Here is a 72,089-nt window from a genome sequence, read left to right on the forward strand (position 1 = left end):
AGGATCACCCTGCAGTAGAAAGATCACAATACCAACCCGTTGCTCTTCAATACCAGAGGAGTAGGGACGAAGTTTGAAGTACAATTTGCATGCCTCCTTAAACACAAAAAACTTGTCCCTACCTCCTGAAAACCTGTCCGGGAGGGCAACTTGGGTTCAGGTTGGACAGGCCTACCTGCACAGACCCCCACATTGGCGGCCTGTAACCGCTGCTGAACCTTACAGCGGAGGTCATTCACCTCCAGACACAGACAGCGGAACTGCTCTGCTAGCTCTTCAACTGATCCCATACTAAAGGGAGTAAGGAAAAAAAGGTGCACGCCGAAAAACACACAAAGAAAAAGAAAAAAAAAGTCAATTTTGTTTCGTAGCTTTTTTTCTTCCCCAAAACGTGCTCGGCCGGTTATAATGTCATGCCAGATGTGAATGCAATACAGGGGGGAAGGTAAAGGAAGTCCAGACACTAGGTAAAGGGGAAGCTGTCTGCAATGCCAAACGTGGAGATCTCCTACAGGCCACTGCAGGACGACTGTCTGTCACCTCCGACACACCCGTGACACACACACGACGTACTTTCACAAGCCGCTCTGGCAGATCCGTGTAGATTTTGAGAAACTGCAGAACCACTAAGCTGAGCAGATGGGCCAGGCATGGTACATGTGCGAGCTTGCCTAGCTTCAGAGCCACCACCAGGTTCTCTGATACAGCTTTCAACAACTCTGCAACGGTGTGCGGTTTGTCGCCTAATCATACAGTTCTGCTTATTGTTATTGGCACACTCAAAATGTAATTAAATAATCTGGAATATGTCCTAAAAAATGAATCAAGTGATGGAGGCTGAAGAGGAGGAGGTGGTGGTGCAAGAGCTGTAGAATGTAGGGGAAACCCTGATTGACCCAGGGCCCGCAATCCTCTGCGTCAGGAGGACGTATTCCATCCCAGGGTCCCACTGGGTCCCGGTATCCACAATATTAACCCAGTGGAAGGTGTCATTGGGTTGAACCGTCCCTGGCCACATTCACTTGTCCATGTGTTTCTGGTTAGGCGGTCCTTCCCACTTAAGTGCACTGGGGAGAGCACGGGTAATGTTCAGAGACCCACGCTTGTGGAAGGCGGAGACAATACCGGGAAAAATAGTGGCGGCGGGGGACCGATCATGGACACCCGGCCACCGCCGTCATGAGGTTGTGGAAAGCTTCCACCACTACGAGCCTAAAAGGCAACATTTCAAGTGCAAGCAGTCCAGAAATGTGGCAGTTTAGTATTGCAGCCTGTGGGTGGGTGGCTGGATGCTTACTTGCGCTTGCTTTCCAAGTAACAGAAAACGAAGGAGATGGTGGTCTCTATCATCATCACGACCTCACCTCGGTACTATGAACTCTCCTGAAGGAAAAGCCAGGGCCCACCGGATGAGTCTCCGGTTCTCCGGTGGGCCCGTCCAACCCTGCCGAGAAGCAGCCCTGGATAAGAAAAGTGTGTGGGAAGGTTCCCAGACGCTCTATGTCTGTTTTTTTTACTGTGGACTTTGTCTGTACCATCCCTGGGCACTTTCACTCGTCCACGTGTTTGTGGGTAGGCGGTGATTCCCAGTAAGTGCACTGGGGAGAGCAAGAGTAATGTTCTGGGACCCGCGCTTGTGGAAGGCAGATACGATACTGGGAGAAATAATGGCTGCTGGGGAACGAGTATGAACACCCGGACCCCCCGCCATAAGGTTGTGGAAAGCTTCCGCCTCCACAAGCCTAAAAGGCAACATTTCAAGTGCAAGCAGTCCAGAAATGTGGCAGTTTAGTATTGCGGCCTGTGTGTGCGTGGGTGGTTGGCTGCATACTTGTGCTTGCATTCCAAGGACTGTGGTAGGGACAACTGAACACTGCAAAGGGACAAGGACGTGGACGGCGATGGTTGCAAGTCTGCAACGACAGGTGCAGGCATGGAAGGCAACTTCGCATGTGCCATGGACAGGGGATTTGCGTGCACGCACAACAGCGGAAGAGGCAGTGTTGTCACTGTTTCTGGACCTTGGCGTTCGGCCCAGCTAGTCAGGTGCTTTGCTGCCATGTGCCTTTAGTGAAATGCTGGCTCCCTCTGGTGGAGTACTGACTTGTTTAATTTTCTATCTGTGGATGAAAAAAAGATAAAAAAAAGTTTGGTCTGAGATGTTGTTTTAAAGTGCTACCTATGTCTGTCAATCAGAGCATCCTATTGGTTTTCACCCAGGCAGATAGATTGCTTGCAATAGATGTAATAAGTGAATGGAACAATGGAATAATGCAAGAGAATGGGACAATGGAACAATGGAATAATGCAAGAATGGAAGAATGGAACATCATTGCATGTGTCATAATGGGCTCCTGGCCATTATCTGGCTGTGCTGCTGCAGTCAGCTACACTCTGCAGGGAGCCTGCAGACTAGGAAGAAGGTGCAGACACTGTTTCTGGACCTTGGCGTTCGGTCCAGCTAGTCAGGTGCTTTGCTTTGCTGCCATGTGCCTGAGCATGCTGGTGGTGGTCAGGCTGGTAGTTTTGGTGCCCCTGCTGATGCTGGCCTGGCAGATGTTGCAAATGGCCTTTTTGGGGTTATCTGAACAGTCTTTAAAAAAGAATCAGACTCGGGAAGACCTAACAGTTGTACTGGCAACTTCCGTCTTGTTGGTGTTCCGGGGGGCAGTTGCCCGCCTTGTGTCTGTGGCAACCACACTGCTTGTTCCTGCCTAATGTGGTGCTACTCCTCCCTCCCCCTGTGTGCTGCTGTCCTTGCTCTACATGTCCCCTTGCCAGGTTGGGTCAGTGACTTCATCGTCCACCGCTTCGTCTTCCACTTATGCAACCTGGACATCCTCCTAACTTTCTGGCAATTATGTCTCATCATTATCCCCCTCTTGTGACTGGCTTCAATAGTGGTGTTCCGCGGCCCCCTAGAAATTGGGACAGAAAGGTAGTTTGACATGACGTGGGTGTTTGTTGTGCTCCCTCAGCAGGCACAGTTTCATCTTGCCCACGGCCTCTGTGTGCACTATCACCATGTAGCGCCGGCGTCCCTGCCCTCTGCTAGGCAGGGACGCTGTTCCCCTCACCCCTCTGCTCCGAGCCCGGCGTCCTCCTCCCGCTCTGCTGGCAGCGCGCGCTCCTTCCCGGCCACTGTGCTTAGGGCGCGCGCGCGCTCCCTCCCTCTTAAAGGGGCCGCGCGCGCCGTCCTAAGGAGTCCCCGGCCAATGGCCGGAGGACTTCACCATATATAAGGCACCTCCTCCAAAATGGAGGTGCCCGAGCAATGTTGTTGCACTGTTCACTACTCTGCTTCAGCCCTCAGGTCCCGTTGCCAGTTACCTGCCAGATTCCTGCCAGTTTGCTATCTGATTCCTGCCTGATATTCTGCTTACCTGCCTGCTAGCCTGAGGTCCGACGGTCTGCCTACCGACTCCTGTCAGTCTGTCTAAGGACCAGCTTGCCCGCTCACCTGGGAGCGCTCCTCTGCTACCTGCCTGCTAGCCTGAGGTCCGACGGTCTGCCCTCCAACTCCTGTCAGTCTGTCTATGGACCAGCTTGCCCGCTCACCTGGGAGCGCACATCTGCTACCTGCCTGCTAGCCTACATGGAGGCTCCGCCGTCACGTGCTGTGACCACCTGCCATTCCAGAGACTCCTGCCCGCTCACCTGGGAGCGCACACCTGCTACCTGCCTGCTAGCCTACCTGGAGGCTCCGCCGTCACGTGCTGTGACCACCTGCCATTCCAGAGACTCCTGCCCGCTCACCTGGGAGTGCACACCTGTTACCTGCCTGCTAGCCTACCTGGAGGCTCCGCCGTCACGTGCTGTGACCACCTGCCATTCCAGAGACTCTCGCTTGCTCACCTGGGAGCACACATCTACCATCTGCCTGCTAGCCTACCTGGAGGCTCTGCCATCACAGGTCGTACCTACCCTTTACCCAGAGACTGCCCCGGTCACTTGCCGTGACCTCCTGCCCGTTCATCCAGAGACTGCCCCGGTCACTTGCCGTGACCTCCTGCCCGTTCATCCAGAGACTGCCCCGGTCACTTGCCGTGACCTCCTGCCCGTTCATCCAGAGACTGCCCCGGTCACTTGCCGTGACCTCCAGCCCGTTCACTCAGAGACTGTCCCGGTCACCTGCTGTGACTGCCTGCCCGTCTTCCCTGGTCGCCACCCGCTCCCTTACAAGGACCGCCCCCTTGTATAGTAGCTCAGAGGTTCCGCCTCCCAGACCCGTTACAGTTTGCTCGGGCCATGGAACCCGGTGGCACCCAAGCTCCCTCACTCTCGGACCTGTGTCATGAACTGTCCCGTCAGAGGTCCCAACAGGGGTCCATCCTGGGTCACCTGCGGAATGTCAATACTCGCCTGGACACTCTGACTGCTCCACCAGCAACCACCGCCAGAGCCATGACTCGCAATCCGGCAGCTCCGCTGCCCACCAATACTATGGTATCCTACCCCGGACCCCGGCTTTCTGCACCTCCTCGCTTCGGAGGCGACTCCGCTCAGGCTCGGGGCTTTATAAATCAGTGCATCCTGCACTTTGAACTCCTGTCCCACCAGTTTAACTCCGACCGGGCCAAAATTGCCTTAATCATCTCCCATCTCACCGGGGAGGCCCTGGCCTGGCTAAATCCTCTATGGGAGAGAGGAGACCCCCTGGTGTCCGACTTGCCTGCCTTTCTCACGGCTTTCCGGAAAGTCTTCGACGAACCTGGACGGAAGACCTCATCCGCATCATCTCTGCTACGCCTCCGTCAGGGAAGTCTCACCGTGGGCCAATATGCCATACGGTTCCGTACCCTTGCCTCGGAGCTGGCCTGGGATAACGACGCTCTGGTATCTGTCTTCTGGGAGGGTCTGTCCGGCCGTATTAAAGATGAACTTGCCGGTCGAGACATTCCTACCACTCTCGATGACCTAATAACTCTTGCCACCCGGATTGACCTACGGTTCCAGGAGCGTGCCAAAGAAGTCACCCGTGAGAGGAGGTTTCCACGTCTAGCTCCTACTTTTCAGAAATCCGTCACTCCCTCCGTTTCTCCCCAGGTACACTCTCCTGAGCCTATGCAGGTCGACCAGACCAAGATGGTCAAAACCCGTCAGGACTTACGCCGTGCCGAGGGGAGCTGCTTCTACTGTGGCAGTAAGGAGCAGCGGATCCGTACCTGCCCGGAGAGGTCGGGAAACGCCTGTGTCTAGGTTCGCTCAGAGAGGTCGACCTAGACAAGAATAAATCCTCTCCATCTCTGCTGCTGTCAGTCTCAATTATCTGCGGGGAGAATCGTTATTTCGAACTAGCCCAACTTGACTCTGGAGCGGCCGGGAATCTTATTTCACAGGTCCTGGTAGAAAAATACCGCATTCCCACCAAACCTCTGGCTATACCATTATCTGTCGCTGCTGTGGATGGGGGCCTCTTACCACGTCCCAACCAACTCATCACCGAATCCGTAACTCTGCAGGTGGGAATGCTGCATTCTGAGAGCATCTCTTTTCATGTTCTGCCTGGACTCTCTCACGCCCTCTTACTAGGTCTACCTTGGCTCCAGAGACATGCACCCGTGCTTGACTGGCAGACCGGAGAAGTCCTTCGCTGGGGACAGGACTGTCATAAGACTTGTTTGGTTCCTGTTCATCCCGCCCGTCCTTCTCCTACCCCAACTAATCTACCTGGACTTCCGATTCCCTATTGGTCATTTGCTGATGTCTTTAATAAAAAGGAGGCAGAGACATTACCCCCTCAAAGACCATACGACTGTCCTATCGACCTGTTACCCGGTACTACGCCTACCCGTGGGCGTATTTACCCATTGTCCGCTGCTGAGACCCGGTCGATGTCCGAATATATTGAGGAGAATTTGGCCAGGGGATTCATCCGGAAATCTACCTCCCCGGCGGGAGCAGGCTTCTTTTTCGTAAAAAAGAAGGACGGCTCTCTCCGTTCCTGTATAGACTATAGAGGCCTTAACCAGATCACGGTGAAGAATAAGTACCCCCTTCCGCTCATTCCAGAATTATTTGATCGTCTGAGGGGGGCTAGAATCTTCACCAAACTGGACCTCCGTGGGGCGTACAACCTGGTCCGTATCCGTCAAGGGGATGAATGGAAGACTGCATTCAACACCCGGGACGGCCACTATGAATATCTGGTAATGCCCTTTGGTCTCTGTAACGCTCCTGCCGTCTTTCAAGAGTTGGTCAATGACATCTTCCGGGACCTTCTCTACTCGTGCGTAGTGGTGTACCTGGACGACATCTTGGTCATCTCTCCGGATCTCCAGACTCACCGGAGAGACGTTCGTCAGGTCCTGCTCAGGCTCAGGCAGAATCACCTCTTCGCTAAATATGAGAAGTGCCTCTTTGAGCAGACCTCGCTTCCGTTTTTGGGCTACATTATTTCTCAGACCGGCCTTCGAATGGATCCAGAGAAACTGTCTGCCATCGAGAAATGGCCCCGACCGGAGGGGTTGAAGGCCATTCAGCGGTTCCTGGGCTTCGCCAACTACTACCGCCTCTTCATACCGCACTTCTCTTCCCGGACTGCCCCAATTTCTGCGCTCACCCGTAAGGGCACTAATCCCAGAGAGTGGCCGCCCGAAGCAGAGGAGGCCTTTCTTTCCTTAAAACAGGTCTTCTCTTCCGCCCCGGTGCTGCATCGCCCAGATGGCAACAAGCAGTTCTTCCTGGAGGTTGACGCCTCCTCCTCTGGAGCCGGAGCGGTACTTACCCAAAAATCATCTTCCGGGAGAATGGTAACTTGTGGCTTCTTCTCCAAACTCTTCTCCTCTTCTGAGCGCAACTATTCCATAGGAGATCGAGAGTTATTGGCCATCAAGCTGGCATTGGAGGAGTGGCGTTACTTGCTCGAAGGGGCTCTTCACCCGGTAATAATTTACACTGACCACAAGAACTTGGCTTACCTCCAGCATGCCCAGAGACTTAACCCGCGCCAAGCTCGGTGGTCCTTGTTTTTTGCTCGTTTTGATTTTATTCTTCATTTTCGCCCGGCTGACAAAAACATCAAGGCGGACGCCTTGTCCCGATCCTTTCTGGTGTCTGATCTCGAGGAGGAACCGAAACACATCATCGATCCCGCCAGAGTAATGCAGGTGGCTCCCGTGAGTCTAAATCGTCTCCCTCCCGGTAAGACGTTCGCATCAGTACCTGATCGGGAGAAGATCCTACACTGGGGTCACTCGTCTAAACTAGCTGGCCACGCCGGTCAGAAAAAGACCCTCCAGCTTATTACCCGGCACTACTGGTGGCCTACCCTGCACAAGGACGTAATAGACTTTGTTTCTGCCTGTGTGTCCTGCGCCCGCAACAAGGTACCGAGACATCTGCCAGCCGGTCGCCTCCTTCCGCTCCCAGTACCTGCTGCCCCCTGGCAGCATATAGCAATGGACTTTATAACTGATCTCCCCGTCTCTGCCGGTTGTACGGTCATTTGGGTGGTCGCTGACTGCTTTTCCAAGATGGCTCATTTCGTTCCCCTGCCAGGCCTCCCGTCTGCACCCGAGCTGGCTAAAGACTTTATCCGCCACATCTTCCGTCTTCATGGCCTGGCCCTCCACATCGTGTCGGATCGTGGGGTACAGTTCACCTCACGCTTCTGGAGAGCCACTTGTAAACTGCTAGACGTCACCCTGGACTTCTCCTCCGCTTACCACCCACAGTCTAATGGTCAAGTGGAGCGGATCAATCAGAACCTGACCAGTTACCTCCGGCACTTCGTTAATGCCCACCATTCAGACTGGGTGGATCTCATGCCATTGGCCGAATTTTCTTACACCAATCACGAGAGCGAATCTTCCTCCAAATCCCCGTTTTTTCTTGTCTTCGGTCAGCATCCTCGGATCCCGTTTCCCGTCTCCACCTCGGTGGACAATCCGGCTGCGGAATCTCTTGTTAACAAATTTTCCTCCATATGGGAGAGTACCTGATCCGCACTCCTTCTGTCATCCGAGCGTATGAAAAGACATGCTGACAAAAAACGTCTGGATCCTCCTCAATTCCGTCCAGGGGATAAGGTATGGCTCTCGTCCAAGTATGTCCGGCTCAAGATTCCTTCCTATAAGTTAGGGCCTCGGTTCATCGGTCCTCTGGAGGTCATCAGTCAGATCAACCCGGTGGCCTATAAATTGAAACTCCTGGCCAACTTGCGGATCCCTAACTCCTTCCATGTATCTCTCCTCAAACCTGTGGTACTTAACTCTTTTTCCAAGTCTACAGGTACGCCTCCTGCTCCGGTTTCCGCTGAAAACGAATTTGAGGTAGACAACATTCTGGCCACCAAAAGGGTAAGAGGGAAGACCTTTTTTCTAGTAGATTGGAAGGGGTTTGGTCCTGAAGAGAGAACGTGGGAGCCCCGGGAGAACATCCATGCCCCTCTCATTCTAGCTAAATTTCTCTCTGGCCTAAAAAAGGGGGGGCCTAAAGGGGGGGGTACTGTAGCGCCGGTGTCCCTGCCCTCTGCTAGGCAGGGACGCTGTTCCCCTCACCCCTCTGCTCCGAGCCCGGCGTCCTCCTCCCGCTCTGCTGGCAGCGCGCGCTCCTTCCTGGCCACTGTGCTTAGGGCGCGCGCTCCCTCCCTCTTAAAGGTGCTGCGCGCACCGTCCTAAGGAGTCCCCGGCCAATGGCCGGAGGACTTCACCGTATATAAGGCACCTCCTCCAAAATGGAGGTGCCCGAGCAATGTTGTTGCACTGTTCACTACTCTGCTTCAGCCCTCAGGTCCCGTTGCCAGTTACCTGCCAGATTCCTGCCAGTTTGCTGTCTGATTCCTGCCTGATATTCTGCTTACCTGCCTGCTAGCCTGAGGTCCGACGGTCTGCCTACCGACTCCTGTCAGTCTGTCTAAGGACCAGCTTGCCCGCTCACCTGGGAGCGCTCCTCTGCTACCTGCCTGCTAGCCTGAGGTCCGACGGTCTGCCCTCCAACTCCTGTCAGTCTGTCTATGGACCAGCTTGCCCGCTCACCTGGGAGCGCACATCTGCTACCTGCCTGCTAGCCTACCTGGAGGCTCCGCCGTCACGTGCTGTGACCACCTGCCATTCCAGAGACTCCTGCCCGCTCACCTGGGAGCGCACACCTGCTACCTGCCTGCTAGCCTACCTGGAGGCTCCGCCGTCACGTGCTGTGACCACCTGCCATTCCAGAGACTCCTGCCCGCTCACCTGGGAGCGCACACCTGTTACCTGCCTGCTAGCCTACCTGGAGGCTCCGCCGTCACGTGCTGTGACCACCTGCCATTCCAGAGACTCTCGCTTGCTCACCTGGGAGCACACATCTACCATCTGCCTGCTAGCCTACCTGGAGGCTCTGCCATCACTGGTCGTACCTACCCTTTACCCAGAGACTGCCCCGGTCACTTGCCGTGACCTCTTGCCCGTTCATCCAGAGACTGCCCCGGTCACTTGCCGTGACCTCCTGCCCGTTCATCCAGAGACTGCCCCGGTCACTTGCCGTGACCTCCTGCCCGTTCATCCAGAGACTGCCCCGGTCACTTGCCGTGACCTCCAGCCCGTTCACTCAGAGACTGTCCCGGTCACCTGCTGTGACTGCCTGCCCGTCTTCCCTGGTCGCCACCCGCTCCCTTACAAGGACCGCCCCCTTGTATAGTAGCTCAGAGGTTCCGCCTCCCAGATCCGTTACACACCATCACCATAACGTCCATTTCCCCGTCCCTTGACACACACCTTGCCCATTTTAAATGGAGTTTAAGATTTGTCACGTTTCCAAAAATATCTGTATTATTACTGCAGTAATATAGGATCACGTCTGCTGAGATGACCACAGTTTTAGGCAGTGCCCTGGGGGTCAGAGATGCTTCCAGGGGTCTTCCCCATGCTGTTCCCATGTCTTTTCAGCACTGTATAAATGTGTGAACATAGCCCAAGATGTAGAGGAGCATTTTTGTTTTTGTATATTTATTTTGCCTTATATACAAGTCATTATACTGGAAAGGATCTTCCTTAACATTTTTTCCCAGGAAAATCTATTTTGGTTTAGTTTTTGTATGTTTTATTGTGAGTCCGTAAAAGTGGCATAATCCTCTGACAACATTGTTGACAGCAGTGATCTGGGAGTCAGAGATGCTTCCAGGGGTCTTCCCCATGCTGTTCCCATGTCATATGAGCACTGTTCCAATCGATTTGGGCAATTTTTAGGCTCTCCGCAGACTGCTGGGGGAAGGGGGGAGGGGAGGGGTGCCAGAAAAATGCTCGAGTTTCCCATAGACTTAGATTGGTCTCATTACTTGGACCGAGCACTCGAGCATTCCAATTTGCTCGACCCGAGGGACGAGTACCTGAGCACCACTGTGCCATGTTTTTGCCGTTTGTGGATAATGGCTCAGTGTGATTCGCTGGAGTCCCAAAGCTTTAGAAATGGCTTTATAACCTTTCCAGACAGATAGAACTCAATTACTTTGTTTCTTATTTGTTACTGAATTTCTTTGGATTCCAGCATGATGTCCAGATCTTTTGGTCTACTTCACTTTATCAGGCAGGTCCTATTTAAGTGATTTCTTGATTGAGAACTGGTGTTGCCGTAATCAGGCCTGTGTGTGACTAGGGAAATTGAACTCAGCTTCCCAAAGATGTGATAAACCACAGTTAATTTATGTTTTAAGTGTGGGGGAGGGGGGTCACTTTCTCACACAGGGCCCTGTAGGTTTCGCTTTCTTTTTTTCCTTAATCACAGTGATATAAAAAAAAGAATGAAAGGGGAGACAAGGGGCGCAGAGTCTAAGTGTAGATGAATATGTGCATTTGCCACAACAATATTTGTTTTTGTGCACTCACCCTTTAGATGTTTTGTATTTTCACTCAAATGATCCGTATAGTGGATCAACTTTTTGCAATCCTCTGGTCTGCAGCACAAATGCGGGAACTATGTCAGCCCTGGTATAAGGCTTGCATGTTGGATATTGTAGTGGAGAGAAGATTTCCCTTTTTCGGCGCTTCCAGAGGATAAGGATCGTTACAGATGAATTCTTTTTCTCAAAATCAGATTTATTCGGACACTATATTAAGAACCAACAACACGTTTCTGCCAGCAACGGCCTTCATCAGGTATAATATGTACTTTTAAGGACTTTAAGGGAAGACAATCTTTATAGACTGGTTACTCTTAAGATGTCGTGTTTTTTTTTTGTTTTTTTTCTTTCCTTGACTTGGTTGAATTGATTAGGATTGACACCACACCCCAATTAAGTTAGGAGAGTGGGTAGTTGTTCAACATTACATTCTAACACCATTCTGTGTACTAGAATGATATATTTTTTGATATTAGAATGAACATATATATAATAAAAATTCCTTTCTCTTTTCATTTCCTTCCCTTTCCCTTCCTTACTTTCTCTTTCTATATATATAATATATAATAGTAATATTAGAATACATAGTTGTGATTAAAATATATCTGGTGGTGGTTATATATATAAAAAAAAAATTACATGGTACTGATCATAAAAATACATAATTGTTAGTCTAGTATATAAAATATTCATAAAATATAACAGTTATTTTTACAGAAATGAGCTTTTTTTCAGTATTGGTAAATAGGGCTGTGCATTAATAAATATAAACTTTTTTTTTCTTCTTCTTTCTCTTCTTTTTTCCTTTCTATCCCCCCCTCACACATTTTCCACTATATCATTAAGACCATCTGGATATAGGGTTTTCAATAGAAAGATCCAATAAGACTCTTTTCTGTTTAGTTTCTGGATCCTATGTATGTCATTCTGTGGTATTTGTTCAACAGGAGTTACCTTTATGTCAATTTGTTTGTGGTGTTTAACTAAAAGGTGTCTGGACAAACTGTGTTTTAAAAAACCTTTTTTAGTGTTGTGTCTGTGGCCATTCATACGCGACCGCAGTGTCTGTGTAGTGCGGCCCACGTACTGAAGACCACAGGCACAATTGATCACGCAGATAACGTGGTCACTCTCACAAGTAAGGTGCTGCTTTATATTTATTGTCTCTCCTGTGCTTCTTGATGTGATACATTTTTGTTTGTGACTAATGATATTGCAGCAATGACATTTTTTTGATCCACATCTAAAAACTCCAAGGGGATTTTGTATAGGAGTCTTTTTTGGTCTTGAAGGAGAGAGGGGTTTCCCTAAGACACTAGGCGCAATAATGTTCCCAATAGTAACCCCCCTCCGGAATGTGATACCAGGATTCTCCGGTAGCCACTTTTTGAGAAAGGAATCCCTTCTTAGAATGTACCAATACTTTTTTAAAATCTGTCTTACTTTCACACTTCCCTGATTAAAAGCAGAAATAAAATTATAATGCCATCTTGTGTTATTTTCTTCATCATTTTTATTTCTCTTTTTGTACGTATTTGTTTGTTCATTGTCTATAACAGAGCACTGTTTTCTTTCTGTGAGTTTTTCATACAGACATTCATTTTGATTTTTTTTCAGGTTGATTTCATAGGCTTCTGCTATCAATTTTTTGGGGTATTTTTTATCCAAGAATTTTTTAGTCAGAATTTTGGATTGTTCCACATAATCTTTGTCTTTCGTATTGTTCTTTCGGATGCGCAGGTATTGGCTGAACGGTATGTTCTGCTTCCATTTGGATAATGTGCGCTCCGAAAGTCCAAAAATCCATTAGAATCCGTTTTTTTAAAAAAGGTTTTAGTTATAATTTTATTATTAGAGTGACTGATTTCCAGGTCCAGATAATGGATTTTTTCTTTCTCCATATTATATGTAAATGAAATACCCCAACTATTTTCGTTAAGTTCCTCTATAAGAGAAGTTGCTTGTTTTTCTGTGTCCTTCCAGAAGATGATTAAATCATCTATATAGCGCCTATATAGCAATATGTGTTCCTTATATGGTGTTTGGCTGATGGGAGATGAGGACTCGAATTTTTTCCTTAATAATAAAGCTGCATTTTTGTTTGTTTGTGTTATCTTTGTCTAATATTTAATTTGTTTTGTGATCTGAAACATTTAAGTGTGACAAACATGCAAAAGAATAAGAAATCAGGAAGGGGCAAACACCTTTTCACACTGCTGTAGATATTAGATAGATAGATAGATAGATAGATAGATAGATAGATATTTATCTCTCCCATATCTATCTATCTATCTAGAAAGGTATATAAATATAAATCATCATATACATCACAATGGCTTAGAACCCTGAGTGACAGGTGATGATGTCACAATCAGCCTCCGCTTATGACAATGGGAGAAGCCTTGGTTCCAGTCACTTTCTCTTGTGTGTTGCACTCACAACTTGTGTTGCAAAACTTGCTATAGAGTTTTAAAGAGTGATAGGAATCATCAGCGCCCTCTGGTGGAGAGAACAAGGTAAGTCTAACTATGTGTACAGCGAGCATTTCCCTGCAAACTATACAGCCCAGCCATGCATCACTGTGATCACTACACAGTGAGGTTACTAGAGCTCCAATTGCTGGGAAACAATGCGTTTTAGTACAGTTATATGAAAAAGTTTGGGCACCCCTATTAATCTTAAGCTTAATGTTTTCTTAAAATTGGTGTTTTTGCAACAGCTATTTCAGTTTGATATATGTAATAACTGTTGGACACAGTAATGTTTCTGCCTTGAAATGAGGTTTATTGTACTAACAGAAAATGTGCAATCTGCATTCAAACAAAATTTGACAGGTGCATAAGTATGGGCACCTCACCAGAAAAGTGACATTAATATTTAACAATTCCTCCTTTTGCAAAAATAACAGCCTCTAGTCGCTTCCTGTAGCTTTTAATGAGTTCCTGGATCCTGGATGAAGGTATTTTTGAACATTCCTCTTTACAAAACAATTCCAGTTCAGTTAAGTTTGATGGTCGCCGAGCATGGACAGCCCTCTTCAAATGATCCCACAGATGTTCAATGATATTCAGGTCTGGGGACTGGGATGGCCATTCCAGAACATTGTAATTGTTCCTCTGCATGAATGCCTGAGTAGATTTGGAGCGGAGTTTTGGATCATTGTCTTGCTGAAAGATTCATCCCCTGCGTAACTTCAACTTTATCACTGATTCTTGAACATTATTGTCAAGAATCTGCTGATACTGAGTGGAATCCATGCGTCCCTCAACTTTAACAAGATTCCCGGTGCCGGCATTGGCCACACAGCCCCAAAGCATGATGGAACCTCCACCAAATTTTACTGTGGGTAGCAAGTGTTTTTCTTGGAATTTTGTGTTTTTTTGACGTCATGCATAACGCCTTTTTGTATGACCAAACAACTCAATCTTGGTTTCATCAGTCCACAGGACCTTCTTCCAAAAAGAAATTGGCTTCTCCAAATGTGCTTTGGCATACCTCAGCCGACTCTGTTTGTGGCGTGCTTGCAGAAACGGCTTCTTTCGCATCACTCTCCCATACAGCTTCTCCTTGTGCAAACTGCGTTGTATAGTTGACCGATGCACAGTGACACCATCTGCAGCAAGTTGATGCTGCAGCTCTCTGGAGGTGGTCTGAGGATTGTCCTTGACTGATCTCACCATTCTTCTTCTCTGCCTTTCTGATGTTTTTCTTGGCCTGCCTCTTCTGGCCTTAACAAGAACTGTCCCTGTGTTCTTCCATTTCCTTACTATGTTCCTCACAGTGGAAACTGACAGGTTAAATCTCTGAGACAGCATTTTGTATCCTTCCCCTGAACAACTATGTTGAATAATCTTTGTTTTCAGATCATTTGACAGTTGTTTTGAGGAGCCCATGATGCCACTCTTCAGAGGAGATTCAAACAGGAGAACAACTTGCAAGTGGCCACTTTAAGTAGCTTTTCTCATGATTGCATACACCTGGCTATGAAGTTCAAAGCTCAATGAGGTTACAAAGCCAAAAAAAGTGCTTTAGTAAGTCAGTATAAAGTAGGTAGGAGTATTTAAAACAAGAAAATGATAAGGGTGCCCATACTTATGCACCTGTCAAATTTTGTTTGAATGCAGATTGCACATTTTCTGTTAGTACAATAAACCTCATTTCAAGGCAGAAACATTACTGTGTCCAACAGTTATTACATATATCAAACTGAAAGAGATGCTGCAAAAACACCAATTTTAAGAAAACATTAAGCTTAAGATTAATAGGGGTGCCCAAACTTTTTCATATAACTGTATGTCTAGATGGTATAGGAATGCTGGAACCTTTAGTTCTACAGCATATATGACCATAGATTTTTGACCGCTAGCATAATCTACATTGTGGGCCATGACATGAATGCAAAAGTAAGCTAATGGTGCCAGATATATACAATAATAATTGCTATTACTTGTACCAACAAAGAACCTTAAACAATCTAAAAGAGTTGTATACTGTGTATGTATGTATGTGTATAACATATACATATATATATATACATATATATATTCCACTAGATGTTACGATTTCTCAGCACTGATGTAGACTAATGGCTAGTAAACTTGTGCAGGCAATGTGTAAGGTAGAGACAGGTAGGCAGGTAAGGCCGGGTTCACCCTAGAACTTATTAGTGATCTTTAGTCTTCTCATTCTGCTTCAGAAGCAGAAAACCACAATGTAACTGATCGGTTCAACAACTTATTGATTTCAATGGGTGATGTAATTGGTCAGTTTCTTTCTTCCCTGTTCATTTTTTAGTTATTTATTTTCAAATGAACAATAGCGCGACTTACTGCACTCTTTCCAAGAGAAAAAAATGGAAATAGAATAAGTGGATAAGCCAACGGCAAAGGGATTTACGCAGAAACCTTTACATATAAATACATTTGCATTTGTTTTTGCTTCTTTTAGTAAGCTGTCAGATAAATCTCAATTCAACCCAAATTTTTAGATTAATTAGAGTCACCATAAGGCACAAAAGCCAATATGTAACCAAAGAGAAAAAAGGGGGATGTGCCAGGAACAACGTACAACAATGTTTTTAATAAAAATATCAATTTTATTGAGTCAGTCAAAATATATATAAACAGCAATATAGTAAAAGCAAAAAACTGACACAACACAGGCGACAAAGAAAGTTGGTGAGTGAATAAATCACATAGAAGATTGAGAATGTGTTTGTCACTCACCAACTTTCTTTGTCGCCTGTGTCTGTGTTATGTCTGTTTTTTGCTTTTACTGTATTGCTGTTTATATATATTTTTTGACATATTTTTAAATCACAAACAAGCGCTAGTATGAACCAAGCCTATGGAGGTGGTCATCATTACCAATTAGTTTATATTAAATAGCAGCCCAATATTAATTATGAAATACATCACGATGGCTTAGAACCCTGAGTGACAGGTGATGATGTCACAATCAGCCCCCGCTTATAACAATGGGAGAAGCCTTGGTCCCAGTCACTTTCTCTTGTGTGTTGCACTCACAACTTGTGTTGCAAAACTTACTACAGTATAGAGAGTTTTAAAAAGTGATTGGAATTGTCAGCGCCCTCTGGTGGAGAGAACAAGGTAAGTCTAACCTTTTTCTAGTGACTAAATGGGTTGTCTATAACTGGACAACCCCTCTTAATAGCTTGAGTGCACAATATACAAGTAAAACACTCAACAGCTCTTGGACTGGTTCCGTTCCTATAATGTTGGCACTGTGTCTCCCAGTAGTCATGGGACAGTATTATGTCATGAAACTGCTGCAGCCAATCAGTGGCTGCTGATTGGGTGCACAGTTTCACTATTCTGTCAGAGTGGACTTCCGACATTGAGACACGACCTGCAGGTTATTATAGACAGATAACCCATTCTGGATTACCAGGCCTGGAATTATCCATACACAGTACAGTATAGTCACATTATAGTAATCTGGCATTAATGGAATTAATGGTCGGCTGGTCTTCGTCTCCCATTAGAATGAGTGGAGCTGCAAAGCACATAATCGACCACTGCTCCACTCACGGTCAAATTAAAGCCTTGATTTTCGGGAAGTCACCCCCTTTGCCTTGGTATTACCTCTTGGTAATAGAGGTAAGATTAACAATCGCTCAAAGTGTAGTTATCATTTTAATTTTTATCTCATAAATCAATAGTGCGCATGACATTAAGAAAATTTGTAATATATCTTATAAAAGATATTGGTCTCTTTCTCCTCTTGGGCTGATCTTTCATTTTCAAAATTCTCAATTCACTGGTAAAATCCGTATTCAGTGAAGACAGATTTTCCCATTACTGAGATAGGAGATGGCAGCTGCCAATGATAAGATTCTATGTAGAGAAGAAAGAGGAGAAGGAGGATATCTGTCTCCAGCTCTTCTGTTCTAATTCATCTCATTTACATAGTATCTTATCTGTAGTATCTGCCATTTCTTTTCTCAGTAATGGAAAAATCTGTCTTCACTGAATACAGATTTTACTGGTGAATTACATTTTTTTAAAATGAAAGACCAGTCCAGGAGGAGAAAGAGACTGGTTTCTGTGATAAGATATATTACAAATCATGTGCATTATTGATTTATGAGATAAATATTAAACAATTGTTACCCCAAGGTCTTTAGGAAAATAGCGCAGTATAACATTATTACATGGCACCTGCTTTTGTAGGCCAGTCCAGGTTATCTTCTATTACTGGACTATCAGACTTTCTGTACTTTATATAATTGATGATGATGAGAGTAATTAAATGTTTTTTCCGTTTTCTGTGTCTATCTCCAGTGTTTTCAGGGCTCTGTTAACATGGCATCTCTCCAGAAATGCGCTCATACTATCATACAGATGTTTGATGATGAGGATGAGGAAAAAGCTAGACTTGATAGGCAGGACACAAATGGCCGGAGTGTAATTTCTTATGTACGCTCCATCATTACTATATTGATTCTGTCCTACACAAATCTAGTAATCTACATGAATTCCTTTATTGACAAAGGTAGGTGAAGGAGGGGTAAAAGGTTTTACGTCTGGGGGGAAGATTTTTTAAGCCTGTAGCTGTGAAGGTGTCTATAATAGCACCACGACTGTCTGACTCTTCAGGGCATATGAGAAGCCTATTAAAAAAAGTACTACAGTTCTCTAATTACAAATGATCATTTGTGCTCTTCTCTTGTTCTTGTAGGGGTGAGGCCATATCTGCCAAGCGCCTTTATAATAGAGGACAGTGGACTTGGATGGCAGAACATAGGTAAATGTCAATATCAAATTATATTCTGTAAGTCACCATGAAAGATGCCATTAGAAGGAGGACTGATATCAAATCCCTGACTCAAATTTGATAACATCTCAGTGTCAAAATGATCCACTTTGGAAGATCTCATGACCCTTTAACCTATTACTGACATCCGCCGTACATGTATGGAGCAAGATGAAAGCGGGTGTATAGAGCAGGATATTCCCGGCAGATAATAGCTGTGACACACAGAGCGTGCCTCTAAAGGCTACGGTCACACTATCAGTATCTGGTCAGTATTTTACATCAGTATTTGTAAGCCAAAACCAGGAGGGAACAAATAGACAAAAAGTATAATAGGAACGCGTCACCACTTCTGCATTTTTGACCCAATCCAGGTTTTGGATTACAAATACTGATGTGAAATACTGACCAAATACTGATAGTGTGACCGTAGCCTAAGGGCTCGCACGCATCAGCGTAAATAAAATTGCTCCAAAGTTGTTCCAGGAAAGTAGGATGAGTGTCATGCGAGTACAATGAGATTTTTATCAAGTAGCCCCTTTATGACATCCGTATGCAATGCATTTTTAACATCAGCTTTTACATACAGTTACTGTCTGTCATTTAAAGCTAGTTTTCTAAGTAATAAAACAATCTTATATACAGATATATATAGGTAGAACAGATAGAATAAATAGGATAGATGTCCTGTAGATATTCAATGTCACAAGACCCCTATATATAATAAACTTCCACCCTTTAGTGCCTTTCATGTGGAACTAAAGGGTGTTTAGCCTTTTTAAACTTATTAAATGAATAATTATTTTTTTTTAAAAATGGCATAGGATCACTCTTATTTTTACTAACCAACTGTGGGAAAGCAGACAACTGCAGGCTAGTGTTATTATTGTGGGAAGGGGGCAATAAACATGGCTCTTCCCAGACTATTAATATCAACTGACAGCTGTCTACGTAGCCTTTACTGGTTATTAAAAAGGAAGATGCGAAAAAAAAATTACATTGGGTCCTCCTTATTTTTAATAACCAGCAAAGGCAAAGCAGACAGCTGTGGGATGATATTAGTAGCTGGTTATTAAAAATAGGGGGGGACCCCACATAATTTTTTATGTGGTCCCCCCTTTTTAATAACCAATATGGACTATGTAGGCAGCTGATATTAGTAGGCTGGGAAGCTTCATGGATATTGGCCTCTTCCCAGAATAATAACCCCAGCCCCCGACTGTCTGCTTTCTCTCAGCTGGGTATAAAAAATAAGGGGGACACCATGCCATTTTTTTCATTTAGTTTTATATTTATTAGCTAAATACATGGACAGTAATCTACAGACGCACTGCACTAATTATATAGCTCACTGACATCTTTGTATCTATCTATTCTGATGGTTCACGCTGTGAATTTACTGTACTCGGTTGATAAAAAGCCAGGTTGCCTATGAGTTGGGTGCGTAGAAATCAGAAAGCACGCGCCTGGTTCGTTTGCTGTGTGATTTTTTCTTTTCCGCACTCGCAGCATGCTGCAATTTTTTTCTCGGTCTGATTTGAGCTGAGAAAAAAAAATCACAGATGAGCACAGAATCAGTGAATGACATTAGTCAGAGTGCGATTTTCCATCAGATTGCACTAGTTCAATTTATACACAGATGTGTATGAGCCCTAACAGCTGTGATTGGAGACGAGTCCGCCCTCAGCTGTTAACCTGTTAAATACCTGTGTCATTTTCTGACAGCGGCATTAACAACGGAATGGCATGGTGATGCATCATTCTATACGCCCATACGCTGTCCTGTGAACAAGCCTATGGGTTGGTAAGACAGTCAGGGGGTGGGGATCTGTTGAAGACTTTAATGTCAGCAGGGAGCTGGACTTCAAAGGAGACCTTTTATTTTCCTGTATACAGCAAAAAAGGTCAGCTTTTTATACTGTAGTATAGTACAAGTGATCTGATGATTGCAGGTTCTAGTTATCTAAGGGGACTAACAAATACAGTAAAAATAAAAAGTTTTAAACTATATGAAAAAAGAAACAAAAGTTCGAATTACTCCCTCTTTCCCCCCATTAAAAATATATTTTTGTTAAATAAAAATGCACATATGTGATATCACACATCCATAATGGTTTGATCTATCAAAATATAAAATAAATAATCCGATCAGTAAACACTATATACAGAAAAAAAAATCCAAAAATGCTGTAAGAAGCGATCAAAATGTCATATCTATCCCAATATGATATCAATAAAAATGTTGTTTCCCCCCACAAAATATAAACACTGCACAGTTCCATCAACCGAAAAATGAAAATGTTACGGGTCTCGGAAAATGGCAAAACAATCAAAAAAGTTAAAACAAAAAATGTCCATATTTTTCACCACTTAAACTATTACAAAAACTGGACGTTGCCATAATCGTACTGACAAGAAGAATCATGATGCCAAATCATTGTAGCCGTAAAAACAATTCCCAAAAAACAATGTCAGAATTGCGTTTTTTACAATTTTGCCACAGTTGGATTTTTTTCCTTTTTTTAAGCACACTATGTGGTAAATTTAATGGTGTTATTCAAAAAGACAACTTGTCTTGAAAAAAAAAGTCCTGTTACGTCCATGTTAAGTGATAATGGGTTAAGTGATAATTTGTTACAAAGACATCTTTTTTCCCCTCGCCCCTTCAGTTTCCATCGTCAGCTATGTACTGGCTCATCAAGTCTTTGGATACCTGGGTGACCGCTGTAACAGGAAGAACATAATGTGTGCAGGGATGTCCTTCTGGACAGTCGTGAACCTCTGCATTTCCTTCATTCCCAACGAGGTAAGTAGAACATAAGCTGATTCGGTAGAAGCTTACAATCTTCGTAGATGTTTTTTCTCCAGATGCAACACTAACATAGTAAATCTATTATTTTAAAGCTGAGGTCACATCCTTTTAGAGCCGGTTTCAGGGTTTTTTGGAGGGAAAAATAGTATTTCTTACAGCCAAGTGAATATTGTATATCATAAGTAATGTGGTAGACCTCGCCTAGTCTATCATGAGACAGATTTCCGTTTACAATGAAAACTGTGACAGTGATGTGAACAAAGCCATATTGCTATTTCTCTGCCCTTTGTTGCTATTGTTTTTCTCAGAAAACTTAGTTCAACTAATATGGCCACTGTTATGGCTCTTGTAAGGGTGGACACATGGCGCCCTCACACTACTGAATGGGAAATCTTCTGTAGGCCTCTCACTTGTCAGTATTCAGATCAGTATTTTGTAACCTAAAACCAGGAGCGGGACAAACTGGGAAAAAGTTACAAATCTATCTGTTATACTTTTTCTGACTTTATGTTCTGTTCCTGATTTTTTTTTACAAGTACTGATGGAAAATACTGACCAAAATACTGATGCGTGAAAGTGGCCTTACAGGGGTTATCCCACCAAAAATCATTTATCTGCTATTCAATGCATAATTTTTGGGTCTTGCATCACAGTTACCCCTCAGCACCCAATCAATAAAAAAGATGTCCCAAGTTCTCATATCTCAAGAATTTGTCTATGCTTCCCATACACTTAAATGTAGTGGCAGTGCACTTGTTTGATCAATATTCGTGCGGAGATGGGTGAGACATTTCCGGCTTTTTAACATGCACTGTTGTCGCTGTGGGCCCTTATTGTTATTATCCTGTATGGTCCAGAATGTATGCTCATCAGCATTAATTCCTTTTAACACCTTTTTGTCTATATATACTTGTGTGTTCTTGAACACGACTCTTTATCATTTTGCATTAAAGGTTACGTTTTATTGGAACTCTCATTGCTTGTTATATACATTAATTCTACTAGAGAGAACTGTGACTGTCACCATTGGTGGCCACATTTAGCTGGTTTTATAATTTTAATCTATGAAACAAAAGTTAAAATGACCGTTACATTTTAAATGATGACTTGTGGATTTAATGTCTTTTTCAATACGTTCCTCAAACACCTACTCCCATACCTCTGCAGAACCAAGTAGGCAGTTGTTAAGAAAAGTTCCTGAAAGATTAACTGAATATTTTTTATGTTTTCACAGTATTTTCCACTTTTTCTGGGAATAAAAGAACTGATTGGAACCGTGGAGGCAAGCTTTTCCACAATTGCCCCTTCAATCATTGCTGACCTGTTTGTGGCAGAACAGCGCAGCCGCATGCTTTCCATCTATTACTTCACTGCACCTCTTGGCTGGTAAGTGTGTTACCTGAACATGTGCTAATGGCTTCTTCATCAGGCAGATTCCTCCTGAAATCCACATGAAAAAGATTCTCAAAACCGCTGCTAAAAATGAAGATAGTGCACAGCAATGTGAAAACAACATTGCTGTGCACATATTCAGTGTTTTGTAACTTCTTGTTTGGAAACTGTGAAGTAACATAGTCATTGTGTGATTTTGCCACTATAGTGTAAAATAAAAAGAAAAAACTCTGGTGGTAGAGCGACCACAAATAAAGAGGGCAAGAACCACTAATGAAGCCTCTTCAGGAAGTGGCCTCGCCTAGTAACTCTGCCAGTGGTACAAAGACGTTGTGGGAACATACCCTAACAGTAAGTGTAGACATGGTGGATTGATTTGCTGTGGATTTCCCATAAGGATTCAGCACCATCAATTAATTGCAAATGTACAATGGATATGGAAGGGATTTTACAAACAACCTACACATGCTGCAGAACGTTCACCTGAAATCTCCTAGATTGGAAGAGCGTGGGTTCTCACATCTATTTCTTATACAGCATTCTTATTTCGCAGCTGTTTTTCTACTACCCCACCTGACTTTTTCACAGTACTATATAGATATAATGTTCTGAAATGATGACCACTTTGTTTCTTGTTTATATAACAGTGGCCTTGGATACACTATTGGGTCTAAAGTGACAAGCGCAGCAGGTGGTGACTGGCACTGGGCCTTTCGGGTAAGTACTAAACCTGGGGGATTCTTGTGGATAATCTCTAAATTTTAATGATAATCCTTATACAGTCTTAATGGAACTACTTCCATATCCACAGTTTACTACAGGTAACCTTACATTGTACATGCAGTCCAATCTGAGGACAGCACAGTATAGCGGAGAAGCTGAGCAGAATGATATATAGCTATGTTGGGAAAGATTCAGTATAACTTGTATTTTATTCTTTGAAATTCGTGGGGTTTGTATGTAAGGAGTCAAGTGGCGGTCCTACTATGTGACTGACAGCTATCTGTGAATGCACAGTCATACAGGCAAGATTATCAATCACTGATTAGGACCGCCCACTGGACTTATATACATACTAACATGGATCTCAATAAATATAATGCGAGTTTTACTGAAACTTTTTTAACAAGAATGTATATCAATCTGCTCAGCTCCTCCTGCTCTATAACATCCTGCATGGAGATCAGATACCATTTTCAACACAAGTTCCCATTAAACTAGACTGTGGTCACTTTCTTTTTGTGGTGATACCACTGTATATAACATATAATGCCTCTTATGTCTCTCTTCTGTGACACAGGTTACCCCTGGTCTGGGCCTTATAGCAGTCCTGCTAACTATCAGCTTTGTCAAGGAACCTCCCAGAGAAGCTTTTGACTGGAACAATAGTGAATTACCAAACTGTAATAGTTGGATGATGGATTTGAAAGAACTGTTAAATAAGTGAGTGTTTTCTGTGTAGTGAGTGTTTTTGCTGATTTACCATCTGACTTCTATGTTATTGACATGTTTCTTCCTTTTTCATTCTCTGCAGCAAATGTTTTATACTTTCTACTCTTGGGACTATGAGTGTAAAATTTGTAGCTAGTGCCATTGAGTTCTGGGCTCCTTCTTTCCTGATACAAACACGGATTGTCATCCAACAAAAGGTGCCATGTCAGACTGAAGTGTGCAACTATCATGACAGGTACAAGTTTATCAAACCTTAATTTTACTTTCACTGGAGAGGGGTGTTGGTGATATAATATTTTCTCTATGCCAGACCAGTTTCCTGGTGTTAACAAAAAGTCACATATTATGGTGGATGTCATATTTGCTCAATAATTGTCAACTTTTTCTCTTTTTCTGCCATGAGCAGCTTCCAAAAATACACACAAAGCAAGGGGGCATGGACGCCCATGACGTAACAAATTTACTATAATTTACACCAGAACTTGGCTGGCGCATATTTGATTTTCTGGCACACTAACTGCCATAGATATGGAAAACTTTTAACAAGGAGTTTGCATCTTAATAAATTGGGCATAACTTATTTTAACAGATTTCTTATAAAGATAGGTGTAAAGAACTCCTGTCATAGTAAATTTTTCTCCAATTTCTTGCCATGTTATAACAAATTTCAATTCATACTTGCCATCTTTTCAGAATCGGCACTCCAGAGAGGCAATCACGGCTCAGAGTGTGCCACAGAAATTTTTCTCATATAGCCATGCCTCCATTTTAGACCACTTCCCTCCATCCATTGACACCTTCCTCACCCTCCTTTGGAATTGCATTTGGCTGCCTCTGAAGCCTCTGAAGCTTTAAGTCACATTAAAATCAACTTTCTCGGAGGTTTTGGAAGACTTATACTAAGCCCTGGAGATTTGTCAACTCATTCACGTGGACTTACCTTTTTCAAAAAGTCTCTGCTAGAGTTGGCAAATATATCTCAACTAAACATTCAACACATCTCATGCCATTAAAACGTTAAAAAGTTAGTTTCATGTATGCGCCGCAGATTATCACAATGACTTCTCTTAAAGTTGGGACCTTGAAGACTAATCTAGAGATAATTAGTACAAATATGGCATTGTACCAGTGGAGAACGTTCAAACACCAATTCTCTGAAGAAGATACATTAGTTGGAGCATTCCATCATTTATATTGCATTACTTGGAGTTCCTTTACTAATCTCTGTATCACATTTCCTTGCAGCCTGATTTCCGGCATACTTACAGTCTTCTCCAGCGCCTTTGGAATTGTAGCAGGAGTGGAGATAGCTAACAGATACAAGAAATATAACCCTTGTGCGGACCCAATCGTTTGTGGAGCTGGCTTGCTGATCTCCGCCATTTTCTTGTTTATGGCGCTGTTTATTGCAGATTTCAATCTTGTGGCCACTTATGTAAGTCCTGATTCACAGATTGCTGTAATCCATTTACTGGGTCTATATTAAATCTGATGTATTGAGCTCTAGATATCATGGTTACGGTATATGGTGGGGGCGGTCTTTAAATGTTTGGAAATTAGAGTGAATAAATAGATTAAAAAGCAAAATAATTAATGTTATTATAGTATTGTGCACATAGCGTATCTCATATCCCAGTATGGAGAAGCTTTCAATACACAAAGGTATATATAGATATGCATATATAGAGACAGACAGATATATAATGTTTTTATCTTTCTGCAGGTCTTTATAGTCCTCGTAGAGATATTACTTTCCATGAACTTCTCCATTGCGGCTGACATCCACCTGGTGAGTAAAGAAAAATGCTAGACTTATCATAGCTGAAATTATATTAGTAAAGGCCTATCCTTGCGGACTGAGCTGTTTACTTATGTCTCAAAAATTTTCATTTTTATATCTGGTCACTTTGTCCAAGTTCTCTTGTTTTGTTGGGTTTTGTGACTTTGCTCTACTTACTCAGAATATCCTGTTGTTTCAGTATGTGGTGTCTCCCACAAGACGTTCTACAGCACAGGCCATAGCGAATATGGTGCCTGTCCTGCTGGAAGAAGTTGAGAGCCCCTATCTCATCGGAGTGGTAAGTAGATGTTATTGCTTCCGGAATGGCTTATGAACATTTTAGCATGAGGTCTTATTGATACAGGACCTTGTGTAAAGCAGTATTATTTGTTGTGGCCTCCATGTCTGCATACAGCACCCAGAATATACAGATGTAGCAGGTGTAAAATTATCTTTCACAGGTGTGCATAGTGCTTCTGCAATTACTGTAAAACAGACACTGATTTTCTTTGTATTGGGGTGGCTGCATTAAGCAAAATGAACTAATGGAACTTTGTTTCCTGTACATCAATGTTCATTGGGTAATAAATGGTCGTTTGACTATTGCTACATCTGTAGGCTGCATACAATCAGTAGAAATATGCAGAATCAGTACAAATCCAGTACAAATCCAGTACCCCGACAGAAAACAAATAGAACCTACTGTATATACAAGCAAACTATTCTAATCTTGTGGTCATGACAAGAGACCTCCAAAGACAAGATGACCTGGCGCTATGTCAGATTATCTGCTGTAGGAGGAGGCCACATGAATCCTGTCTCCTGACAACTTGCAGCACTGAGGCTGAGTGAATTGGAGCCAGTGTTTGTGGTCTGGCGGATGGGAGCTCCTCCACTATCCATAGTGAGGCACCTTATCCTTCCATGACCTTTCTAGCCACCACATCTCCTAACAAGTATCCAGTGGCTGCTGTCCGGGTAAATGTGTGCATGTATTTATATGTATGAAAGTTATTATCCATCCCATGCATAACTATTAATCTCTTCATATCTACAGATATCTGACTTCATCAAAAAAGGAAAAGCAAAATCTGCTCTATGGCAGTTCCACAGTCTCCAGTACACCCTTATGGTGACTTGTCCATTTGTGGTGGTGATTGGAGGAGGTTTCTTTTTCGCAACTGCCCTCTTTTTTGAAAATGATCGTAAGCAAGCAGAGATGGAGTCTGAAGGTGCGTATAGAAATATGTTCATTATCCTCTCATGTATCTTGCAGAATTAAAAAAAATAATAGAGGAGATTGAAAGGTGCCACTAACCATCCCGTAAAAAAATGTTTTATTCAAACTAAATTCAACTGTACTAGGACCCGTTGAAGCGTAGTTTGATGTGAAACGGTAGTCATCCTCCATGTTTCTCAGATCCTCCTGCATCCATGTTACTAATTTAGTTTGAATAAAACTTTTTTTACGGGACGGTGAGTGCCACCTTTCAATCTTTGCTATTAATGGATTTTTTTTTATGGTTCCCGTGTGTCGGATGGTTACAGTGAGCGGTCCGAGAGTCAAGGACAGTAATAAATGGTGCCGGATTGCCTCTATTTTCTTTTTTTCCAGAATTAAAATAAAGCCCCACCTTGGATTAGCATTAGCTCTATTATCTGCAAATGTAAAACCCAGCATCATCACATCTACATAACCTGTTATTAGCTAGAAACTGATAACCACAATAGACGCTATTAGGACATCATTATGACAATACTATACCTACTTTTAGCCAAAAGTCACATACTTCCCTACTGGTTGTGAGGACGGTGTTCAGGAATGTATCAATTGTATTTAAAAAAAAACACTGAAACGAAAAAAAAGGTTCTGGATAATTTTTGGTGGAATCTTCTTGTAGCCATATGATTGAGTTCTGAAGATAAGTAAATATGTTGCATGCTTTGCACATCTCACTCCTGCTGTAAATAACACTCTACTTCTTTTTACTTTTCTTTCTCATTACCCCAGACTAGTTCCACCATTGCAACTGCTTCCCGCAGAGATTTGCATTTCAGACATGAAATGGCCTCCATGTTATGATCACATGACCTGCGCTTCAGGAAAAAAGGGACAGATTCCGGGCTCGGTTTCTGTTCTCACTACTGGATATGACATATACTGAACTTTCCGCAGTCAGATGTACCCACTCAAAGAGTGAGTTTCCTACTGCATCAAGAGACAGATTCCGGGCTCGGTTTCTGTTCTCGCTACTGGACATGACATTTAAATACTTTATGCAGTTAGACGTATTCAAGGATCAACCTATCTCTACGTCACATGGCCTATCATCATTGGGGCCACACTGAAGACTTTTGGGCATCACGGTAGCACAGTTGTTAGCACTGTTATGTTGCAGTGCTGAGGTTCAAATAACCAATAACAACATCTGCATGGAGTTTGTATGTTCTCCCCGTGTTTGCGTGGGTTTCCTCCGGGTACTCCGGTTTCCTCCCACACTCCAAAGACATACTGATAGGGAATGAATTAATAAAAATTGAATATTTGACACCTTGAATGAAGTTAATAGTCTATAATGAAATAGTAGTATACATGAGCTTCTGTACATATCTTCACAGGGCTTTATAGAGCAAATATGGTTCCCCCAACACATAGAAGCCTCAGATTGGGCCTTGATTCTAACAGATCCACACATTACATTCAATGTCCTGTGCCCTCATATATGGGCAGCCTCTATTATAGGAATTATAGAAGTAATCAATCATAAATCTGAGTGAGAATTCCCAGTTTTCCGACATACATTTTATTAATGGTACTTGACAGGATAAGTACATCCTGGCTTACAGATGGGAACAATAGTCTGCAATATGCTTTTTAGGATCATACAATCAAGAATACAACCATGCAAACTTTATCGATATACATTGGTAATAGTATGGCTCAAACTAAATAGCTCAGTGGGTCTCGATAAGCATACTGCATTTACATTGTGAAATGTATTATCTGCTGGATCTGCATTGGAGAAGTGTAAGTGCTGTCATTGTGAAGTGGAAGCATCTAAGAGTAACAACAGCACACGCACAAAGAGGTAGACCAGACAAACCCAAAGAGCGGAGTCTTTCGTGTTTATATTAGCTTGCAGGTGGGTTCGTACTCGCCTGCATCATATTTTCTTTTAGTGGCTGTTTAAAGATATTGCAAAGTTGTACCATTGAAGTGAACAATGCAGCAGTATAAATCTCCTCGAACAGGTGATTAGAAGGAGTGCCAATACACGGAGCATGAGCGATCTATTATTGATGACTTATCTGTGATTATACTTGTGCATCTACACAGTGAGTGTATGAATATCTGTGTGCGTATACATCTCTGGATCATGACAAAGTGGAGCCCAAACACAGGTCTAGAAAAGGATAGAGCACTGGCCTAAGACTGTGGGGCTGAAGCCGGCATGACGGTGGTGCGGCATAGGTGGGAACAGGTATAGGGAGGATGGGGACAGGTGGGGGCCGCTTATAAGGCCACGATGGGAGTGGTCTGGTCTCTTTCCCCACTTCCAGGGCACAATGCAAGTTCACTCACCTGGATCATGTCAGTGGAACAGCTGCTAGAGGCCCTAATGATGGCGGCCATGGAGCACCCCCCTGGCTGGCTGGAGGAACAAGTGGCCCGGATCACAGGTTGCGGACCAGGATCATCGTCCCTGCAAGTGCGGCGCCCTCGTCACACTAGGTCGCCGGTAAGGCTGTCCCCTGACTGAGCCCCAAGACCCAGGCGCCGGCAGAAGAGCCCCTCCATAGACCCTCCGGTGCCCTCCCCTCCTGCCAGACGGGAGGAATTTGCCGTCTCGGCCGGTGTCTGCAACGGTGAGCGGGCCTCTGCCCACGAGGTGGGCGGGGCCTGCGTGCGCTGATGGGGCAGGAAGTGCTCCGGCGGGCCATGGCGGTAAGGTGCTGGCCGGACAGCCTTGCACACCCGGCCACGATGAAAGGCGACACCCTGGATTGGCCTTGGAGGAGGCATTGCAGCCGCGGGTGGCATCAGTGCAGGAGAGGCAGCGGCGGCGCGAACTGCAGGACATGCAGTCATGTGACCAGAAGGACCTGCGGTCGTGTAGCAGGGAGGTTTTTGTAGTCCCATTTTCGTCCCCCCTGCCCGCTAGTCTCATGCAGCCCTACGTGCCTGCTACTCAAGGCCAGCCCAGCACCTTGGCCCCCGGGGAGATCCCTCCCTTCTTCCCCCCTTCAGTGGCAGCAGTTGATGCCTTCATCACAGCGGGAGCAGCAGCGCCAGGACGGGCAACAGCGGGTGACCAGGACGGTCGACTGGATGCTGGATTTCCGGTCGGTGTGGCGGCACCCACGCCCGGTGAGTATTACCATATGTCATGTCCATTTCCCCCCATATTAATGTCACAGAGTGTAGTGCAGTCAGATTGCGGGCGAGTTAGAGGGATGTGCAGGAGGACGGAATGCAGTGGGACCCACCTCAGAAGTTGTATCCTCGCAAGAAGGGCTGGGTATCCAGAATATGCTCACAGTTTTGAAAAATTGCACGGCCACACTGGAGGCTCACAGTCTAACACCGGCTCCAGTGTCAGCCTGGGTCCCATTGGGAGGTGGGGTCGGGAGGAGTGAGGTGGTAAGGCAGGGGGAAGGAGTTTCTCAGGCACCAGCAGCAGGTCCTGCGCCCATGTCAGATCAGACCATGAAAGAAAAAGAGGATAAGGGTCATCTGGACGATAGGGCACGGGGCGAGGTATACGTCTGCTATGAGGGCCTCCTGGGTGCCCACTTAAAGAACGAGGTGAAAGAGCAGATTTGGAGGGATGAGTACGTCAAAATATTTTCCCTCCTGCCGTTTAACTTAGACAAGAATAAGAGTGATGATAATAATGAGGACGAGAAAAAACGGAGTTGGCGGTTAATCCCACAAACTTTCTTCAATTGGTTGCAGGCTTTCAATATCCTAGCAAGTGTCATAGGGGTAGAGGCACCGGAGAACTGTTAGGCCATGTTTCGCTATCTAGATGCAATAGGGGAGGCATATAGAGTATACGGGGAGCAAACCTGGCTTAGGTACGACGAACAATTTTGGCAAAGAAAGGCAGTCAGACCATCGAACAGATGGGACCAGAAGGATATAGGGCTGTGGTTGAGGGTAATGGCCCTGGCTAGGTTCGGGCAGTGTTTACCAGGCGGGGCCGGGTTACCCGGCCACGGAAGTAGGGGAAAAGATAATGGACAGTCGGGACAAGCAGGTGGGCAGAGGTCAGGATTATGCTGGCAATTTAATGAGAGCCAGTGTAAGTTCGGTACTGGGTGTAGATACAAGCACGTCTGCTCATTCTGTAATGGTTCCTCACACGGAGCAGATAGATGTTTCAAGAAAGGAGGGGGGGCCACTCCCAGCAATTCCCAATGGACTGACGCCAGTGAAACTAGCAAAAATGCTTCCCTTTCTAAATAGATTCCCAGATAGGGCAACAGCGGAGCTGCTGGCGGCAGGCTTTGAGGTGGGTTTTAGGATCCCTTCCATCTCGGTTGAGGTTCCCTTTACCAATAGAAACTTGAAATCAGCCTACCAGTATCCATCAGTAGTCACAGATAAGTTAAAAAAGGAAGTGGCATTAGGCAGAATTCAAGGATTTACCGTTGGAAAATGGTAGTGGTTCCAAAAAGAAACCTAATAAATTTAGGTTAATCCACCATCTCTCGTATCCGAGGGGTAGTTCGGTGAACGACAGTATTGCGGCGGAATTAAGTTTCGTAGTTTATACCTCTTGATGAAGTGGTTGCGTGGGTAAGGAAATTAGGGAAATGTGATGGGAAACTTATGGCCAATGAGGGGGCGTTCAGGTTACTGCCAGTGCACCCTGATAGTGTCCGACTGCTGGGTTGTTTCTGGGACAGAGCATATTTCATAGATCGCTGCCTGCCTATGGGCTGTTCCATTCCTTGCTCTATGTTTGAGGTGTTCAGTTGCTTCCTTGAATGGGTCGTCCGGGACTTGTCTGGTTGGGTAACCGATCATTCATTATCCGGATGATTTTTTGTGCTTCGGCCCAAAAGAGTCAGCGCGGTGTGAATCCACATTGCACGCCATGGAATGGGTGGCAGAGCTATTTGGTGTCCCCCTGGCACCCGGGAAAGCAGAGGGCCCGTCCTCGCGTATTTGTTTTCTGGGGATCGTTATTGATTCAGAGAAGTGGGAACTCAGGTTACCAGAGGAGAAAGTGGTGGCATTAAGGGCCGAAGTTGCAAGGGCTAGGCGGCTAAAAAAGATGACGTTGAGGGAGACACAATCGCTGTTAGGCAAGTTGAATTTTGCATGTAAGGTAATGCCCATGGGGCGTGTCTTCTCCAGAAGGTTGGCGGGGGTGACGGTGGGCGTAAAGGCCCCTCACCATTACATTAGCTTGTCAAAAGAGCATAAGGAGGATTTGTCAGTGTGGGCCACCTTCCTCGAAGGGTATAACGGCATTCTTTGATAATGGAGGAGGTGATGGATAATGTTGACTTAGAGCTGTTCACGGATGCAGCAGGTAGCATAGGTTTTGGCGCTTATTTCAGGGGCCAGTGGTGTGAGGAGGAATGGCCCAAGTGTTGTAGGGGGGCAGAGCTCATAAAAAAACATAGCATTGCTGGAAATTTTTCCGATAATGGTGGCAGTGACACTGTAGGGTTAGCAATTTCGCAACAAACGGATTCATTTCCGCTGTTACATCATGGGGGTAGTGTTGGTGGTCAACAATATGATGGCATGTTCTCCACCAGTAATCAGGGTGTTAAGGCAACTCGTATTGGATTGTTTAGTAATAAATGCCTGCATAACAGCTTCACACATACCAGGTGAAAGGAATTCAATTGCTGACGCCCTTTCTCGTTTCCAGTGGGATCGCTTTCGGTCGCTGGCCCCAGAGGCAGAGGAGAGGGGGCTCGAGTGCCCGCAACACATATGGAAGTTGGTATTTGTTCAGCCCAACCATTAGTTAAATCATCCCTATCCCTTAGCACATAGAAGGCCTATCAAGCAGCTTGGGGGCTGTGGGAGGGTTGGCGGAGGGGTATAGGTAACGGCTTGTCCGAAGAAGACCAAGTAGGCTTGCTGCTCCTATGGTTAGGTGAAGGGGCTCGGGAGGATTGGTCAGTATCCAAGGTAAATCAGTTGATCGCTGGCCTAGGATTCAGCTTTAGGACCAGGGGTGTTAGGGATCGGATGAAGAATCCCCTAGTAAAGCTGGCAGTTAAGGATTTTCGTCAGGGGTGGGCACAGAGGGATGGTCAACGTCCGGTGTCGTTTAAGCTCCTGGAATGTTTCAGAAAAGAACTGCAAGGTGTCTGCAGCTCTGAGAATGAGATAAGGCTCTTCTGGTTAGCGAGCTGGTAGCTCCATATAAGAAAAAAGGTGGGGGGTTCTAACAGGGGATGTGTTTGCAACAAAAGAAGGGGTTGAATTTGGGTTGAGACATTCAAAAACAGACCAGCTGGGGAGAGGGAAGAAGGTATGGTTGGGAGCGGTGGGAGGGTGAGGGATGTGCCCTTAAAAAACCTTCCAGCATTCCAGGGGGCTGGGGCGGAATTCGTTCGGGCCACTGTTGTGTCACGAAGATGGAACATTTTTATCACAGTACCAATTCACCAGCATTTTTAGGAGGTGTCTGAGTAAGTTGGGATTGAATCCATGCAATTTTGCCTCTCACTCCTTTTGGATAGGGGCAGCTACAGAAGCTATGGCCTGCAGCCTGAACCCAGAAACCATAAAACGCATAGGGAGGTGGGAATCAAGACGGTTTTTATCGTAAGTGAGACCGGAGGCGATAGTTAACTGGTGATAAAGGTGTATTAGTGTTTTTAATTATATATTGTCTTCTGCTTAGGTCCCTCTCTACTGGTTTGGATAATGGGCTACTCCTATGTCCATTGAGGCGCCGTGCGGGCAGACGTGCGACGAGATGGAAGGCAACTCGGCGTCTCAAGGGACAAAGCCGTTATATGCTGGCTGGGGTTTAGGGGAATGGGTTGGATCAAGTATTGCAGGAGGTGACTAAGTTCGTTTGTATGAATCGCACCCCAGACATACTGCTATTACACGTTGGGGGTAATGACTTAGGGGTTTGGTCATGGAGGGAACTAATTAGAGACGTTAAACACAATTTTTCATGGCTTTGGGCATCTTTTCCGGGGATGATAACAGTCTGGTCAGAGATTGTTCCCCGCAAGAGTTGGCGAAACGCCACGTCTATAGAGAGTCTGAATAGGGCACAGAGGAAGGTGAACAGGGTGGTTTCAAGGTTGGTTCCGAAAACAAGGGGGTGTCAATTCGGCATTTTGACTTGGAGAATGGCTTGGAGGATTTTTGGTTGAGAGACAGAGTTAATTTGAACGATATCGGAATTGATATATGGTCATAAACCTTGCGGGAGGCATCAAGCAGGCGATGTTTATGAGAGTAAGGGGGGTCTCGAGTGCTTAAGGTTGTCAAGTACTCTCATGGTGGCGTGCTTAGGGTCCTTAAAGTTGGTTATAAATTGGTATGGGAGTGCCCACAGGACATGGATCCCTCGGCTATAAGTGGTATTTGGGTCTGGTGATTTGTGGCACTCAAGGCAAAAAGGAATGTCGAGTCACGGGTGAGGCGGTTTCAAACCTTTTCTGAACCCCTGTTTCAAGGGGTTCTTGGTGCTCCCGAACTTGAGGTTCGCGCCTGGGAGTAAGTGGAGTTGTGTCATTGGGATCACCAGACTCTTTTTAGATTCAAGGACCTTAACAAGTCTATATATATATATATATATATATAACACGGTTTTTATTATTGTGGTTGTAATAAAAGGCCACTGTGGCCAATTACATCCAAGCCATGATGTCTGTCGGTTTTGGGGTTAGAGTTAAGAGGGAGGCGACGGGCCAACCCACCTTGAATTGATGATACCAATGTCAAGAAAAGGCTGGAGCACTGGCCTAAGACATTGGGAAGAAAGTCGGCATGACGGGGGTGCGGCATAGGTGGGGACAGGTATAGGGAGGGTGGGGGCTGCTTATAAGGCCACCATTGGAGTGGTCTGGTCCCTTTTCCCCACTTCCAGGGAACGCAAGTTCCCACCCGACCTCCCTGTGTTGGTAAAATTCACTGGTCATAGTGACAATTTCGCATACGGTAGGCAACCATAACCTGAGTGGGAGGGATGTTTTACTTTATTTGCTAATTAATCATTGTATATCTTGTGACATGTTCAACTGTGACATGCCTGAATGCTTTAAGATCAGCATCCTTCTAAGGCCAAGGGAAGGGCAGTCTGTCAGCCATGGTTCCCTAGAGGTTTCCTTCACAGGGATTTTTTCCACTCCTGAGCGCTATAGGACGACTCCTAGTGAGATAGAGGTTTTGTTGAGGCGGCCCTCTTACAAGAGCATGCATGCTTAGGGTCCTTGAAGTAGGTTATAAATTGGTATGGTGGTATTTGGGTCTGGTGATTTGTGGGACTCACGGCAAAAAGTCGAGTCCCAGGTGTGGCGGTTTCAAACTGTTTCTGAACCCCCATTTCGAGGGGTTCTTGGTACTCCAGAGCTTGAGGTTCACGACTGGGAGTAAGTGGAGTTGTGTCATTGGGATCACCAGACTCTTCTTAGCTTCAAGGACCTTAACGCATCTATATACAGTATATATATAACACGGTTTTTATTATTTTGGTTATAATAAAAGGCCACTGTGGCCAATTACATCCAAGCCATGATGTCTGTCGTTTTTGGGGTTAGAGTTAAGAGGGGGGCGGGAGGCCAATCCACCTTGAATTGACTATACCAACGTCATGTAAAGGGGCCATTGGTTGTTGATATTTTCCCCTTCTCCATTCATAACTGAACACACATCACTGTGTTGGATCAGTTGTATGAAAAATTGCTAAAAAAAACCAGAAAACTGACCAGCACCTCCGAAAAGACTAAAGCGACTGTGAACAGGTGCAAGCTGATTTGACTGCATAATATATAAACTAAAGAATACAGCAGCACTCTGTAAGCGCTAAGATGTATGCAAACAAGGATAAGATAGATATGGTCTAAATTGCCATTATCGGCACTAGGAAGAACTAATTTGATCAAAATGATGTTGATGCAACAAATATATATGACCCAGATGTGGACATATCATTGAGGCAACTTGAGCAGCCGCAAAAGGGCCCAAGAGATAAGAGGGCCCATTTCTGCCTTCAAAGTAGGTGGAATTGTGCATTATGATGAGCTATTGGACAGCAAAGGGTCCATATAATGTTCTTTCACAGGGGGCCTCTTCTGTCTGTGTCCATCAGTGATATGATTCATAAAGCACCAATTTGGGTTCTGAAATATTGGTTCAGGAGAATCTATTATATTTTTAGAGATTTAATATGGAAGAGTAGAATTCCAATAAACAAATTGGAAAAACAGCAGCTACCAAAGAAAAAAAGAGGATTGGCGTTACCTGAGGCATGTATTTCTTAGCAGCACAAGTGCAGCACATATGAGGTTGGTAGTTACAAGATAGGGGTCAAAAGAAACTCTAGTGAGACATTTAGGAGTCGGTATTTTACCATTAGAATCTTTGGAAGTCATAAGCTTAAAAGTGTGGCAGGAGGTAGCCAACTTTACTTTTAATGCTTGTAAGGCTGGCAAGAAACTGTTAGGTCTAGATCAGGGGTCTCAAACACTTGGCCCGAGGGCCGCATGCAGCCCCTGAGGCTGCTTAATACGGCCCGCAGGCACCAGAGCCCCCATAATTGTTCCGGCCTAGTCCTGATGGCCGCCAAAGTCAGTGATTCTTTTCAGTTGAATGTTCTACAAGTTAGAGATTAGCACGGGCCATTTCTGCAAGATGGGGACCAGTATAAGGTATTACTACAAGACGGGGACCAGGATGGGCCATTACTACAAGTTAGGGACGAGAATGGGCACATTACTACAATATGGGGACCAGGTTGGGCACATTAATACAAAATGGGGACCAGGATGGGCACATTGCTATAAGATGGGGACCAGGCTGGGCACATTACTACAAGATGGGGACCAGGATGGGCAATTACTACAAGTTAGGGACGAGAATGGGCACATTAATACAAGATGGGGACCAGGATGGTCACATTACTATAAGATGGGGACCAGGATGGGCACATTATTACAAGATGGGGACCACTTTGGGCACATTACTACACAATGGGAAACAGGATGGGCACATTACTACAAGATGGTGACCAGGATGGGCACATTACTAGAAGATGGGGACCAGGATGGGCAAATTACTACAAGATGGGGACCAGGATGGGCACATTACTACAAGATGGGGACCAGGATTGGCACATTACTACAAGATGGGAACCAGGATGGGCACATTACTACAACATGGGGACCAGGATTGGCACATTACTACAAGATGTGGATCAGGATGGGCACATTACTACAAGATGGGGACCAGGGTGGGCATATTATTATAAGATGGGGAGAAGGGTGGGCACATTACTACAAGATGGAGACCAAGATGGGCACATTACTATAAGATGGGGACGAAGATGGGCACATTACTACAAGATGGGGACCAGGATGGGCACATTACTAAAAGATGGGGACCAGGATAGGCACATTACTACAAGATGGGGATCAAGATGGGCACATTACTACAAGATGGGGACCAGAATGAGCACATTACTACAAGATGGGGACCAGAATGGGCACATTGCTACAAGATGGGGACCAGGTTGGGCACCTTACTACAAGACGAGGACCAGGATGAGGCATTACTACAAGACAGGGACCAGGATGGGCCATTACTACAAGATGGAGACCAGCACGGGCACATTACTATAAGATGGGGACCAGCATAGGCACATTACTACAAGATGGGGACCAGGATGGGCACATTACTACAAAATGAAGACCAAGATGGGGGACATTACTACAAGATGCAGACAAGGATGGGGACAATATTACAAGATGGGGAAACTACTACAAGATGGGCACATTACTATAAGAAGTTGGTCAGAATTACTATATGGTGCTAATTGTAAGAAAAAAATCACTATGTGGCCAATTAGGGGACATAAAAAGGAAAGAAAAATTGTAAAAACTGTAAAATTGTAAAAACTATAAAACTGTACCATAGCCCATGAAATGAATGCCATTTAAAAGAATAAAATAAAAAAGCCAAAAATGTTAAAAAAATGATCCACAAGGTGTATGGAAAAAACAATATGGTATCATTAAAAACTTCATATCATTCTGCAAAGAATGCGGCCCTTCAAAATCACATTTTTTCTATGTGCGGCCCATATACTTAGCCGAGTTTGAGACCCCTGGTCTACATGGATGCACACTGTGCCACTATGGCAAAAAAACGTATTTCTGGGAAATAAGTTAGAATGATTTCAAGAGTGGAAACTAAAGATTGTTAAATAATTATGTCAGGTATTCACCGGAGGAGCTTTGAAAAGTTGAAAACAGCTCAAAAAGGAGTTTATGTTGCATAATAGCCTTTTCTATCAGTTTCTTCAGCTCTAGCTGTTTTACATACTCAAGCTGGAACAATGAATTTAGATATAAGATTGTCAGCAGTTCTAGAGCTTAACATTTAATATAAAGCCACAAAAGGAATAATGTCAATAGCACATAAAAAACTGCTGTCTAGGCAAATTGGAAACATAATGGAGCCTCATGTGGAGACATTGCAGGACTTGTGGGGGGAGATAATAGAATTGATTGATAGAATATATGGTGTAAGAGAGCCAAGAAATCTTAAAGTGGGGTTGTTGGGATATGTTGGGGAATTAACAAGTCCAGCTGCAGAACAACTGCTATGCGAAAATACTTTATCATACCAGGAAAATGATTGAAGAGCATTGGTTACAGGAGAAACCACCTAGATTATTGGAAATTATTACACTGAAAGTGACTACGCAGCAAGAAAGGAAAACATCACATATTGGAATCAGCAATTACGATATGGATGACACAAAGGACAGAATAATCGGGTGAGGTTCTATAGGTGGTGTTGGAAGCAAGAACTGAATGGTCTCCATAAATAGTACAAGGGTAAAATGTTCTGCAGGTCTAAAGAAAATGACTCAAGAAAATGGGTGGATATGAAGAAGGAGCCGTTTTAGGGCAGTTGTAATTGGCGGGTGGGTATAGGGGTAGACGTGAGTGGGTTTTTGCCTTGTATTACAAAATTGAATACTTAACTATTGTATAGATGTACATTTATTGTATTTTAATAAAACCTCACAAGTGTCTGCATATCGTACATTTCGGCCAATGGAGGGCAGTAGATTTTATTTGACTGTGACAAATATAAAAACATGTAAAAAATAGTTATATACATACAGAAAGCAAATGCAGTGATATGATGACAGTGTGATAACTGCACATTTATTTTTTGTTTTCTTCGCATTCATAACCCATATATTTCACAGAAAGAAAGAAATTCATCATGTGCAGTATTTCTCAGTTCTGTTTTGCTGGAGGCAACTTTGCTGTTATTTACGACATATTTATATAAATCTGGCAGAGAAGTTGATAAATATGTCCCATCTTTAGGCCCTTCCTGATAATTGATGTAAATGTATGCATGGTCAGACTGGGGTGTCTGGGGCCCACAGGGGAATTGACCCAAGGGGCCCACCCTACAGCTATATGCAAATACCTGTAAGCAGTTATCCCTGTTATAGTGGAGCGTCATCTGTCCAACACAGGCGGCTCCTCCACATCTACTGTGCGAATACCATAACTGGGATGTACAATTATGGTAGTTTTCATTAAAAGAGTTCTTTGATTAAAACAAGTTATCACCGATCCACAGGTTAGGTAGGTGATAACTTATTGATTGGTAGACTCCGACCATTGGAAAACCGCACCGATCGGAAGAATGGGGAACTTTTATCCCCGACAGGACACTTTTATCCACATTTTAAAATGTATCGGCAGGTCAAACGTCTGACCGTAGTAGTGGAAGAAATAGGACTTGGGCGCCAGTAGTGGAAGAAATAGGGCACAGAGCCCTGAGCAAGTAAAGGGACTTGCTGATCAGGACTGTAGCATTAAAGCTGGATTGTGGCAAAGTAGGGAGAAGTAGTATGCCTTGAAAGCCCTGGAGTATACCACAGGGGAAGGATACTGTGTGGAAAAATGTTTCATGCTGTAAAGGAAACGTCTATAAGGCTTTGTACCCGATATCCCTTGTATATAACCCTTACCAAGTTACCATTCAGTAAAGAGTTCATTTTTGAATGGTGGTCTCCCTCATTGAACTATGAAACATCTGGTCTTGGCCAGCCCACAACAGCATAAGGCCCTCACAGCACAAGTCTACACACCCCGCCAAGACCCACACTTTCATGTAACATGCCGGGACGTTGAAGACAAGAGCCTAGTCCGCTGCCACCGCCCTGAACCACGTTACACACACACACATTTTAATTTTGGGGAAAAGGGCAAAACACTGTCTTTTGGCTATTGGGTTCTGTATTCATCACAGCTCCCATTTAACACTTGCGTGACGAGCTTTTTGCTGTGTATAAGATAAAGGGAAACAAGAAATTGTGATGTGATCCAGGCCCAAGGCTCTGTGCACCCCGACGTTTGTATTTCTTTTATTATTTATTATTATTTATTATTATAGCGCCATTTATTCCATGGCATATTACATGGGAAAAGGGGGTATACATAGCAAAAACAATTACAAAAATCTTGAACAAAAATGCAACCGGTACAGGAGGAGAGAGAAACCTGCCAGCGAGGGCTCACAGTCTACAAGGGATGGGTGAGGATACAGTATACATAATCCATGAAGAATATGACAGATCCACTAAATTCAGAAATCTCTTGACTGATTCCATTTTCTCTTTATTGACATATGAAGAATCAGTGAAGTTTACATCAGGTATCAGATGCTTTTTATGCAGAACAATGTTAACAATAGCTACAAAACTGATCATGCATTGTATTTAGAGGGGTTTTTCCATGAACAAAGTTAATCTTAATCAACATTATAATCAATAGATCTTTGAATAACAGTAAGTTTCACAATTGGATGTGTTTACAAAAATGTTCCGGTGCTGAGATAATCTTATAAATGTGCCCCTGCAATGTACTGAATAATGGCTGTGTCTGACCGTGCAGGTACATGGTCTGATCATACCACATCTCCTGGGCAGGGGAGGAAACAAAAGAAAGGATACACACATTACAGCATGGAATCACAGCTGATTCTTTCTGTGAAGTGAAACATTGCTTAAAAACAGGCAGTGAAATGTTTTACCTCACAGAAAGAATCAGCTGTGATCCCGTGCTGTAAGGTCTGTAAACTCTTTTGCTTCCTCCCCTGCCCAGGAGCTGTGGTATGATCAGACCATGTTCCTGTACGGTCAGACACAGCCATTACAAAGAAATCTGTAGAATAGAAATCCTAGAATTTATCCTGACCCACAATAGTTTCCAATTTCTAGATAAATTGTACACGCAAAGAACGGGGACCACGATGGGGACTCCGGCAGCTTGTGTATATGCAAATTTATTTATGGCACATTTTGAAAGCCAATATATTACCGCAACAAAAAATCCATTTATCAAATTTATAAAGTGATTTATCCGTTATATAGATGATATATTCATTGTGTGGGCAGGAACAGAAAAAGACTTTACCGAGTTTTTATGTTATTTAAATACCTCAAATAAGGCCAACATGCTATTCACTTTGGAGCTCAATAATTATACTCTTTTTAGACGTCACTATCTCCATTGAAAACGGTAATATGTGCACGAAGGTCTTTAAAAAAACCTAGATCTACAAACTCATTCCTTCATTATAATAGTACACAGCCTTTACATAACGGATTACCTTACTCCCAATTCCTAAGACTTAGCAAATTAATAACATTGATTCAACATTTAAAGAACAAGCTGAAAAATTAAAAATTAATTTTATATCAAGGGGATAGAGACGCTCAATGCCGCCGTAGAAAAAGCATCCAAATTCTCACAGAGTTACTCAACAGACAAAAAAATAAATGTAAATTATTAAGGCCACAAAAATTTGTTTTTCATTTTAACCACTTCGCGCCAAAGCCTGTTTTTGCCTTTGTGACCAGGCCAATTATTTCAATTCTGACCACTGTCACTTTATGAAGTAATTACTCTGGAACGCTTCAACGGATTCACCTGATTCTGAGATTGTTTTTTAGTGACATATTGTACTTCATGATAGTGGTAACATTTCTTCGATATCACTTGCGTTTATTTGTGAAAAAATCAGAAATTTGGCGAAAATTTTTAAAATTTTGCAATTTTCAAACTTTGAATTTTCATGCCCTTAAATCAGAGAGATATGTCACACAAAATAGTTAATAAATAACATTTCCCACATCTCTACTTTACATCAGCACAATTTTGGAACCAACATTTTTTTTTATTAGCAAAATGGACTATACAATTTGTAGTGCAGTTTCTCATGAGCGCGCTGATACCCCATATGTGAGGGAAAACCACTGTTTGGGCGCACTGCAGGGTTCAGAAGGGAAGGAGCGCCATTAGACTTTTTGAATGTAACATTTGCTTAAATAATTAGCGGATGCCATGTTGTGTTTGGAGAGCTCCTGATGTGCCTAAACAGTGGAAACCCCCCACAAGTGACACCATTTTGGAAACTAGACCCCTTAGGGAACTTATCTAGATGTGTGGTGATCACCTTGCACCCCCAGGTGCTTCACAGAAGTTTATAATATTGAGCCGTAAAAGTACAATTTTCACATATTTCCCACAAAAAATTTTTTTCATCCCCTAATTTTGCATTATCATAAGGGTAACAGGAGAAATTGCACCATGAAATTTGCTGTACAATTTCTCCTGAGTATGCCAATACCCCATATGTGGGGGAAAACCACTATTTGGGTACACTGCAGGGTTCGGAAGGGAAGGAGCGCCATTTGACTTTTTGAATGCAAAATTTGTTTGAATAATTAGCGGACGCCATGTAGCATTTGGGGAGCCCCTGATGTGCCTAAACAGTGGAAATCCCCCACAAGTGACACCATTTTGGAAACTAGACCCCTTAGGGAACTTATCTAGATGTGTGGTGAGCACCTTGCACCCCCAGGTGCTTCACAGAGTTTATAATATTGAGCCGTTAAAATAAAATTTTCATATTTTTCCCACAAAAAATGTTTTTCATCCCCTAATTTTGCATTATCATAGGGATAGCAGGAGAAATTGCACCAATAAATTTGTTGCGCAATTTCTCCTGAGTACGCCGATACCCCATATGTGGGGTAAAACCACTGCTTTGGTGTACGGCAGGGTTCGGAAGAGAAAGGAGCGCTATGTTGGCTGGGATAGGTTACAGACACCTTGTAACATTTGAAGAGTCGCTGACATGCCGAAACAGCAGAAACCCCACAAGTGACCCCATTTTGTAAACTAGACCTCTCAAGGAATTCATCTAGGGAAGTAGTGAGTATTTTTTAATTTTTAAATTTATACCATTGGGCAGTGAAGAAAACATAATTATATTTTTACCACAAAAAAATGTTTTACCCACAGATTTTACATTTTCACACAGGGCAATGGGTAAAAATGGTGCCGAAATGTGTCACACAATTTCTTCTAAAAGTGGCAATACCCCATATGTGGCTGTATCGTACCGCTTAGCCATACGGCGAGATCTGGGAGGGATGGAGCGCTATTTGACAATAGGAGAACAAATTATTGTAGAATAGGCATTTGGATTTGGGAGCACAAAATTTTCTGAATTTCTTTTGGAGGGCAAGGGCCATTTTGCTTTTCCAGAGCCTTTCTGCTACCAGTAACTTGGAAGTCCCTTATATTTTTAACAGATGATGGACCTGAGTGGGGACTAGCTATTTTTGAGGACTGAGTTGAAGCTTTTATTGGGAACATTTTACGTAACATTTATCCGGCGCTCTAAGCTGAGCACTTACATCGGGGTTTCCATCTAAATTTCCAAGTGATGTAATTCAGATGAAACCCCTGCGGGATCCATTCACTGTAATGAGGAAGCAGAGTTATTCTGAACTCCGTCTGGCCTCTGTTTAGCGGTGTCCTTTTTTCAGAAGTGCACAAAACTGGGGCCAACCGCACTTTTATGCACGGCAAAAAAACCTGACACTGTGGGATCACAGGCCAGACGGCATCCACAGTGGTGTATATCTGCCTCATTACAGATAATCTTCTGCCGTGGGTTAAATCTGTATCACGTATTTCAGAGATTTACATAGAAAGTCTGGTGTAAGTGCTCCGCGCAGAGCACAGGATAAATGTGAGCAAAGCCTTACTGCAATCTTTGGGAGACATAATAAACAAATCAGTAGTAGGTGAAGAATTGGTTTTATTTATTTTTTACGCCGTTCCTCGTGCGGTATAAGTGATGAGATTACTTTATTCTTCAGGTCGGTTCGATTACAGAGATACCAGATTTATATCAGGTTTTTATGATTGACAGCTGTCACACACTAAAAGACGCTTTTTTGCAAAATCTAGTTTTTGCATTGCCATATTTTGAGAGCTATAAATTTTCCATATTTCGGCCAACAGAGTCATGTGACAGCTTGTTTTTTGCAGGACAAGTTGACATTTTTATTGGTACCATTTTTGGGTACGTGACATTTTTTGATCGCTTTCTATTCCGTTTTTTGGGAGGTAAAATTAACAAAAACCAACAATTCAGGAATTGTTTTTTGAGTTTTTTTTAATGCCGTTCTGCGTGTGGTAAAAGTGATAAGGCAGCGTTATTCTTCGGGTCAGTACGTTTACAGCGATACTACACTTACTGTATATTTTTTTATGTTTTGTCGCTTTTACACAATAAAACAATTTTATAGAAAAAATATTTTTTTTGCATCACTTTATTCTGAGAGCTATAACTTTTTTATTTTTCGGCTGATAGAGCAGTATGGCGGCTTTTTTTTTGCAGAACAAGATGACGTTTTTAGCGGTACCATTTTTATTTCCATTTTGCTTTTTGATCGCTTTTTTTCCACTTTTTGTTTGGCGATATGATGAAAAAGCATAGTTTTTTGCTCCGTTTTTTATTTATTTTTATTACGGTGTGCACAGAAGGAGTTAATTAGTGTGACAGTTTTATAGATAGGGTTGTTTCGGACGCGGCGATACAAATTTGTGTACTTTTTTTGTTTTTGCATAAATATACGGATTTATTGGTTTAATATTTTATTTATTTATTTTTATTTATTTAGTGATTTTTTTTAACAGTTTGAAAACATTTTTTAGACTTTTATTTTACATTTTTACTTAGTCCTGTATGGGACATTCATTTTTATTTTTCTAATCACTCTTCTCATGCAATGCAATAGACATGTATTGCATTGCATGAGAGCTCTGCTGACAGTTTCACACTGTCCTGTCTCCTGCTAGACTTCAGCTGCAGGCTGAATCTAGCAGGACACCATATATGGCAGATCCGGAGGCGGTCATGTGACCTCCGGCTGCCATGACAACGGCAGGTACTGTAAGACATCAGGGGGCCGTCGGAGAGGTAAGTGGACGACCCCCTCTCCTCTCACTATCTTCTAAATGCCGCGATCACTATAGATCGTGGCATACAGAAGATAGCAAAGGGTTAACATCATTGGGACCTGATCCAATCACGAAGATGTCCACTGTCAGAGCTGTCTCTCTGCACCGCACCACTAAGCGCTTGCAGGACCCTGGGGGTCCTGAGGGCTGCGGGACCACCGACCGTTCATAAACGTCGGCACTGCATAGAGCCCAGGCAGCGCTGACGTTTATGTACAGTGGGCGGTCTGGAAGCGGTTAAACATGGTCCATTAGACGGGATTATTAAAAATGCCATTTACAACAACTGGCATCTAATAGAGAATGATATTGCTAAAAATAATCCTATCATCTCATACGAAAGAAGTCACAACATTGGTGATATCATCAGTAAACATCGATTACAAACAGAATCTAAGAATTGGCTTCAAGATTTTACACCGAAAAGTAATTTTCAATGTGGCTCCTGCTCATTTTGTAGTAGACATCTCACGACCAACCCATTACGGTTAGGTTCAGTCACCCATACCGTTAAAGATTCCATGTTTTGTAGATCTAAATATATTATATGTGCAATTTTTTGCCCTTGTGGCTATTAATATATTGGAAAGACGATTCGTCCACTATTTGTGCGCAGAAGGGAACACTTCCATTCTAATACCACAAAGAAGGGATCACAAAGATTTATTTCACATATAATCGATACCCATAATGCTGATTCCCAGGTGCTCAGATTTGCAGCAGGAGCAGGTTAATCTGCCTGATAGAGGTGGTAATCGTAATAAATTAATATTCCAAAAAGCTAAATGGATTTCTTATACAAATGCTACCGGTCCATTGGGTCTAAATGACCGATACGATTTTTCTATGTTTTTATGAAATTTGGTTTTATGCTATGCAAATTTTAACCATTTCTTGACGTAAACCTAATTATCATCTGCATAAGGAAGTGAGGTTTTCGTCTCTAGCTTGTCTGGACCCGCAGAAGCGCCAAGACTGAGCGTGAAACAGCTGTCGTCCACTTTTCCTCACCGTCCTCCCTGCATCCCACTGTTTTAACCGCATACTGAAATAAAAGACTACTAATTTTATGAAATGCAGAGGAGGAAAATCCAGCAAGGCGATCTCCAATAAAAAGCCATATTTATTAGTTCATTTAAAATATTTCATATCGCCAAGTAGATGCGGTTTTGGGTCACAACCATCACAGGCATGGGAGAACGATTCGGTGGCAGACGCATTTCGGAAATTAATCCTTAGTCATTGCATAGCCGCATGTGTTCACGGGGCAGCGTTTTATGTCATATCTTCTCTCTTCTCTCCCCCAGTCTATATTTAAATGAATCAAAGATGAATAGGGAAACATGGCTACATACCAACGGTTGTTATAAATGTGGCCACAATATTTACCTATGCTGTGGACACATAAAAAATACTAAAACCTTTTCCTCCTTAAGTACACATAAAATATATAATATTAAAAACTATATAAATTGCAATACCACATATGTTATATATCTTCTTACATGTAATATATGCAATATTCAATACGTAGGATGTACCACCAATTCATTAAAAACTCGAATAAGACGACATCTATCGGATGCCAATAATAAAATGACAACTAAATGCTCAGCAGCATCAAGACATTTTAGTCTGGAACACGGAGGAAATATTTCCAGCTGCGAGATATTAGGGATTGAAAAGGTTAGGAAACCACACAGGGGAGGGGATTATCGGAGAAAACTCCTTAATAGAGAGTCCTGGTGGATCTATGAACTGGATACAAGATCTCCAAAAGGAATGAATTTAAGTCAGGACATGATTTACTACTATGATTGATTATATCGTTTCTCATTGTGTTTTTGTATATGTTATCTTTTAATACTTGTATGGATATGTTTTTTAAAAGTTATTTCATTGGAGGGGGCGAGTCATGTGCCTTGAGAGGATATGACATAAAACGCTGCCCCGTGAACACATGCGGCTATGCAATGACTAAGGATTAATTTCCGAAATGCGTCTGCCACTGAATCGTTCTCCCATGCCTGTGATGGTTGTGACCCAAAACCGCATCTACTTGGCGATATGAAATATTTTAAATGAACTAATAAATATGGCTTTTTATTGGAGATCGCCTTGCTGGATTTTCCTCTTCTGCTGATCATTCCTCTACGTGACTCCGTGGATCCGTGCATACGGTCTCAAACAGGGTGAACTGACTTCTTTTTTCCACTTTTATGAAATGGTGAGTGCAGCTCGATCACTACTTCTTATTTTTTGCCTTTATATTTTGTACTTATAAAGCTGGCACCTCAAGTTCATATATATTGTGTCTTGAGCCCAGAAATAACAGGTGGGGTCACTGTTACCTCATTAGCTGGTGCAGGCTTTCTTTTCTATTCTACATTTATAAGATTATCTCAGCACAAGAACATTTCCAGATAGATGTGGTGAATTCCTTTTCCTCTCCCACATTACTTTGCACATAAGGGCCCGATTCATTAATACTTTTGTTTCATACGCCAGTCTTAATGATGGCCGTGCAGGAGTAAGATGCACCTAATTCATTAAGCTCTCCTCATCAATGATGAGCATCTTGCCAGCAGTGCACATTTCTGCCATTAGTTAGGCCACTAAAGTGGTGTAACTTTTGAAGAATTTTAGGCTTCACTATGCCCCCATGTTCTTTCCACTTTGGCTTTTCTGACCAAGACTGGGTGACAATGGCAAAAAGCCATAACATTTTTTAACAACTTTGAGATGTGCAAAAATGTGACTTTTCAAAGTGTATTATGCCAGAATTCAGCAAAAACACTGTGATGAATTGGAATCTGAGGCCACGGCCCCACTATCAATATTTGGTCAGTATTTTTTCTCAGGAGTGGGAGCCAAAACCAGGAGTGGGTGATAAATGCAGAATTGATGACTTGTTTCTATTATACCTCTTCTCTCATTGTTCCTCACCTGGTTTTGGCTCCCACTTCTGAACAAAAATACTGAACAAATACTGACCAAATACTGATAGTGGGGCCGTGGCCTAATTTATATTTCCAGACAATTTATCCAAAAATCATGGACAGTCAACATTTTTTACAGACACATTGAAAAACCATGATGAATTGTTAAGATTATAAAGGGGCTTTCTCAGCATAAATGTCCATGAGCGCACCGCTAGCCACCCCGGCCTCCTGCGCTCCTGAAGTCTCAGGGCAGACCAGTAGCCTGGTCCTGTACACACTGTGCCCTCTCCAGGCAGAGCGCAGGGCACGGAGGGACTGGATCCCGCTCTATGGCGGCTTCAGAGTGGCACAAGCAGGCTGGAAAGCATAGACCTAACCTAGGTAACCTGCCACTCTCAGCCTGAAGAGGACGGTAACCTAGGCAACGAGCTCAGCACTATCAGTCAGCCCCATGCAGTCACTGAACATGGCCGCACCAGACCTCTGCACAGAACAGGGAAAGGCTCCTACTGGGATATAGGAAATAGTAATGTCACTGTGTGCTGCTATTCAGGACCTGACCACTAGGGGGCATTCCCAGTGGTGGGACACAGGCAGTGCTGTAGAGCTGACTGGTGCCGAACACTGGGAAGGACCAGGTCTTTACAGAGCATGGACCTTAGACAAAACCTGACTCCTCCCGCACACGTGACTGATCACATGATCATGACATCATCAGAGGTCCTTCAGCTCAGGGTAGAGACTAAATCCAAGTGGGCTAAAGGACCTCTGCCGACGTCATGCCCATGTGACCATGTGATTTGATGATGTCTCTGGAAGGGGCGGGGCCTCTTTATTGCAAACCTGATACCAGGAAGCCGCGTTCTGCTGCTGCTGAGGCTGTGGAGAGATTACACCGAGGAGCTGAGGGGTTTTGGGGGCACAGACAAGTGGATGTTCCTGTATGGGGGCTGCACAGGGAACAGGGGGACTTTGTATGTGTGGAGAAGTAGGGGATTCTGTTACTTGCTTGGGGTCTGCCTGGGGACGTGGGGTTCTCTTACTTGAGTGCACCTGCATACTGGGGGTCTGCATGGGGGAGGAGGTGGGGCTGCGTACTGGGGGGTCTGCATGGGGGAGGAGGTGGGGCTGCATACTGGGGGTCTGCATGGGGGAGCAGGTGGGGCTGCGTACTGGGGCGTCTGTGTGGGGGAGGAGGTGGGGCTGCGTACTGGGGGGTCTGCGTGGGGGAGGAGGTGGGGCTGCGTACTGGGGGGTCTGCGTGGGGGAGGAGGTGGGGCTGCTTACTGGGGGTCTGCGTGGGGGAGGAGATGGGGCTGCGTACTGGGGGGTCTGCGTGGGGCAGGAGGTGGGGCTGCGTACTGGGGGGTCTGCGTGGGGCAGGAGGTGGGGCTGCGTACTGGGGGGTCTGCGTGGGGGAGGAGGTGGGGCTGCGTGCTGGGGGTCTGCGTGGGGGAGGAGGTGGGGCTGCGTACTGGGGGGTCTGCGTGGGGGAAGAGGTGGGGCTGCGTACTGGGGGGTCTGCGTGGGGGAGGAGGTGGGGCTGCGTGCTGGGGGTCTGCGTGGGGGAGGAGGTGGGTCTGCGTGGGGGAGGAGGTGGGGCTGCGTACTGGGGGGTCTGCGTGGGGGAGGAGGTGGGGCTCCGTACTGGGGGGTCTGCGTGGGGGAGGAGGTGGGGCTCCGTACTGGGGGTCTGCATGGAGGAGGAGGTGGGGCTGCGTACTGGGGGTCTGTGTGGGGGAGGAGGTGGGGGTCTGCATGGGGGAGGAGGTGGGGCTGCGTACTGGGGGGTCTGCGTGGGGGAGGAGGTGGGGCTGCGTGCTGGGGGTCTGCGTGGGGGAGGAGGTGGGGCTGCGTGCTGGGAGTCTGCGTGGGGGAGGAGGTGGGGCTGCGTACTGGGGGGGTCTGCATGGGGGAGGAGGTGGGGCTCCGTACTGGGGGGTCTGCGTGGGGGAGGAGGTGGGGCTGCGTACTGGGGGTCTGCGTGGGGCTGTGTGCTGGGGTTCTGTTACTTGCATTGGGGTCTGCGTGGGGGAACAGCGGGACATTTCACCTTTTCAGCTTGGGGGGACATCTCTCCCTCAGGGAGTTCTGGATGGCTCACATGGAACACCACCGCCCTGACCTTGGTATATCTCGGGGTTATAAGATGGAGTGCCCTCTAGTGGCCGGGCTTATGCTCACGCCTTTGTCCTCCAATGTTTTCAACCAGAAAGGAATTTTATGGTAAATACAGAAATCTAATTTTTCAACAAAAAGCGCTGGGTACTCGGGTACAAAAGGTTTTTGTTTTCATTGGACCTAATGTCCAACGGGGCTTAATTCTACGTATTGATTTGTCAAGTTGATTGTTCTACATTTGTATGTATAAATATATTGATATTTGTCTCCTTTTTGTTATTTCTGTTTTAATAAAACTTTGAGAACTATGGGCTGAATTTTCATGTCTATAATTATAAATGTTGGTGTGACATTAGTGAAGAGTAACTGCAGGCGGATCTGTATCAGGGCACGTTCACACATTGCGATTTGTTGGGGAAACGATCTGCAGCAAAGTCCTCACATGTAGACCCGCACTAAATCCTTAAGATCTCACAATTTCTTTTGTCTTCAGCAGCAACTTTTAAAAGAATAAATAACACATACTCGCTTATGCAACTTGGCTTTCCATATGATCCATACAGCCTAGTTTTCTAGGTCAGACATGGGTTAAAACATTTTTTTTTTTTACATATTTTTTTTTTTTAAAGAGGCATAAGTTGCGTTTCGCTGAGGGTCCGATTGCTTGTGCTGTCACTGTTCCATGGGACAGAATCCAAGGAGGAGGACATAATTGGCAGTAACTGGAATCTAGAGTACATGGATAGGTGTGCATAATACTGTTCCATCTCATCAATAGTGTCTTATAACAATGCTATCAAGCAAGAGTAGAGAGAACTTGTTTGCATCTGACAAACCCTTATCACCTGTCCGTCAGAATGCGGCACTTTTATCTCTTGTAGAAGTGAGCAGCAATGCACATGCTCAGTCTGACCTCCATTATCACCCTATGGGGCTTTCAAGCGATTCTGTTTTCTCTCTCGCTTCATTGGGGGACACAGGAAACCATGGGTGTATGCTGCTGCCACTTTTTTCCAGCAGTCACATAGATTGGCGTGGAGCAATGGTCAGACAGCCAACCTACAGCTTAATTCTGTAACAGGGATAAAAATTCCACATTTTCCCAATCCGTGTGGGTCGGACACTCACTGATCAGCAAGTAATTACCTATCTCATGGATCAGTGGTAACTTGTTTTCACTACACAAATCTTTTAATGCCCATAAACACCCAATCCCTACAGTCCTTTGGTTGGCTGCTCTCTCATTTTCATGACTATTACATACAGGAGTGCTTAGTCAAACGTTCTTGTGCTCTCTACTAGAGAGCAGCTGTCTGGCTCCTCAGAGAGAACAAGATGATCAACTACTAGAATTCCAACACACCGGATCCTTCTCTTCCCTTACGGGAAGAGACGGGAAGCCCCAATACATGTCAGATTGTTGGCTGATCCTGCCGTCTTCAGCTTTATGTGTTTGGGAGCCTTAGCGTAAGCTGTATAAGGGCTCGGTCTGATCTCAGAATGCAATGCATGGACTAGCTGAGGCTCTGCCAACCAGAGCGTGATGGACTCAGAAATATATGAAGCCACATGATCTGGTCGGGACACCCACAGCCAGTATGTGCATTGCATTCGGAGATGTGTATGGATGTCTGAATGAGCCATAACAGACAGTACTGGTGGCGCAGAAATCGTGTTCCTCTGTGCAGCAACTCTGATCTAGTCATCTCTGCAGTGAGACAACTAGAATGGAGTTGTAAGGAAGATGTCCTTATAGACTGCTGTGTGCACAGAAATCATGAGCCTCAGTACAGCAACTATCTCTGTAGTGAGGCGGTTAGAATACAGTTGCCATATCTCCCAACCGTCCTGTATTCGGCGGGACTGTCCCGTCACGGCTGAGCTGTTCTCCGGCTTCTATTTATACTCACTAGTAATGAGCGAGCATGCTCGTTATTCTAGATTTACGAGCATGCTCGGGTGTTTTCCAAGTATCTTCAATGTACTCGGGTGTTATGTTTGAGACACTGAGTGTGCATGATATGCGACTGACAGCTTTTATACATGTGAGGAATGCCTATTTCTTAGGCATTCCTCACATGTATTAAAGCTGTCAAACAGTCGCAAATCATGCGCATACAGTGACTCAAACAAAACACCCGAGCACGCCGAAAATACTTGGCGCGCACCTGAGCATGCTTGCCGAAAGGGTTAACAGAATATGCTCACTCATCACTACTACTCAACTCTCCAATGTTTTCATTGCCCCGTAGCTCCTCCTCTTTGGGGGTGGGGCCGCTCGCTGGTCCGTGAATAAATAAAATTATATTACTCACCTCTTCTTTCTTCTGTGATTGCATCTTCTCATTACTTGAACTCATGTCCAACTGGGATCTCAGTGTCCATAGGCTGTAGCTCAAACCACTGAGCTACAGCTGTCAATGATGAAATGATGAACATAGGAGAATTTTGTTATCTTGACTCTACATTGCAGGCAATGAATCCAGAAGCAGCTCATGCAAGTCAATAGAAATACATTGTGTATAGCAATGTATTTTTATGGTGCCTGTATAGATTGAAGAAAATGATTTTTTTGGTCCTATAAAAGTACTAAATTTATGAGCAATGAAAAAAAATTACTTTTTTTTCCTGGGCGTCCCTGGTCTTGAACCCACAATTTTAAAATATTATTGACACAGACACTTAAAGTGCACCTGTCAGCAGGAATGTGTGTTGTAAACCATATACAACCTCTGGCAAAAATTATGCAATCACCGGGCTCGGAGGATGTTCATTCAGTTGTTTAATGTTGTTGAAAACAAGCAGATCACAGACATGGCACAAAACTAAAGTCATTTCAAATGGCAACTTTAGGGCTTTAGGAAACACTAAAAGAAATCAAGATAAAAGATTTGGTACACAGTAAGGGTAATTTTTTTCAGACCAAGCAGAGGAAAAAAATTATGGAATCACTCAATTCTGAGGAAAAAATTATGGAATCACCCTGTAAATTTTCATTTCCAAAACTAACACCTGCATCAAATTAGATCTGCTCGTTAGTCTGCATCTAAAAAGGAGTGATCACACCTTGGAGAGCTGTTGCACCAAGTGGTCTGACATGAATCATGGCTCCAACAGGAGAGATGTCAATTGAAACAAAGGAGAGGATTATCAAACTCTTAAAAGAAAGTAAATCATCACGCAATGTTACAAAAGATGTTGGTTGTTCATAGTCAGCTGTATCTAAAATCTGGACCAATTACAAACAACATGGGAATGTTGTTATAGGCAAGCATACTGGTAGAGGAAGGAAGACATCAAAGCGTCAAGACCGGAAACTTACAGCAATATGTCTCCAAAACAGGAAATGCACAATAAAACAAATGAGGAAGGACTGTGGATGACTGGATGAAAGTCATATTCAGTGATGAAACGCGAATCTACATTGGGCAAGGTGATGATGCTGGAACTTTTGTTTGGTGCCGTTCCAATGAGATTTATAAAGATGACTGCATGAAGAGAACATGCAAATTTCCACAGTCATTGATGATATGGGGCTGCATGTCAGGTAAAGGCACTGGGGAGATGGCTGTCATTACATCTTCAATAAATGCCCAAGTTTACATTGATATTTTGGACAGTTTTCTTATTCCATCAATTGAAAGGATGTTTGGGGATGATGACATCATTTTTCAAGATGATAATGCATCCTGCCATAGAGCAAAAACTGTGAAAGCATTCCTTGAAAGAAGACACATAAGGTTAATGTCATGGCCTGCAAATAGTCCGGATCTCAATCCAATTGAAAGTCTTTGGTGGAAGTTGAAGAAAATGGTCCATGACAAGGCTCCAACCTGCAAAGCTGATCTGGCAACAGCAATCAGAGAAAGTTGGAGCCAGATTGATGAAGAGTACTGTTTGTCACTCATTAAGTCCATGCCTCAGAGACTGCAAGCTGTTATTAACCCCTTACTTACCGGGGACGTATTAGTACGCATATCTGCGTACCGCCGGTTCAGTGAGGGCTCCGGCGCTGAGCCCTCACTGAACCGAGCACATGTCAGCTGATTCTTACAGCTGACATGTGCCCGCAACAGCCGCGGGTGGAATCGTGATCCACCCGCGGCTGTTAACCAGTTAAATGCTGCTGTCAATCTCCGACAGCAGCATTTAACGCGCGCTTCCGGGTAGCGCGTCATAAGCCCCGCCCACCGGCGACCCCGTCACGTGATCGCGGGTCGCCGATGGGCGTGCATGACAACCCAGGGTCTGCAGCAGATGCCTGTGGTTGTCATGATCTTGTCGCTATGAGCGCCACCTAGTGGTCGGCGCTCATAGCACAGGACCATTTCTGCTGCATGCAGGGGATCTGCTGGTCCCCTGTATGTAGCAGAGGCGATCGGACAGTTGCTGCTTCTAGTCTCCTATGGAGACTATAGAAGCATGCAAAAAGTAAAAAAAAAAAGTTTTTAAAAATATAAAAAAAAATAAAAAAATATAAAAGTTTAAATCACCCCCCTTTCGCCCCATTCAAAATAAAATATATAAAAAAAAACCCCACATACACATATTTGGTATCGCCGCGTTCAGAATCGCCCGATCTATCAAAATAAAAAAAGAATTATTCCGATCGGTAAACGGCGTAGCGAGAAAAAAATTCTAAACGCCAGAATTACGTTTTTTGGTCGCCGCAAAATTGCAATAAAATGCAATAACGGGCGATCAAAACATCGGATCTACCCCAAATGTTATCAATATAAACGTCAGCCTGGCACGCAAAAAATAAGCCATCAACCAGCCCCAGATCACGAAAAATGGAGACGCTACGGGTCTTAGAAAATGGCGCTATTTTTTTATTTTTTTTTTTACCAAATTTTGGAATTTTTTTTCACCACTTAAATATAAAAGAACCTATACATGTTTGGTGTCTATGAACTCGTAATGACCTGTAGAATAAGAAGGGCAGGTCAGTTTTAGCATTCAGTGAACATGGTAAAAAAAATAAATAAAAAACAACTGGGGTATTGCACTTTTTTTTGCAATTTTACCGCACTTGGAATTTTTTTCCTGTTTTCCCGTACAGGATATGATAAAACTAGTAATGGCGTTGAAAAGTACAACTCGTCCCGCAAAAAATAAGCCCTCACATGGCCATAGTGACCAAAAAATAAAAACGCTATGGCTCTGGGAACAAGGGGAGCAAAAACGAAAATGCAAAAACGAAAAATGCTCCGGGGCTTAAGGGGTTAAAGGCAGAGGTGGTGCAACAAAATACTAGTGATGTATTGGAGTGTTCTTTTGTGTGTTTGTTTTTCATGATTCCATAATTTTTTCCTCAGAATTAAGTGATTCCATAATTTTTTCCCTCTGCTTGGTCTGAAAAAATTACCCTTACTGAGTACCACATTTTTTATCTTGATTTCTTTTACTGTTTCTTAAAGCCCTAAAGTTGCCATTTGAAATGACTTTAGTTTTGTGCCATGTCTGTGATCTGCTTTTTTTCAACAACATTAAACAACTGACTGAACATCCTCCGAGCCCGGTGATTGCATAATTTTTGCCAGGGGTTGTACACTATCAGGTGGGCGCCATTTTGATGGAGGAAAAAGAAATTGGCCTGCAGCAATATGACGCTGCCGGCCACACTTGTGCAGTAGCATTTCTCGGCAAACGAGAGATGCTACTGCGCGGGCGGCAGCGCCATATTGCTGCATGTACATTTCAGGTTTGGAACACAATTATACAGTCAGTATGTAAAATAGTAGGCAGGTCACTAAGAAACAGTGACCTGTCAGAAGGCAGACATAGGAATACACAATCAGAGCACCTTCTACTTCTAGAAATACATTGCTGCGTACAATATATGTATTTTTATTCTACAGGGAGAATAGGAGATTTTATTCAGCCTATAAAATTGCTAAAAAATAATAATAAAATAAAAATAATAATGAAAAACACTTGATAATGAAAACAATTTTTAATTTTTAAAAAAAAAATAATGAACATCACAAATCAGCAAATAACAAGGACATATTTGGTGTCCCTGTAATCGTAACGACCCGCACAACACAGCGATCAGGTTATTAACGGGGATCGGTGAATGGCGTGATTGATATTTTTTTTACTCTATGAAACCCATAAAAAATGTAATAAAACTGTAATGCTGAGGTTGTGTTCACACGTAGCGTAAATGCTGCGTTCTTTTGCTGCTTTTTTTCTACAGGTGTCCGCACCACACCATGCAATAACAATCTTCTCTGATTATTGGTGTTTGCTGCGTTTCTTTTATGCGTTTTCTCACTTATTTGATGCAATTTTGGGACAGATATGATGAAGCAGAGTTTTTAATGCTTTTTTAATAGTACAGAAAAGCTTTAATTTTGCACTTAAAAATTCAGTGGCGCTTTTTTTTCTTCATGAGTTTTTTTTCAGAAGAAGCTTATGGAGAGAAAATGTACCAAAACCGCAGCAGAGTTCAGCAGCGTCTTCAGACCACAGAGAGCGGAGATTTCATGGAATCACATCCACTTTGCTTCAAAATTTAGATCCTTGTTCACATGTAGTGTAAATGCTGCGTGTTTTCTGCTGCTTTTTTTTTTTTTTTTGCACAAAAATTCTGCTGTGTTTAATTGTCGAAGCAAAGTGGATGTGATTTCATGAAAACTGCGCTCACTATTAGAATCCAACAAACAGTATTTTACATTATTTAGAAGTTAGTATTTCTCTATATGTTTGTCTCTCCGCCTGTTTTTACAAGTATCCTTCCTTTTCCTTTTCCTTCCTTGCCTTTCCCGTTCCTTTTCTCCCCCTCCTACCTCTTAAATGTTTTATATATAAGGTATCTTATATGTGTATCGTAACCCCTTTCCCTCGCCTATCCTGTACATACCAATTCATTTTCATTTTCCTTCTATCCCTTTAATTTTTAATTTTTCCTTTTTACCATTTCCTTTGATAAATCATATTTTTCCTTATTCCTTATCATCCTTAACTCTTATTTTGCCTATATCTTTCATCCATTTAAATTCCATTTTTTTGCTTTTATTTTGTTCTTGTTTGCATGCATATTACTGTGTATTTATCATATGTCTCCCCCCTCCCTTTTTCTTTACCCCATTTATGTAAAAAATCCTTAAAGTAATTTTTATTAACAAAAAAGGCGCCCGCTGTGCACCCAAGGACGCTGCTGATCTGTGCGGTTTTGGTGCATTTTTTTCTCTAGATGCTTCTATTTGGAGCCTAAAAAAACTGCAGATACTTTATTAAGTGCAGAACCGAAGCTTTTCTGTTCTATAAAAAGCACATTAAAAGCGCAACTTCACATCTGCACCAGAAATGCATCAAATAATGGCGAGGAGATTGTTATTCTGTAGTTTAATGTGGACATCTGCTGAAAACAAAAAACACTGTATTTCTGCAATGTGTGAACACGGCATTACAGCCACAAAAAAGCCAGATGTCGTATTAAAGTGAAGCTACATAAAGATGAGAACGTTCTGGTGACTTTGACTGTGAATGGAGGTGTAAGGTGCCCCAGCGAGGTAGTTGTGGGCGAGCTGTGGCCCCTGAATGCTCTGGTACCCTACAGACAAGGTGTGTCCTCCCTTTGATATGCTGCAGTGTATGTGGTGCTTTCCACTTACTTCAGACCAGCCGGTTGTGTCTGACTACAGGCATTTCTCTTCTGGAACCAGGGCAACAATGAATTTAGATGACACGAGGTTCATACCAATAACTGGGACTTTACTTGGGGATGAGGAATATGTACAATATTTACAGGCAGATACAATGGATAAGGCCCAACGGGTTGTCATCTTTCCCACAGGTACCTGATACAACTTCAGCCCTGGTTCCCTCTTTAAGTTAAACTTCTCTGTTGTTCTGTTCTCTAGCCCTAGAGAATCTTCCTCACCATTGACAGTATATCTGGATCCTAGTTCTCCCCACGCCCTAGACTTGAGTCCTAGCTTCTTCTGCAGACAGAATGATCCCCCAGGTCCTCAATGACTCTGTTGAGTTTCTCCGGCCGGCTAAGGGGACCCTTGTGGAGGCAATCTTCGCTCTGGTGATACTACTGTCTGGGGTACGGGGCTCACAACTGCCCTAGCAGTCACTACACTGACGCTGCCCGTACTGTCCCAAGTACTACTCTCACACTAACTTGTCACTTCCTGCTTCTGGAAACTAAGTAGAAATGTTCCTAATGTGCTCACCCTCTATGGGTTGTCCTCTCACACAATCACTTCACTGTCCTAGATGTCTTCAATACTACTAGCAGACTTAACCTGGCATCTGCATCTGGGACAGTGGCATCTTGTGGCTGGTTAACAATACTACAGCCCACAAGGAAACATATTAGAAACAAAGCCTTATTCACATTCTATACTCAACTACGGCACTGGGTTCCACTTTACTCTACTGGGCTGGATTATCACAGCTAACCCCTTAACTGGACCTAGCTGCAGCCCAGAGAGATCTAACTGTCAGGAACATTCTCTTTAACCTCTTTAGTGCCAAAATAGGAGCTACGTCCTTCCCCACTACTACAAAGCAGGGCTGGCTCCAGGTTTTTGTGGGCCCTGGGTGACAGAGTCTCAGTGGGCCCCTTTAACACATACCACTATTCATGATGCATAGATACCGCAGAGAAATATAGATATAGTACAAGGCTAAAGATTTCACTTACTTCTTACATTACATGAGCGATATCTATTGTAAATTCTACAATAGCTCAGAAACTGGCAAATCCTCACAGCGCACAATGCAGACCGGACAATATAGTCCTCCATACAGTATTATGGGCACCACATAGTCCTCCATACAGTATTATGGGCTCCATATATTGCTCCATACAGAATAATGGACTCCATATAATGCTCCGTTCAGAATAATGGACCCCATATAATGCTCCATACAGGATACTGGCCCCCATAAAACAGTCCATGCAGAATACTGGTCCCCATATAATGCTCCATACAGAATACTGGCCCCCATATAATGCCCCATGCAGGCTGGGCCCCCATAAAATGCCCCATGCCTCCTGGTCCCCATATAATGCTCCATGCAGGCTGCGCCCCCATATAATGCTCCATGAACGCTGTGCCCGCATATAATGCCCCATGCCTTCTGGGCCCAATATAATGCCCCATGCATGCTGTGCCCCCATATAATGCCCCGTGCTGGCTGTGCCCCCATATAATGCCCCATGCCTCCTGGGCCCCATATAATGCCCTATGCAGGCTGTGCCCCCATGTAATGCCCCATGCACATAAAAAAAATAAAAAAATCAAATACTCACCTCACCTCTTCTCATCTGCTGCTGCTGCTCTTCTCCAGACTCCTCAGCCTCGTTGCCATCTTACCGCTCTCTGCGCTGTGACTGCTCAGCAGAATGCGCGGTGGAAAGAAGTCATCACATCCTCTGACTTGGGACGTCACAGTCAGGAGCCGTGAAAGATACAGGACCTGCTGCGGAGACACGGGGAGAGGTAATTATTGTGTCGGGACACTGAGCAAGAGGGAAGGGTCCCAGTTGCGGGCATTCGCATCGGACTCTTCTTCTCACGGGTCCCATAGCACACCGGGGGGTGCCCAATGGCGAGTGGGCCCCCCCACCTGCTCAGGGTCCCAGCACTTGCCCGGGTGTGCCGAGTTCTGATGCTGGGCCTGCTACAAAGGAGCGAAAAATAATCCACATTTCCCAACTAGAGATAAGCAGGACACACAGATGGCGTAGTGTCGGCCCTGGGTGATCAAAAGCCGCACCGGGAACGATGGATGGTTAGAGATTTGCGGCCTCCTGGCTAGCCGCCAGGTTCCACCGATCTGGACTCTGCACCAGAGACAATCCGCTCACCTCTAGTCCCAACTGTCCTGGATACAGCGGACACTCCTGGATTTGGGTCTACACCCTGCAGTCTCGGGCATCTGCTTAATTTCCTTCACTGCCAGCGCCCCTCTGACAACTCCTCCTGCCATGGGAGAAAGATAATAGTAAATGGGCTTGGATTGGGGTGTGGCAAGGAGCGTGGCCCTCTTTCTTTTCTGAAAAATTTGGGAGGTATGAGTTGCTGTGCAGAGGACATCCTTATAGACAGTAATGTGTGCCCAGAGACCATGAACCTATGTGCAGCATCTCCAAACTAGTAATCTCTGTAGTGAGACAGCTAGAATGGAGTTGATGTACGGAGGACGTCCTTATAGACCATGAGTGTCAAACTCAAATACACAGAAGGCCAAAAAAAAAAACTTGGACTAAGTCGCGGGCCAACCTTGATATCTATTAAAAAAAATTGCCTACATTTGAGAAAGTTTTTCCTTATCATCAGATATAATGATGAACTTTTTCATATAGAAACAAATTTAACCCCTTTACAACCAGAGGTGGTTTGCACGTTAATGACCAGGCCAATTTTTACAATTCTGACCACTGTCAACGGATACCCCTGATTCTGAGATTGTTTTTTCGTGACATCTTGTACTTCATGATAGTGGTAAAATTTCTTCGATATCACTTGCGTTTATTTGTGAAAAAAACGGAAATTTAGCAAAAATTTAGAAAATTTCACATTTTTCAAAATTTGAATTTTTATGCCCTTAAATCAGAGAGATATGTCACACAAAAAAAGTTAATAAATAACATTTCCCAAATGCCTACTTTACATCAGCACAATTTTGGAACCAAATTTTTTTTTTATTAGGAAGCTATAAGGGTTAAAAGTTGACAAGCGATTTCTCATTTTTCCAACAAAATTTACAAAACCATTTTTTTAGAGACCACATTTGAAGTCACTTTGAGGGGTCTTTATGACAGAAAATACCCAAAAGTGACACCATTCTAAAAACTGCACTCCTCAAGGTGCTCAAAACCACATTTAAGAACTTTATTAACTCTTCAGGTGCTTCACAGGAATTTTTGGAATGTGGAAGAAAAAAATGAACATTTAACTTTTTTCACAAAAATGTTATTTTAGACCCAATTTTTTTTATTTTCGCAGGGGTAACAGGAAAAAATAGACCGCAAAATTTGTTGTGCAATTTCCCCTGAACACACAGATACCCCATATGTGGGGAAAAAACACTGTTTGGGCGCATGACAGGGCTTGGAAGGGAAGGAGCACCGTTTGACTTTTTGAATGTAAAATTTGCTTGAATAATTAGCGGACGCCATCTCGCGTTTGGAGAGCCCCTCATGTGCCTAAACAGTGGAAACCCCCCACAAGTGACACTATTTTAGAAACTAGACCCCTCAGGGAACTTATTTATATGTGTGGTGAGCACCTTGAAGCCGCAGGTGTTTCAAAGAAGTTTATAACATTGAGCCGTAAAAATAAAATTTTCACATTTTTCTCGCAAAAATGTTTTTCAGCCACAAATTTTGCATTTTGATAAGGGTAACAGGAGAAATTGCACCATACCATTTATGGTGCAATTTCTCCTGAGTAAGCCGATACCTAATATGTGGGAAAAAAAACACTGTTTGGGTGCAATGTAGGGCTCGGAAGAAAAGGAGCGCCATTTGACTTTTTGAACGTAAAATGAACTGGAATAATTGGCGGATGCCATGTTGCGTTTGGAGATCCCCTAATGTGCCCAAACAGTGGAAACCCCCCACAAGTGACACCATTTTGGAATCTAGACCCCTCAGGGAACTTACCTAGATGTGTGTTGAGCACTTTGAACCCCCAAGTGGTGCACAGAAGTTTATAACCTGGAGGCGTGAAAATAAAAAAAATCCATGTTTCCCACAAAAATGTTTTTCATCTCCAAATTTTTTATTTTCACAGGAGTAACAGGAGAAAATGGACCCCAAAACACTTGTTGTGCAATTTATCCTGAGCAGGCAGATACCCCTTTTTTTTGGGAAAACTATTGTTTGGGCGCACGTCAGGGCTCCGAAAGGAAAGAGTGACATTTTGGAACGCAGACTTTGATGGAGAACCCCTAATGTGCCTAAACAGTGGAAAACTTCCACAAGTGACCCCATTTTGATGTGTGGTGAGGACATTGAACCCACAGGTGCTTCACAGAATTTTACAAAGTGGATCTGTAAGAAAAAAAAAATGATATTTTTCCCACAAAAATGTTGTTTTAGCCCTAATTTTTTTCATTTTCACAAAGATAGCAGGAGAAAATGGACGCCAAAATTTTTTGTGCAATTTCCCCTGAGTATGACGATACCCCATATGTGGTCCAAAACTACTTTTGATGCACAGTGCAAAGCTCAGAAGGGAAGAAGCACCATATTGGAGTTCAGATTTTGCTGGACTAGTTTAAGTGTGCCATGTCAGAGCCCCTGAGGTGCCAGAACAGCAGACCCCCCATAAGAGACCCCATTTTACAAACTACACCTCTCAATGAATTTATTTAGGGGTGCAGTGAGCATATTGACACCACAGGTGGATCAAGTAATTTTATACCATTGGCCAGTGAAGAAAAAAATAATTACGTTTTTACCACCTAAATTTTATTTTAGCCTCAGATTTTCCATTTTCACACTGGGGAATGGGTAAAAATTGCACCAAAATTTGTCCCACAATTTCTGTTGAATGTAGAATTACCCCATATGTGGCTGTACAGTACAGCTTAGCTGTACGGCGAGACTCGGGAGAGATGGAGCGCTATTTGTCTCTATATGTTATGACGACATCGAGTCACCATGGCAACAATCGGGACCCCGTGATAACGTTACGGAGTCTCTGATCCAGAGGCAGAGGGGCTTTCTTACCTCTGCCTGTATGCTAAATGCTGTGATCACACTTAAAGGGATCAACACAGACATGGTGGCGGTTTTAGGGGGCCAAGCCAACTGACCGCCTTTTCAAGGTCATGCCACAGCATCTTAGTCAGATTAAAGACAGGTCTTTGACTAGGCCTCTCAAAAGTCTTAATTTTAGTTTTCACCATTCAGAGGTGGACTTGCTGGAGTGTTTTGGATCATTGTCCTGCTGCATAAACCAAGTGCGCTTCAGCTTGGGTTCACGAACAGATGGCCAGACATTCTCCTTTAGGATTTTTTGGTAGACAACAGAATTCATGGTTCCATTTACCATGAATGGTAAAGGGAACCATGCAAGTCCAGCAAGTCTTCCAGATCCTGAAGGAGCAAAACAGCCCCAGACTGTCAGACTACCACCACCATATTTTACTGTTGGTATGATGTTCCTTTTCTGAAATGCTGTGTTACTTCTACACCAAATGTAATGGGACATACACCTTCCAAAAAGTTCATATTTTGTCTCGTCAGCCCACAGAGTATTCTCCCAAAAATCTTGGTGATCATCTAGATGTTTGCTGGCAAAACTGAGACGAGCCTTTTTTTTTTTTGCTCAGCAGTGGTTTTCGTCTTGGAACTCTGCCATGCATGCCATTTTTGCCCAGTCTCTTTCTTATGGTGGAGTCATGAACACTGACCTTAACTGAGGCAAGTGAGGCCTGCAGTTCTTTGGAAGTTGTTGTGGGGTCTTTTGTGACCTCTTGGATGAGTCATCGCTGCACTTTTGGTGTAATTTTGGTTGGCCGGCCTCTCCTGGAAAGGTTCACCACTAGAGATGATCGAATATGTTTGAAAAACTATCGCCAGTTTCAAATTTGGCACGAATATGACACATTCGGATTCGTGAACGGAAACACAAGCATTTTTTCTTAAAATCGGCAAAAATCCATAACATTCGGTGAAAGTGCGAGAAATGATTGAGATGCCACTAAAGTATTTTTATCATTTTGGCTAGTGTAGTGGTGGTGTATGATGAGCGGGGTGGACGTGTTTGATGAGGGGATGGGGTGGGTAGAGCTCAGAGGAGTGGCGTGCTTGTACTCTTTGTTTTTTTTCTCCCTAACTTTGTGTGTGCAAATTTCGGCTAGCCAATCAGGGTGCCGGAAGCATCCACAATGTCCAGACACAAGGATTTATGCTATTGGCTGCTGAAATCACATGTCCCTCTCTATATAAAGCGTGAACATGTTTTTATAGTGCCATTTTGTGACTAAAAGAGATCAGAGAGAATACTCCTGGTCTGCTCCTGGATTCATTAGAGATTTTAGCTAGTTAGCTAGGCGGTTGCTTCTAAGTCAGATAGTTTAGATAGCTAGTGTCTTGTGTGGCTGTGAAATTGACCTTCCAGCAGATTTTTTTTTCTTGTGCCATTACTGAGGTCCAGACAAATACAGCAGGGCACATTCATAGAAGTCTATTGTGCACTGCTTGTGTTGTGCTCCATGTACGAGGACACTTTTAAAAATCAAGTTTTTTCATCTGCTAATGTGATACAGCAAGCCATATCTAACCTTGTCATTTTGTGGCGGTGAAATTCAGCTGTTTGCAGAGCTCATGCAGAGTAAAAAAAATTATTTTTTTTTCTGTGACTAACATGATGCAGCATGCCATAGCCCACCTTGTCATTTTGTGGCTGTGAAATTCAGCTGTATGCAGAGCTCATGCAGAGTAAAATAATATTTTTTTTTCTGCTCCTAACGTGATGCAGCACACCATGTCTCAGTTTGTAATTTTGTGGCGGTGAAATTCACCTGTATGCAGAGCTCATGCAGAGTAACAAAATCTATTTTTTTCTATGACAAACGTGATATAGCACACCAAATCCCACCTTGTCATTTTGAGGCAGTGAAATTCAGCTGTCTGCAGAGCTGGTGTAGAGTAAAACTATCTTTTTTCGTGTGATAATGTATGTAATACAGGCCTCATCCACACTAAAAAATACTTTTATCTGTTACTAATGTGATACAATAGGGGATATCTCAGTTTGAAATTGTTTGGAGCATATCTTTAATGTAATACAGGCCTCATTCATACTAAAAAAATACTTTCTTCTGTTACTAATGTCATACAGCAAGCTAGATGTCAATTTAAAATTGTTTGGAGCATATTTTCTATGTTATACAGGCCTCATCCACACTAAATAAATGCTGTCTTCTGTTACTAGCATCATACAGCAGGCTAGATGTCAGTTTGAAATTGTTTGGAGCATATCTTCTATGTTATACCGGACTCAGCCACACTGAAAAAAATATTTTCTTCTGTTACTATTGTGATAAAGTGGGGGGAGATCTCCGTTTGAAATTGTTTGGAGCATATCTTCTATGTTATACAGGCCTCATCCACACTAAATAAATACTGTCTTCTGTTACTAACATCATACAGCAGGCTAGATGTCAGTTTGAAATTGTTTGGAGCATATCTTCTATGTTATACAGGCCTCAGCCACACTAAAAAAATACTTTCTTCTGTTACTAACGTGATACAGTGGGGGAAGATCCCAGTTTGAAATTGTTTGGACATATCTTCTATGTTATACAGACCTCATCCACACTAAAAAAATATCTAGACATCAGTTTGAAATTGTTTGGGGCATTTCTTCTATGTTATACAGGCCTCGTCCAGATGAAAAAATACTTTATTTTGTAACTAAGGTGATACAGTAGGGGAGATTTCAGTTTGAAATTGTTTGGAGCATATCTTCTATGTTATAAAGGCCTCATCCACACTAAAAAAAACGTTCTTCTGTTACTAACATGATACAGTAGGGGAAAGCTCAGTTTGAAATTGTTTGGAGCATATCTTCTATGTTTTACAGGCCTCATCCACAGTAAAGAAATACTTTCTTCTGTTACTAACATGATACAGTAGGGGAGATCTCAGTTCGAAATAGTTTGGAGCATATATCCTATGTTATACAGTCCTCATCCACACTAAAAAAATACTTTCTTCTGTTACTAATGTGAGAGTAAAAAACTATTTTTTTTCAGTTGCTAACGTGACACAGCAAGCCATATTTCACCTTGTTATTTAGTGCTGCTGAAATTCAGCTGTGTGCAGAGCTGGTGCCGAGTAAAAAATATATTTTTTTGTTGCTAATAGCATGCTCCTTCCACAAAGAGAGGTCGTGGTAGAAGGAGGAATAGGCTTGGTGTTCAAGGTATACGTGGGGTAGGTAATAATGTTAGTGAAAGCACTAGTGAACCAACACTGTCACGACCTATCCAAAGACAACTGACAACTTCTGTTACCGGACGGACTACTCTACTCCCTTTCTTTGGCAGCCACACAGCGATACGTCTTGTTGATGAGCGCCAGAAAGAGCATGTGCTCCAGTGGATGGCAAGCGCTGCTTCAAGTGGCCTCTCCTCCTCTTCCTCCACCTCAATATCATACACAGTACCATCCACAGAGGTGGCACCCCAATTACTCTTGCTTTCCCCCGCATCACAACTGCCCAACCGCCCAACTGACTGTAGGGAACCACAGATGGGTGAGTCTGCGGAGCTGTTCACACATGCTATGCCATGGGCATCAGAAGTGTACTCCAAAGATTCACAGAGGAGGAAATCATCTGCACCAATGCCCAAATTTTTTTTAGGTTGGATATGGGGCAGGACGAAGAAGGGTCCGAGCTTCATCCTGACCCTCGTCACCAGACGTTAATCCTCGGGGGGAGGTGATCCTGGTGAGACTCAGATACCTGAGGCTCACGCGGACTGTACTGTGCTGTCAGGGCAGGAAGAGGAGGAGGGTGACTCTCAGGGCAAGGAATGGGATAACACAGAGGATGATGATGAGGTTGAAGATCCTACTTTTTTGTGAATTAGTGATGTGTCGGTCACAAACAATTCGACACAAAGAGCCGGCTCCCTGCTGTGATTGATGGGAGACGGCACCTCAGTGAGAGTCACTAACTTCTCTTAATGGCTCTCAATGTGCGTAAAATTCCGGAGTTTAGTTGACGTAACTCTGCCCACCCAACCCAAACCCCGCTTACTTCCCTATTTAATTGGTTATTTGCGAGTGGGCAGAGTTTCGGTAGTGGGTGGGTGGAGTTTTGACGGCATCATATTCATCTTAAATATGCGTTCACCTCTTTCCCCTCTCATTCTTTTCCTCCTACCTTGTCTGTCCCCCCTTTTATATCAAAGTTTTCTCTCTCCTCATTACCCAGTTGATTTTTTGATTCTCTTATTTCATTTTTACGCATCCTTATCCTTTTATTTCTTATATTGTCATTACTTATATATAGAGACAATTACGTCTCTCTTTTATGTTATACATTGATCATAAGTTCAAATTGCAGCAAAACATAGTAATACAGATGATGCAATCTTCATGACAAATCCGTGTACCTACATTTCAAATATTAAAAATTTGTTATACACTTTTCTTGATATGATTTGATTCTGATTGAAAAATGTGTGTATGTTATTTATCTGTTATGTCTATTTCTTCAATAAATAAAACATTGAAAACTAAAAAAAAAAAAAAAAATATGTGTTCACCGATGGTGAACACATATTTAATAGGGATCCATTTAGGATCTAAAAGAGCAGGCTCTTTTTGGTGAGTGGAGCCAGAAAAGCCAGATCACCAAAAGGAACTGGACTGCCTATCACTACACTGTGGTCCAAATTGTTATGCAAAAAGTGTTTAGGAGTGATAAAGTAAGAATTTTTTTGTTTGTCAGTTAAACTCATTGATGGTGATGTGTGTCAGGGCTCTTTATATCACTGTAAGCAATTGCAGACACCTGTGCTAATTAGTTTGGCAGGTGTGTCCAATGAAAGGCAAGACTACTTAAGAAGGCTGTCCCACTTTATTAAGCAGCCTACATTTTCTGGCAAAATGGGAAAGAAAAAGGATGTGTCGGCTGCTGAGAAGCAACAAATTGTGGAGTGTTTAGGTCAAGGCATGACTACAATCAACATTGCCAAGACACTTTATCGTGATCATCGCACAATCAAGAAGTATGTAGCTGATTCACAGTACACACGTGTGCAAAAAAGCCTTGTCATAGCAGCAGACAAGTTTTTGAAGCTGCTGGTGCCTCCAACGTCCCCCAAACAACAAGATGCAGGGTCCTTCAGAGGTTTGCAGCTGTGCGTAAGCCATCCTGTCGACCTCCTCTATCCACTGTACACAAGCAGAAACGGCTCCAGTGGGCCAAACAATACATGAAGACTGACTTCAAAACTGTTTTGTTCACCGATGAGTGCCGTGCAACGCTCGATGGTCCAGATGGATGGAGTGGAGGATGGCTGGTTGATGGACACCCCATGCAAACACTGCTACGGCACCAACAAGGAGGAGGTGGAGCAATGTTTTGGGCTGGATTCATGGGGAGAGAGATTGCCGTCCCCTTTAGGATCCCTGAAGGGGTAAAGATGAACTCCATAATGTATGTTGAGTTTCTCAAACAGCACTTCCTGCCATGGTTCAAGAAGAAGAACCGTGCATTCCGCAGCAAGATCATTTTCATGCATGATAATGCACCGTCTCATGCTGCACATAACACATCTGCATCTCTGCCTAATATGGGCATAAAATGGGACAAACTTATGGTGTGGCCCCCATGCTCCCGACCTCAACCCCATTGAGAACCTCTGGAGCATCATCAAAAGGAGTGTCTATGATGGCGAGAGGCAGTTCACATCTAAGCAACAGCTCTGGGAGGGTATTCTGTCCTCATGCAAAACAATTGAAGCAGAAACCATCCAAAATCTGACAAATTCAATGGACGAGAGAGTTCAGAAGCTCCTTTGAACAAGGGGTCCTATGTGCAAATGTAACATCACCTATAATAAAGTTTTGAGTTGAAAACTGTTTGATTTCAGTTTGCAATAACCTGCTAATGCTTATAATTTCAAAAATGACCATTTTTTTGTTCTTTAATAAAATGAAAAGGTTGAAAACTCTGCTGTGCATAATAATTTGGAACATGCATTTTGAGTGCAGTTTTTTTTAAAAAAATATACTGTTATCATAGGCAGTTTGTACAAAAACCTTTCAATTGTACTCTAATAGTTATTTGACTGGAAAATTACAATGACTGCAATTCATATAGATAATTTGGGAAAATCTGAGAAAATATTATTTGCATAATAATTTGGAACACAGTGTAGTGTGAACCCAGAGGCATTCAGCTGAGTAGGTCTTCTGAGGAGGTGGAGGAGAAAGACGAGAAGGTTGCATTGCACCCTACGGCGCAGACACGGAGTGATGCAACTACGACAAGCACTGCATCCTTAGTCACAACTGTGGCTGTAGCCAGCAGCGGTCGCGGATCAGCAGCTCGCAGAGGCGGCAAGGGTTGCCTAGCCTGGGCCTTTTTTGACACCACAAAGGATGAGCCAACTCACGTTATCTGCCAACTTTGCAAAAAAAACTCAGTAGAGGGAAAAAGTGCAATAATTTGACTACTACATGCATGAAACTTCACATGCGCAATCAACATACGTTACTCTGGCAATCTCAGTGCGATAAAATGTGGACCAGCAGACCTCAACAGCCATCGGCCGCCCCATCAACTGCATCTGCTGCTTCTTCCTCCTCCTCTGTTACTGTGCCAAGTATTGTCACTCAGGTCCCCGACCACAGAACCTCCGGTTCTTTACCCTCCTCAGGCAGTTGAGTGAGAGCCCGTCAGCTGTAATGGAAGCAGACATGCCTGCTGTTTTTGTTTCACTGAGCACACCACATCTTTCTCAATCCACCATAACATCTCCGCCTGCACCTCACTTTCGGACTGATCCAGCAGTATGTCTGGTTCACTGTACTCCGCCCTCTCTCAGCACTGCAGCCAGTCCTCGGTCATGCAGTTGTGGTCACGTGAAAGATTATTTCATCCTACACATGACAAAGCTAAAAGGTTGAACTCCACCATCTTCAATCTGTTGGCCACGGAAATGCTGCCTTTTTGCCTGGTAAATACAGACAGTTTCTGAAAGCTGATGGCCGTCGCAGTCCCCCAGTACCAGTTGCCCAGTCGCCATTACTTCTCTAAGAAGCTATGCCTGCGCTACACCAGCATGTCACAGACATCACCCATTCCTTGACTAAATCTATGTCTGCCAGGGTGAATTTCACCTGGACGAGTAAGCATGACCAAGGGCATTACATCCCGCTGACTGGGCACTGGGTGACTCTGGTGGTTGTGGGCCAGGCAGAGAAGGGGCTGCTCCACAAGTCTTGGAATCGCCAAGGCTTCCAGAACAAACCTCTGTATTTCACACTTCCTCCACTGCTTCTGCCTCCTCCACTTCACCTAGGGCCTCCACCTGCGCACTCAACCTCTGCCTTAATGAGACACACGTTCCCACAGTGCAGAGTGAATCCACACGACCTCCGTACTGCACAGCCAGAGCTCACCGCAATCAGGCAGTGTTAAAATTAATATGCCTTGGAGATTATACCTCACAGTCATACAGCTCAAGAGTTGTGGACAGCTCTCCTGGCTGAGTTTGAGCAATGGCTGTCTCCACTGAACCTGGAGCCAGGGAAGGTCGTGTGTGATAATGGTGTGAACCTGGTGGCGGCCCTAGGCCGAGGCACGCTCACACACGTGCCTTGCATGGCTCACGTCCTCAACCTGGTGGTACAGCGATTTCTCCGCCACTATCCTGGCCTGGATGAGCTGCTGCAGAAAGCACGGAAGTTGTGTGCTCACTTCCGCCGTTCGCACACCTCATGTCACCGACTTGCATCGATACAGAGGTCTTTGTCCATGCCAGTTAACAGGTTGATATGCGATATGCCAACATAGTGGAATTCCACCCTGCACATATTGCAGTGACTGTGGCAGCAGCAACGAGCCCTGATGCAGTATGTTATTGTAGCGTCGGCGTCCCTGCCTCCTGCTAGGCAGGGACGCCGTTCCCCTCACCTCTCCGCTCCGTGCCCGGCGGCTTCCTCCCGCTCTGCTGGCAGCGCGCGCTGCTTCCCGGTCCCTGCACTTAGGGCGCGCGCGCTCCCCCTCTCTTAAAGGGGCCGCGCGCGCCGTCCTAAGGAGTCCCCGGCCAATGGCCGGAGGACCTCACCATATATAAGGCACCTCCTCCAAAATGGAGGTGCCCGAGCAATGTTGTTGCAAAGCCTCTCAACTCTGCTTCAGCCCTCAGGTCCCGTTACCAGATACCTGCCAGTTACCTGCCAGATTCCTGCCTGATACCTGACTTTCTGTGTGCATTCCTGCGGTCCGACAGTCTGCCTACCAGCACCTGCCAGTCTGTCTACGGATCAGTCTACCCGCTCACCTGGGAGCGCTCACCTGCTACCTGCCTGCTAGCCTACCTGGAGGCTCTGCCGTCACGTGCCGTGACCACCTGCCTGTCCAGAGACTCTTGCCCGCTCACCTGGGAGCGCTCACCTGCTACCTGCTTGCTAGCCTACCTGGAGGCTCCGCCGTCACTTGCCGTGACCACCTGCCTGTCCAGAGACTCTTGCCCGCTCACCTGGGAGCGCTCACCTGCTACCTGCCTGCTAGCCTACCTGGAGGCTCCGCCGTCACTTGCCGTGACCACCTGCCTGTCCAGAGACTCTTGCTCGCTCACCTTTGAGCGCTCACCTGCTACCTGCCTGCTAGCCTACCTGGAGGCTCCGCAGTGACTTGCCGTGACCACCTGCCTGTCCAGAGACTCCTGCCCGCTCACCTGGGAGCGCTCACCTGCTACCTGCCTGCTAGCCTACCTGGAGGCTCCGCCGTCACTTGCCATGACCACCTGCCTGTCCAGAGACTCCTGCCCGCTCACCTGGGAGCGCCCACCTGCTATCCGCCTGCTAGCCTACCTGGAGGCTCTGCCGTCACTTGCCGTGACCTTCTGCCCTTCTACCCAGAGACTGCCCCTGTCTCTTGCCGTGACCTCCTGCCCTTCCACCCAGAGACTGCCCCTGTCACTTGCCATGACTACCTGCCCGCCTTCCCTGGGAGCCACCCACTTCCTTACAAGGACTGCCCCTTTGTATAGTTGCTCAGAGGTTCCACCTCCCAGACCCGTTACAGTCATGACATATACCCTGGGCAGTACGGATGTGGGGCATATGATGTTTACGGATTGGGCACAGATTATGGACCTCTGCACCCTTCTGCACAGTTTTGAAATAGCTACTAATATGGTTAGCGCTGACGATGCCGTCATCAGCATCACTATTCCAATCATCTTCATGCTGGA

At 44.1% G+C, this 72,089-nt stretch overlaps 1 protein-coding gene across 1 annotated transcript; it reads left to right on the top strand.

Annotated features, from left to right (window-relative positions):
- Positions 1-16,824: 16,824 nt before the first annotated feature.
- On the top strand, positions 16,825-26,847 carry LOC141247464 (protein spinster homolog 1-like). The gene is made up of 13 exons (XM_073669218.1): positions 16,825-16,938; positions 17,623-17,833; positions 18,020-18,085; positions 20,764-20,900; positions 22,141-22,292; positions 22,946-23,015; positions 23,599-23,741; positions 23,833-23,985; positions 24,996-25,185; positions 25,474-25,539; positions 25,730-25,828; positions 26,588-26,762; positions 26,807-26,847. Exons 1-13 carry the CDS (start codon positions 16,825-16,827, stop codon positions 26,845-26,847), a joined length of 1,617 nt encoding a protein of 538 aa, XP_073525319.1.
- The last annotated feature ends 45,242 nt before the right edge of the window (positions 26,848-72,089 follow it).

The sequence above is a fragment of the Phyllobates terribilis genome, unplaced genomic scaffold (assembly GCF_046119375.1).
Source record: "Phyllobates terribilis strain yellow unplaced genomic scaffold, ASM4611937v1 Scaffold_2__4_contigs__length_985480577, whole genome shotgun sequence".
Taxonomy (NCBI): Eukaryota; Metazoa; Chordata; class Amphibia; order Anura; family Dendrobatidae; genus Phyllobates; species Phyllobates terribilis.

What these genes read in the sequence shown, in the direction of transcription:
- LOC141247464 (XM_073669218.1), top strand. Translation starts at nt 16,825, where the DNA reads ATGAGTGGAGCTGCAAAGCACATAATCGACCACTGCTCCACTCACGGT. An exon ending in ATTACCTCTTGGTAATAGAG is followed by an intron (nt 16,939 to 17,622) that starts GTAAGATTAACA and finishes GTCTATCTCCAG; the next exon opens with TGTTTTCAGGGCTCTGTTAA. An exon ending in TTGAAAGAACTGTTAAATAA is followed by an intron (nt 23,742 to 23,832) that starts GTGAGTGTTTTC and finishes CATTCTCTGCAG; the next exon opens with CAAATGTTTTATACTTTCTA.